The 71,933-nt window shown below is 43.9% G+C and overlaps 2 protein-coding genes, 1 long non-coding RNA gene and 1 other non-coding gene across 5 annotated transcripts; 1 reads left to right on the forward strand and 3 right to left on the reverse strand.

The window, feature by feature from the left end:
* Positions 1 to 5,236: 5,236 nt before the first annotated feature.
* Positions 5,237 to 8,030, reverse strand: APOLD1 (apolipoprotein L domain containing 1). Its single transcript, XM_069581279.1, has 2 exons — positions 7,964 to 8,030; positions 5,237 to 6,001 (listed from the first exon to the last, which is right to left on the reverse strand). Exons 1-2 carry the CDS (start codon positions 7,964 to 7,966, stop codon positions 5,258 to 5,260), a joined length of 747 nt encoding a protein of 248 aa, XP_069437380.1. The 5' UTR covers positions 7,967 to 8,030; the 3' UTR covers positions 5,237 to 5,257.
* Positions 8,031 to 16,489: 8,459 nt separating this feature from the next.
* TRNAG-CCC (transfer RNA glycine (anticodon CCC)) lies at positions 16,490 to 16,562 on the forward strand. Its single transcript has one exon. It is a non-coding gene; the product is annotated as a tRNA-Gly (tRNA).
* A 10,365-nt stretch (positions 16,563 to 26,927) lies between these two features.
* On the reverse strand, positions 26,928 to 57,657 carry LOC138435963 (uncharacterized). Of its 2 annotated transcripts, none has more exons than XR_011255306.1 (3): positions 57,557 to 57,657; positions 27,517 to 27,608; positions 26,928 to 27,299 (listed from the first exon to the last, which is right to left on the reverse strand). It is a non-coding gene; the product is annotated as an uncharacterized lncRNA (long non-coding RNA). The 2 variants fall into 2 exon arrangements; XR_011255307.1 differs by lacking the exon at positions 57,557 to 57,657 and adding an exon at positions 28,470 to 30,941.
* A 3,496-nt stretch (positions 57,658 to 61,153) lies between these two features.
* Positions 61,154 to 66,727, reverse strand: CDKN1B (cyclin dependent kinase inhibitor 1B). Its single transcript, XM_069581291.1, has 3 exons — positions 65,330 to 66,727; positions 64,646 to 64,775; positions 61,154 to 62,503 (listed from the first exon to the last, which is right to left on the reverse strand). Exons 1-2 carry the CDS (start codon positions 65,802 to 65,804, stop codon positions 64,654 to 64,656), a joined length of 597 nt encoding a protein of 198 aa, XP_069437392.1. The 5' UTR covers positions 65,805 to 66,727; the 3' UTR covers positions 61,154 to 62,503; positions 64,646 to 64,653.
* Positions 66,728 to 71,933: the final 5,206 nt, after the last annotated feature.

Raw genomic sequence — 71,933 nt, forward strand, 5'->3', positions numbered from 1 at the left:
CATCTCCAATTCCATTGACACCAAAAGTTTCTCCCAATTACAGCTGTATTGTTTAATTTAGCAACTGGATCCACACAAGTGCTGGCACACGTCCTGTTATGGGTGCCCTGTACACTTAGGAGGCAGAAGCCTTGGCCATGACTCACTGCTAAAGTTCTGGTGAAAATCAGGCTGCAGACCTGCCTGCACTCCCACCCCGTGGGGTTACGTTGGAAACGTTAATATAAGTGGGAGTAAACATCACTCTTTGCTGGTGAGCTTTATATGGACAAGCTTTACCTGTGCAGGCAGGACCACGTCACAGGGCCTGCTCTCCACCACCCTGTGCTAATGTCAGTCAGAGTCTGAGGATGCTGATATTCATTCCTGGGCCCTGAGGGCTTCTTCAGCACACTTCTCCCTCTCCTACCAACTTGTTTGCTAAGAGATTATTTCCATATTTTAGGACTCACTCTTTGTCCTAGTCCGAACCACAGCAGGGTTTACTTTCCCACTTAGGAGTTTGCCAGGAGCAAAAAGTAACAACATCCCAACCCCCTGTCAACTCAACAAGGAAAGATTTATTGCAGTTAACTAAAAGGATACTTGTTATGACAGGAATACCATATGCTTCAGCAAAGATAGAATCCAAGCTTATGGCTGGCCTTTGCAAACAGCCAGGATCCAACCTGCCAACACAGCCTTCTTTTTTGTTGTTGTTGCACAGTCATTAACAGTGCAACATCTGGACTCAGGGATATTTCCAAGGTGGGGCTTCAGGTTGGCACTCAGATAATGAGATTACCTCCAGCAATAGTTCTCAACAGACTGCAGCAACCACTATAGGCTCGTTGTTTGGACTGTTGGCCTCTTCAACCAATGTCCATCCTCCTTTTCATTAATTACAAACAGAAACCTAGGTATTTGGGGAACAGTTAGTTCTTAGCTAAAAGTAAGCCTGCTTTGCACAATTAAAATTAGTGACTTGCCAGGTGAAGACCACTGGAGACTTCTGGGAAAGTTTTGCCATCCTAATGTAGGGCTGTCTCTTGTCCTCCCTCTTTACCCCTCTCTAGTGTTTGGGTTTTCTGAAGCCTGATGTGCCAATGAGAGCTGGACCGTAAAGAAAGAAGAGTGCCAAAGAATTAATGCCTCCTAACTGTGGTGCTAGAGAAAACACCTGAGTCCCTTGGACAGGAAGGAGATCAAACCACTCAATCTTAACAGAAATCAACCCTGAATATTCACTGGAAGGACTGATGCTGAAGCTCCAGTATTTTGGTCATCTGATGTGAACAGATGACTCATTGGAAAAGTCCCTGATGCTGGGAAAGATTGAGGGCAGAAGGGAAAAGAGGTGTCAGAGGATGAGATGTCTGGATGGCATCACCCATGCAATGGATATGAATGTGGGCAAACTTCGGGAGGTGGTAAGGGACAGGGAGGCCTGACATGCTGCAGTCCATAGGGTTGCAAAGAGTCAGACACGACTGGGAGACTGAACAACAAGCGTTCTTTTCAATTACTTCTCAGGTTGCAGTTATATTCAAAGGTTTGAAACTGCTGGAAGTCTTATTTTTAGATAAGAGAATTCCTGTATATGAATTGATTAGTCTTTAAAAATTGTTGTATACAGTTTGATGCTGAATATTCTAAGTAAAAATGATTAAACCTCTACCTTTCCTCAAATTTACTAATTTATACACAGGCAAACATGAGATTAGGTAACTAATTAGAGAAGTGTGAACAATTCAACTCTGCTTCAACAAAATTAAAAGATTAAGAATCATAAAAATGTTTTTGAAAAGAAAGAGAAATGGGCAATTTATTTTAGTAAAGGGAAAGGACTGGTTTTGCTACAGTGGGGAAAAAATTAGGTTACAAACCTCTGAATTTAAATATATCCCATTTCTCTCTGCACAATATCATTCCTTTTACTTTCACTTCATACCAAGGCATCGACTGAGAAATATATCAAGTTGACAAATGGCTTGACATATCTGATCTAGGGTGGCTTCTACATCACTCTTCCCTTTTTCTCCTCCCAGTAAATACTCTGGACACTGACATTTGCCACACTGGAAATGACAGGCACCTGAGGACAACTGCATCGAAGTGATTAGGATCAGAATGTCTGTTAAGGATTATTTTATTTTTTTTAATAGAATAGAATGTAGTTTTATTGAATCCTTGAGATGCAGAACCAAAAGAAACTCCTTTCTTGTGAAAGAAAACAATCCAAACGATATTGTAAACCCCGGAAACCAACAGAAGCACTTAAACCTTCAATATGAACGTGTTTATTTTTCCAACTCGGATATTGTTCTGAAGTACACTTGTAATCTAAATACCCCTTTCTCTCCTTCCCTTTACAACATACCATTTCAGTCTGTTTGTTTACAGAATGATGGCCTTAAGGAAAAAGCCTTATTCACATTCCCACAAAAGAAATAAATAAAATACTTGTCTCTAGGATCCATTTAACTAAATTTGACTTAAATCCTGGTAGAGGCTTCCATCTCTATAACAGACACAAAAGAGAATGATCTTTCACTATCAAAACAAACTCCTATTAATACAGCTAAACAGTTTATTACATTATTCAAATACATTTACTATGCTCCTATAATGTGCAAAGTACTGTTCCAAAGTAGACACCCTTCCTTAGATGTACAGTGGGCCACTAAAATAATAATTTCAGGAGCTTAAGACACTGGTACAGTCAAAATACCCTAATGATATGAAATGGTCTCTGCTGCTGCTTCCAAAAGTGCCCGGTTTATTTCTAAGGAACAGCTCAGGCATTTGGAAGAATAATTCAAACTTAAGGTTTAATACAAGATGGAGTTAGGCAGTGATTGTACCTTCCTTCATAACATAATATAACAATGTGAAGTACATTCTGGTGATCTAAAATGCTACCATTTGTGCAAGGTAACCAGAGAAATTTGACACCATTTTTTTTTAAAGGTACCAATTTAAAAATAAATCAGGATACAAATCAATTGCCATTTTAGGAAAAATAAAAATATAGAAACACCAACTCCTCTCCCAGCACTGAAATTACACTTCCTCAGACACACTGCCATCATTGGTAAGCATGGGGGTCAACTGGGTAAATTTAAACCACATTAGATAATTACATAATTCGACCTAGCTTGGGTATCTGTGTGATTCCAAAGACTTTTAAACATATTTTTTAGCAATACAGTGGTAGCAATAGAAACAGAAGAAATTAGAAGTATTTTCTTAGAGACAGCTTACAGATTTCTTACAGGTTCCAAAGCGAAAATATAACACACCATCATCATAACACAAGCTACTTTGTCACTCCTAAGACCCAACTTCGAAGGACATCAGGCTTCCTAGTGTTTCCTTCATATGCCTCTACTTGGGTTTTCTTTCCCCTGAACTAAATAGGGAGGGCCTTTCAGGTCAAGTGTTATCTGTTGGCCAGTTACCTTCAGGATAGCTATGCTCGCCATCATTTCTATATGGACAAGTCAAGCCTCCATTTATGAGGCTTAAATTCAGCTCCTGGTCTCTTTATTCAGAACTTCCCTCATTTACTTATAAAAAGAACAGCAACTTTTAAAAAAAGAGAGAGAGAAAAAGAACTACCCTCATTTACTTAAAAGGATCATTCAAAACACTAGGGAAAAAATTTCCCTCTGAAGGAGACTTATTTAAGGAACACAATACTGTTTACAGCTCATGGCCCACCTTAGAAAGGCAAACTCAACTAAGTCTCCTGAAAAGAATCTCGGTAGTCTCCCATTTGGAAACTTGCTATTCCTATTATTTTCTAATGTGGTTAAATAAAATTAAATGTTAATAATAAACAGTAATTAAATAATAAACTTAAAATAAATAATTAAAAAAACATGGCCTGGAGGTTTTTAGAAAAGATAATAAAGGTCAATTTTCACTAAATTCACATTCCTTTCTGTACCACTTTCTACAATGAGCAGGCAACACTGCCCTCTAACGGGTTGATTCTGTTACATCTCTTATTCAACTGGTGGGAAATTGCTCCGGGAAGCATTGACACAAAACGGCCCCCACGCACCTTCTTTATTTCTGGGACAGTCTGTCCTTGACCTTCTGTGAATGACACTGAAGACGGAGCAGCCCCTAGAGAGGCTATAGACTTAGAGAACGCTCATCAGGGGATTACAAACTAACACCCATTGCAATGGTGTTCAAACTTTAGCAGGCATCAAATTACCCCCAAGGGCTTGTTGAAACACAGCTTGCTGAGCCCCACCTGTGTTGCTGACTCCTTAAGTCTAGAGCTGAGTCCAAGAACTGGCCTTTCTAACAAGTTCCCAGGCGATCTACAAGCCCAGAGACCACTCTTTACCACTCAGACACTGTGCTTGGCTTTATCTTACTCAATACTTCCCAATAAGGTGGGGTTTTAGCATCCATTTTACAGACTAGGAAGCCAAGTCTCACACAGAATAAACCCAGGACTAACTCAAAAGCCATTGCTCCCTTCTCTACAGTGTGAAGTCAGTATTCGGAGCTGTTAACTATTTCCTCTTCCTTCAGTTTCTTCCGCAAGGGGGGGGGCACTTAGGTGACGGTTTAGTGGATTTCCCCTCTCAGAGCACCTTGGAGGTCTGGCTATGAAGTCACTTAGGAAGGTCCACTCCAACCCCAGCTTGGATCTGTGAGCAGGGCACGCTGAGAGAAAAGGGGGCACATATCAGCGGGAGGTGCCTCCCTTGGGTCCTGAACCCTCCTACACAGTTCAGAGTCTGGTTAGCTCTAGATTCTGGAGTTCTTCATACTCAGAAACTCTGCCAGAGAGGTTTTAGAGCTAGTGTCGCTTCTCACGGGTGTTTTTGAGGATCTCAAAGCCTAGTGGGGCTCGAAGAGGACCCAGAGGGTGAGGATGTCTGCACGGCTCTCCAGCCTCGGCTCAAATCACCCGCCGAGGCAGGGACAGGCACGTTGCCACAACTTTAAATCAGGAGTGCCCAAGGGTGTGAAGACGGAACGGTTATGATAAAATATAAAATACTTTTCAGGTCATATATCCCACTAGGATAGGGAGGTAAAAGTCCCTAGCACTCAGCCCCTGGGAGGATGTCAGTGATGGGTAAAGGAGAGTTGGGAGAACACACTCCCAATCCCCATCCTCGAATAGTTTTTCTCATTCTTTGCATTCAGCTCCTAGCCCAACTTCGTGTTTTCCTGAGGGAGATACAAGTATGGAGCATCCCATGGGGATGATTTTCTGGCTTCAGTCAATAGATGGGAAAAGATGTTTTCAGAAAAACTGTCCCGTGGGCCGGTCAGCCGAGATCTTGAGGTCGTGGCTGCGGCTGCTCTTCGTGTAGAGCTGGACTCTGAACTCCAGCTGCTCGCTCAGCTCGTCCAGAGCCCGGGTGCAGGACTCCAGGCTCTCGGCCAGTTTCTGAATCTTGGCCTTTAGCACCGCCTGGCTAACCCTGGTGGCCCCCTCGGCCCGCCGGGGGACGAGGAAGCCGCGGGAGCCAAAGAAGACGATGAAATATACCGAGTTGTACAGCGCGATGGAGGCGTTCCTCCCGCACTGCAGCAGCTGGCGGTCTCCGCCGCCCTGCCCACGGCAGAAGAAGTCGAGGCAGCTCAGCATCTCGCGCATCTGGTCCTGGCAAGTGGCCGCGATCTCCTGCACGCGCCGCAGCTCCCGAGAGTTGCAGAAGATCAGGGAGAGGTCGGACGTGATGGTGACGGCCCCGCCGGCGGTGGCCACCCCCAGCCCCACGGCCGACGCCAGCAGCGAGACCCCCAGGGTGACGGGGCTGAGCGAGAGTCCCACGATGGCGGCCACAGCGCCCGCCGCGCTCAGCGAGCTGCCGGCCACGTTGGCCGCCAGGGAGCGCCGGCGTAGGCGCTCTAGGCGCCGGGCCACCTCGCGCAGACGCAGTAGCTGGCCGTGCAGCCGGCCGCGGCGGTCCAGCAGCAGCCCCTGGAAGCGTCGCAGAGCATCCGCGCCCTGCAGCTCCCGGGCCGCCAGCCTCTCCATGTCCTGCGGGGATGAGACACGCGGTTAGCCCGAAGTCGAGCGCAACAGCTACGGCCACCCAAGGGGTAAAGGGTCATTTTCCAGTGAGTCATGTGTCAGGTTCTCAAAGACCCGTTCTGTCATCTGGGACAAGTCCTCCACTTCCCAGGACCTTAAATCCGAGTAAGCCAATAGGAATAATGCTCTCGTCCACTTTTCTCCCAGGGAATGCCAAGGATTGAGTTTTTTTTAATTTGTTAAATAAGGGAGTGGTGCTATTAATATTTGGAGAAGAAATGGCAACCCACCCCAGTATTCTTGCCTAGAGAATCCTGTGGACAGAGGAGCCTGGTGGGTTGCTGTCCATAGGGTCACACAGAGTTGGACACAACTTAAGGGACTTAGCATGCATGCACGCATGCATTGGAGAAGAAAACGGCAACCCACTCCAGTATTCTTGCCTGGAGAATCCCAGGGACAGAGGAGCCTAGTGGGCTGCCATCTATGGGGTCACAGAGTCTGACACAGCTGAAGCCACTTAGCAGAAGCAGCAGCAGCTATTAATATTATAAGTAAAGTAAGTAAAGTCACTCAGTCGTGTCCAACTCTTTGTGACCCCGTGGACTGCAGCCCACCAGGCTCCTCAGTCCATGGGATTCTCCAGGCAAGAATACTGGAGTGGGTTGCCATTTCCTTCTCCAGGGGATCGTCCCGACCCAGGGATCAAACCCGGGTTTCCTGCATTGCAGGCAGACGCTTTAACCTCTGAGCCACCAGGGAAGCCCTATAATTAATATTATAAGTCTACTGCAATACTGAAGGGCTTCCCAGGTAGCTAAGTGGTAAAGAATCAGCCTGCCAATGCAGGAGATGCAGGTTCAATCCCTGGGTGGGGAATATCTCCTGGAGAAGGAAATGGCTACCCACTCCTGTATTCTTGCCTGGAGAATTCCATGGATGGAGGAGCCTGGCAGGCTACAATCCATGGGATCAGAAAGAGCCACCCAGGACTGAACAGGCATGGAATACTGAGCCCTCATCTCTGAAAGATGACATGTGGCAAGCAGTAGGTTGTACCCCTTTACAAAGCCCTTTCCTTACAAGAAGACTAAGATCTTAAGAGTTTTGCAATACAGTTTTTTCCCCTCTCTGATGAGTGAAAAAGACGAATCACCAAAAACTCAAAAAGCATCTATCAAATGTAAGAAACTAATTTTTCTAAGTTAGATGCTCACCTGAAGCAACTCTACTGCTTGTTATTTTTCCCAGCTCTTATCTTAGAATCAAGCCTAAGATTACTTAGGCTTGTGCTATTTCTTCTAACTAGAGTTCATCAGGTCTTCAGAAATCTCACTCTTTGATACATGCTTAATTAAAAGTAAATTACACTAGCACCAGTATGTTCCTTTATGATGAAAGCTCCCTTTAAAAATGAGTAGCAATTGAACAGAATTTTAAAAGGGACCACAATTTTCGTTGAACAGGTCACTGAGGGCTACCCTTGTACCGAGCTGAACGGAAGCCAATTGAAGATGACTAACAGAGAAAACTGTACATCCTGAGTAAAAGTACATCCTTTCTAGTTGCCAAAGATTTCTCCCTTCATAGCCATTGTACATCTCATTATTAGGAACTTCTCAAAAGTGACAAAGCTATAGATATCCAACATTTGACCACTGTGAGATATCAGAACAGAAATCATTCTCATGTGGAAGGTGAGGAAATTGAAACATAGACAAGTTCTACCTGCAGCTGATACTTCACAGAGCTCAGTGTAGAATCTTGGTCTCTAGACTCCTAGATCTTAATTTTATTAGCATGCCTCCATAATTGTACCCACCACTGACAAATTGCCAGATAAGGACACCTCTGAGCAAAAACGAGGCAAAATTACTCAAAATATATTACGGACCAAGGATACAATCCCAGTATTACCAGTCCAGTGGCTATTTTTTCAGATAGCATCCCTCTGGTCTCCCCACTTACCATTCACTTCTGGCTATCTCCAGGAAAGAAGAATCTGAGGCTGTTTCTGGATGAGCAAGCTTTATAGTTCCAGAGAGCCAATGACGGCCCTGGGAAAGCCTTGTCTTTTCTGAGAACTTGCCATTTCCTGTCCTGGCCCCTGCTGCCTTCATCCAGAAGGATATGACATGGTGGAAAATGACCCGCCAGCCTCGCAGCACATCCCGTATTTAGGAAATGAACATTGTGTGTTCGCTTTCCCCCAAACGCAGGAAAAGAACCACAGGCTCTTCCCCAACTTGAAACAAGTGCTGTCATTGTCCCGGGGGGCATACTCTGCCTTCCCTTTCCTGAAAATAGCTAATGACGTTATCTGAGAGGACATAAAACGCACCCCAGGCTGACCAATTATAGTGTTTCTCGGGAGGCCACCAGTACACAACCACTTTTTAAAAAGAAAAAGGGAAGAGACTCTTTTATGTCTGATAGAGCCACTCGCAGTCCACTCCCGTATTTTTTTTTAAAAAAGCATCTTGAATCTGAACACTTGAAACACGTGATTCAGTAGGCGCGCAACCTTCAGAATGCAAAGCCACGCCCACAGGAAGTGCTGCGTGCAGTTTTGAGCATCTCCAGCTGCGGAGAAGCTCTTGGAGGTCTCAGAAAGGGCACACCTCGAGCCAAATGCGTCAGAAAAATCAGTGGGGTCAGGCTGCACGAGGAGCTAATTACACACTTTCAACAGCAGCGGAGATTCTGTTTCCTGGGTTTTCAGGGGAAGCAACCACTGAAGCCCAGGCAATAGTTATATGAGTGCATTCTACACCCACGGAATGAAGCACCGGCTGAAGGGCAATATTCTGGATCATTCAGGAGAGGAAAACAAGGATAGCGTCTGTGGATGCTTTCTGGGACATTCAGATAGGTGTTGGCTGTTCAGCCAGGAAGACTCCTACCACAGATTCCCAGATACGAATTATTGTCTCAACTCTCTGGTTCGTCTGGAAAGCCTTAGCAACCATATCTTTCTTGAACACAAGTCCCCCACCTTTATAAGTAGACATGGTATTGAGGAACACAACCCAGTTTTTTGCTACTCACAATCATGGGCCTTTTGAACTTGCTTGTTCTGAATCTGACCCATGTCCAAAAATTCTGGTTACAGCTCCTCACAGGATAAACATAACCCTCAGTCAGACACCTTCAGTGCCTGTCTGTGCTTCTGAGGCAAGAGGTGGGAAAATGTCTTCCAGTGAACCCACAGACGTAGTCATACAAATGGAATGCAAAGCGGGGTGAATTGGGCAGACGGTCAGGCGGTGGACGTGGCGGGGCGCGGGATGGCGGAGGGCGTGGCTTCGGCGGTGGTAGAGTAGGCAGGGAGTGAGACAATGTACCCTGATTCTCCAACTCTCATTTGCTCCTCCAGCTCCCCTGGACGTTTTCTTGCGTTTGGGGTTTTGTTGTTTAGTCACTGAGTGGTATCTGTAGCATGCCAGGCTTCTCTGTCCATGGGATTCTCAGGCAAGATTACTGGAGTGGGTTGCCATTTCCTTTCCCAGGGGATCTTCCAGACCCAGCGATCGAACCCTCGTCTCCTGCATTGGCAGGCAGATTCTTTACCACTGAGCCACCAGAGAAGCCCATGTTTGGGGTTTAGATGAACACAAATAAATCTTTATTTCATGAATGGGTGAATGTTGCTGGGATACAGAGAGGATCACCATCTTCAGAGCATCAATAATCATAGTACAGAAGTCGGATGAAGAGAAGGTCCAGGAGAATGCGCAGTACTGACCTCAGTCAATATCCAAGAATTCGTTTTTCTGGTACTTCATTTCTAAAGATAGGCACATGAACATAATACTTTTGGCTCAGTATTTATTTACTTTCATATATTTAAGCACAATAAGAAATTTAAGGAGTAATTGAAGGTATTTTGATCAAAAGTATTATTGAGGCAGTTCCCCCAACATCTTGGGGACTGCACCCTAAAACTTGTTTTTTAAACTGTTTTCTGGGCACCTGTAACCCATCATCCCAGACACGTTACATTGAAAGTGGGGACTGACCTTCAGATTGAATGTGCAACCAGGGCTGTGAACCACTGCTGTAGAAGCTGTGAATTCTCTGACCACTGGTTACATGGCAGCAGAAACAGTATAGCTAGTAGATAGCAGTTTGTGAGTCAGGTGTTTATACAGTTAAGTTGTTAACAACTCATTAGTCTGGGGCCCCTAGCTAAAATTATCACATTTTAAAAATAAAGTGATAGCTATGTTCTGGGCCTGCCAGAGTTCTAGAAAGGTCTGGGTCACTTCTATTTTTTTTAAGGGTCTCAGTGAATTTTTTTTTAAAGAAGAAATTTTATAAACGAGAAGGTCCTACTGTATAGCACAGAAAATTACATTCAGTATACTATGAGAAACCAAAATGAAACAGAATATTTTTAAAAAGAATGTATATATAGGGCTGGCCCAAACGAACTTTTTGGCCAATCCAGTATATGTATAACTGAATCAGTTTGCTGTACAGCAGAAATTTTTAAATTAATTTTTATTGGAGTCTAGTTGATTTATAATGTTGTGTTTGTTTCTGCTGTACAGGAAAGTAAATCAGTTATGCATATACATGTATCCACTCTTTTTTAGATTCTTTCCATATAGGGCATTACAGAGTACTGAGTAGACTTTCCTGTGCTATAGAGTAGGTCCTTATTAGTTATCTGTTTTATATATAGTAGTGTGTATATGTTAGTCCCAGTCTCCCAATTTATCCCCTCTTCTTTCCCCTCTTGGTAACCATAAGTTTGTTTTCTACATCTGTGACTCTATTCCTGTTTTTATAAATAAGTTCATTTGTACCTTTTTTTTAGATTCCACATACAAACACTATCTATAATATTTCTCTATCTTACTTCACTCAGTATGACAGTTCATCCATGTGGCTGCAGCAGAAATGAACATAACACTGTAAATCAGCTATACTTCAATCAAAATAAAATAAATAAATTTTAAAATGAGATATAAAAATGTGTGGTTTATTTCTTTTAATTACCATATGACAGATCTTCAGTTCAGTTCAGTTCAGTCGCTCAGTCGAGTCCGACTCTTTGCGACCCCATGAATCGCAGCATGCCAGGCTTCCCTGTCCATCACCAACTCCTGCAGTTCACTCAGACTCAAGTCCATCGAGTCAGTGATGCCATCCAGCCATCTCATCCTCTGTCGTCCCCTTCTCCTCTTGCCCCCAATCCCTCCCAGCATCAGAGTCTTTTCCAATAAGTCAACTCTTTGCATGAGGTGGACAGAATATTAGAGTTTCAGCTTTAGCATCATTCCTTCCAAAGAACACCCAGGACTGATCTCCTTTAGAATGGACTGGTTGGATCTCCTTGCAGTCCAAGGGACTCTCAGGAGTCTTCTCCAACACCACAGTTCAAAAGCATCAGCTCTTCGGTGCTCAGCCTTCTTCATAGTCCAAATCTCATATCCATACATGACTACCGGAAAAACCATAGCCTTGACTAGACGGACCTTTTTTGGCAAAGTAATATCTCTGCTTTTCAATATGCTATCTAGGTTGGTCATAACTTTCCTTCCAAGGAGTAAGCGTCTTTTAATTTCATGGCTGCAATCACCATCTGCAGTGATTTTGGAGCCCCAAAAAATAAAGTCTGACACTGTTTCCCCATCTATTTGCCATGAAGTGATGGGACCAAATGCCATGATCTTCGTTTTCTGAATGTTGAGCATTAAGCCAACTTTTTCACTCTCCTCTTTCACTTTCATCAAGAGGCTTTTTAGTTTCTCTTCACTAATGTCACTATTTCTCTATTCATAAGATAATCACTGATTTATAAAATAATACATTTTTAAATAGTACATTACTTTGGCAGTGTGACACAAATTTAGGGAGCTCTGTGACAACCTAGAGGGGTGGGATGGGGTGGAAAGTTCAAGAGGGAAGGGACATGTGTATACCTATGGTTGATTCATGTTGATGTATAGCAGAAACAAACACAATATTGTAAGCAATTATCCTCCAATTAAAAATAAATTTTTTAAAATTTAATATTTATTTATTTGGCTGTGCTGAGTCTTAGTTGCAACACAAGGGATCTTCAATCTTCACTGTGGCATGCAGGACCTAATTACCTGACCAGGGATCTAATCCAGGCCCCCTGCATTGGAAACATGGAGTCTTACCCCTGGACCACCAGAGAAGTCCCCAGTGATGACTTTTTCTTTTAGCCTTTCTTGGTGTATCTCAGTGACTGTGCATAGAACCCTTTTTGGAGACAATATCAAAAGTATAAAATTGAGACAATTTGTGAATGTGAGATTTAGGCCAAAGGTTTTTCAGACTTTCCTTTCTACTAGGTCCTAATGTGTACAGTCATCCAAATAAACAAAAGTAAATTAAAATAATACCACCACTGGTGAGGATCTTTGCCCTTTTTTTTTTTTGTAAATTGCATGAGCATATAAGTGTTATAGCACATAATTAGACTCAAATTACTTGCTGAATGTAAAGTAGTTTGTTCTCTTAAAGAAGTGTTATTTTCATAATAATTTGATGAGAATTATGGTCCAGTGGTTAAAAATCTGCCTTGCAATGCAGGGGACACAGGTTCAATCCCTGGTCAAGGAGTTAAGATTTCACATGCCTCAGAGCAACTAAGCTATGCCACAATTACAGAGTCTGTGTGAGCAATGAGAGATACTGAAAGATCCAGCTTGACATAATGAAGATCCTGAGTGCAGCAATTAAGACCTACACAGCCAAGAAATTTTTTTAACTTTTTTAAATTAATAAAATAGATATCTATGTTGCATGAGAGCTAAACTATTAATGCCAGAAACTTATGGAATTGCACAGGAAAGAAAGTATTGAGCTCCAGCCATTTTCAATTTCTCTAGATTAGCCTCTGATCATTAATGCACACGCATCCTTAACCATCCGTGTTTAAACACTGGCCTGTATTCTTTTCTCTACTTAACGTTCCTGCAGATACACACTTCTCCATGTTGACATAGTCCTCACCTCTGTCATTTTTAATAGCTCTGTTATAATCCCATTGTTTGCTTAGTCATTTCCCTATTAGACACTTGGATTGCCTCCAGGTTTTTTTCACTATTTTAACTAGAGTTACTGGGAACATCTGTGTAAATTTTCCCCCTTGGGATCATTTCTTTGGGGAGTATTCACAAACAGGAAAATACCAAGTAAAAGAGAATGAACATTTTCATGGTTTTTGTTGCATGTTGTATAGCTTTCCAAAAACCCAATTTATTGATATAATGTGATAAGCTTTGTAAGAATTCCAGCTGCAGGCTATGAGACTACTCAAAGACTACTTAATTTGTTTATTTCAGCTCCACAAACATGTATCAAATATCTGGGTGTATCAGACACCATGCTAGATTCTGAAAATAAAAAGCTGAGTAAGATACCATGTCTGCCATCCAGAATGAAGACAATCCACTGGAGAGAAAAATACAGAAGAGATAATTTCAATTCAATGTGGAAAGTGCCAGAGGTGTGTGCACCAAAGAAGCACAGAGTCGTATGAAGCACTGCTGCTGCTGTTGCTGCTAAGTCGCTCAGTTGTATCCGACCCTCAGCGACCCCATGTACTGTAGCCTCTCCGTCCATGGGATTTTCCAGGCAAGAGCACTGGAGTGGGGTGCCATTGCCTTCTCCGTATGAAGCACTAGTTATGACTTTCTAGAAGCACTGCTATTGAGCTGAAACTTGAGAGTGGAACAGAAGTGGTTATTTGGACAAAAAATAAGAGGGAGAGGAGAGCAAGCTAAGGGAACAGAATGGACAAAGGTGTGGTATAGCATTAGGATGCTTTAGGCAGTTTTCTATGGCTGAGCATAAAGTAGATGCTGCGGGTGTCCAGGGATGAGGCTGAAGGGATCACAGGAGGCAAGTCACCTGAAATTTATTTATTTTGGGGGGAATCAAACCATTTTATTGAGGAGGGTTTCAGGGGAGGGTTGAAAGGCTGGGAAGACAATGAGATCTGACATCTGTCTGCTGGCCAGGATCTCCCCAGCTTCACAGCCGCTGAAAGTGGAATTTGTTATAGTACATGGTGGGAGCTGGGGCTTCCCTGGTGACTCAGATGACAAAGAATCTGCCTGCAATGCAAGAGACCCAGGGTTTGATCCCTGGGTTGGGAAGATCCCCTGGAGAAGGGAATGACAACCCACTCCAGTATTCTTGCCTGGAGAATTCCATGGACAGAGGAGCCTGACAAGGAATGAAGTTCATGGGGTTGCAAAAATTTTTCCCAGATTAATCCCTTTGAAAATAGTAATATGTTTTTCTTTAAAAATTTTTTTAATTATTTATTTTACTTTACAATACTGTATTGGTTTTGCCATACATTGACTTGAACCCACCATTGGTGTACATGTATTCCCCATCCTGAACCCCTCTCCCACCTCCCTGCCCATCCCATCCCTCTGGGTCACCCCACTGCACCAGCCCCAAGCACCCTGTCTCATGCATCGAACCTGGACTGGCGATTCGTTTCACATATGATAATTTACATGTTTCAGTGTGATTCTCCCATATCATTCCACTCTCACCCTCTCCCAGAGTCCAAAAGACTGTTCAGTACATCTGTGTCTCTTTTGCTGTCTCGAATACAAGGTTATCGTTACCATCTTTCTAAATTCCATATATATGCGTTAGTATACTGTATTCGTGATTTTCTTTCTGGCTTACTTCACTCTGTATAATAGGCTCCAGTTTCATCCACCTCATTAGAACTGATTCAAATGTATTCTTTTTAATGGCTGAGTAATATTCCATTGCGTATATGTACCACAGCTTTCTTAACCATTCATCTGCTGATGGACATCTAGGTTGCTTCCATGTCCTGGCTGTTTTAAGCAATGCTGTGATGAACATTGGGGTACATGTGTCTCTTTCAGTTCTGGTTTCCTCGGTGTGTATGCCCAGCAGTGGGCTTGCTGGGTCATAAGGCAGTTCTATTTCCAGTTTTTTAAGGAATCTCCACACTGTTCTTGGAGAAGGCAATAGCAACCCACTCCAGTACTCTTGCCTGGAAAATCCCATGGACAGAGGAGCCTGGTAGGCTGCAGTTCATGGGGTCACGAAGAGTCCGGACACGACTGAGCAACTTCACTTTCACTTTTCACTTCCATGCATTGGAGAAGGAAATGGCGACCCACTCCTGTGTTCTTGCCTGGAGAATCCCAGGGATGGTGGAGCCTGGTGGGCTGCCATCTATGGGGTTGCACAGAGTCGGACACGATTGAAGCAACTTAGCAGCAGCAGCAGCAGCCACACTGTTCTCCATAGTGGCTGTACTAGTTTGCATTCCCACCAACAGCGTAAGAGGGTTCCCTTTTCTCCACACTCTCTCCAGCATTTATTGCTTGTAGACTTTTGGATAGCAGTCATTCTGACTGGCATGAAATGGTACCTCATTGTGGTTTTGATTTGCATTTCTCTGATAATGAGTGATGTTGAGCATCTTTTCATGTGTTTGTGAGCCAGTAATATGCTTTTCTACAGATGAGTTATTGCTGTCTTTGTCTTTTTCTTTTCTTGATCTGTTACTGTTGTTTACATCTACTTCTAGAAACTCTATTCTATTTTACTCATCAATTTACCTTTTTAAATTCAAGATAATATAATTTTGAAAATCATTGCTTCATAGTAACATTTTTATTTTTAAAGGAAGAATCTATCATAATCATGTTTTCCTGGAAAATTTTATTTGCTTGTTCTTCTGGAAAAATCTAACAATGGGAGCTCTTCAACTGCTGTAACCTCACTAATATGATCAACTGAAGCCAATTTAAGTTTGTTCCACTTCCTCCTTCACAGGTGTGCACAGTTGCACAGAACACCTGGGATCATGTGGGTGAAAATACATTACATCATTCGTATAGAAGCAGTGGCCCCACAGGCTCTATTATAGTTAACTTCTTTAGCACATGCCTTTTCCTCTGGTGCCACAAAGACTACAGCTGAGTCTACATCCCTTTGGTAACCTAAAGGTTCTCTTATCTCCCGGGACACCGGCAAACTATTACCTTGGTCTCTTCCTTTCCCAGACTTAGTCATTTTCTCCCAAGTTCTCAGGCATACATAACAATCATTGCAACCTGGATCCTAACACCTGCTTGTTCTATATGTAGGCATAAGAAATCTTCAGGGCTCCCTCAAATCTCAGATATTTGAATAGTTTCATTTTTAGTATGTGTCTTACAGGTGAGAGAATGTTAGATACTGGTCTTCTTTTTTAACTTTGTTTAAAGGCTATTTTTAATAAAAAGAATTCAGTCATTTCACATCAGACATTACAGTGAAGCGAGAGTGTATGCTGCTATACTCTGAAAGTTGATTGTTTTCGTTCTAGTTATTTGCTGTTTAAAAAATAAATGGGTACCATAGAGGGTTTTCAACTTTATTTGCTTTTGAATTAGATGAGAAAATAACTTTTTGTAGTCTACTCTTCCCCCTAAATTTAGCACTTTAAAAATTATTTCTGGGACTTCCCTGGTGGTCCAGTGGCTAAGACTCCGTGCTCCCAATGCAGGAGGCCCAGGTTCGATCCCTGGTCAGGGAACTAGATCCCATATGCTGCAACAAAAGATCACGTGTGCTCCAAATAAGACTTGGTGCAGCCAACTAAATAAATAAAATATTATTATAATATTAAAAAAGCATTTCTGCCTTTACTTTCTTTTTTAAGTTAAAATTTTTATTTTGAGAAAAATATACATTCACATGTAAGGAAGAACACAGAGAAATTCACTGTATCCTTCACAGTTTCCCTTAATGGTAAAACCTTGCAAAACTATAATAGAATATCACGAGAATCGATGTGAGTACAATCTACCCTTTTTTTTTTTTTGAAATTTGAACAAAATCTGTAGTCAGTAGTATTGTATTACATGTTAATTTCCTGGGTTTGTTTTTACAACATAGTATTCATTTATATTCTCAGAATTAGATTAGAAGTTTTTCAAGCCTCATTCAGGTTTTTCTATGCTAAAAAGTTAAACCACCTTTGAAAAATAGGGAAAACAGATTCTATAAGGTAGACCTCTATGTATACAGTGATGACATGGGGCTTGAATCCTGAGTCTACATCTCCTATGCGGTGTTAGGCAAATCACTGAACCTCTCTGAGACCTTACAAAGTTTTCTTGATTAAATTAGAAAATGAACATTGAGTCCCTTTGAGACCTAAGAATTTGGGTACAAACATGAGTTATTGGTACCGTTTTCCAAACCAGTGACTATTTGTGATACCTGATGACTTTTAAATAGTTCAACTGTTTATACTTTATTATCTGTACTTTATTATTTTGATAGTATATTATTTATCAGCTGATTTTTAAAATCAGCATATTACCATAGACCTTCTGAGGCTCTCTCAGAAATATTTGTATTTTTCAGCTATGGGGCCATCCAAAAGTGATTTTTAACTTATCAACTTATAATGTTCTTGCCCTTTTTGCAACTGTCTTAGGTAGCTTGAGTATTCTTGTCTGGGAAATCCTATGGACAGAGGAGCCTGGTGGGTCCATGGGGAACCTAGTCCATGGGGTCACACAGAGCCTGACATGTCTGACTCGACTTAGCACACACACTTGCAGAGCAGAGAAAGTTTGTTTGCTGAGAAAAAAAAAAAATAGAGACAAGACTTGAAAGGCAAACAGAAAGAAAGTCTAAATTTTTGTTTCTTGCCATCCTGTTCCATGAATCATCCTATATCCTTATTTTTTAACTCCCCTTTTATTATTCAAATGATCTTGATTTGCTTTCTGATCTTTGCAACAGAGAACTCAACTAACCAACACTACAGCATATAAATTTGACTCTTTAATATTAAAAAATAATAATAACAGATTTTTGAAGGCTTTTATGCAGTACCAGCCAGTAAAGATTCTGCCTGCAGTGCAGGAGACCTGGGTTCCATCCCTGGGTTGGGAAGATTCCCTGGAGAAGAAAATGGCAACTCACTCCAGTATTGCCTGGAGAATCCCATGGACAGAGGAGCCTGGTAGGCTACAGTCCATGGGGTTGAAAAAAGTTGCACAGGACTGAGTGACTAACACTTTCACTTTAAGTGAATTAACTGTTTAATAGCCATTTAGGGGTTCTTGCCTGGAGAATCCCAGGCATGGGGGAGCCTGGTGGGCTGCCGTCTATGAGGTCGCACAGAGTCAGACACGACTGAATCGACTTAGCAGCAGCAGTAGGGTTCCTCTACCTTTGCCTTCATCTTAGGCATAATGGCACTTTCTTTTCATGGAACACGTACTTTATTTTCCTAATCACAAAAGAAATACTTCTTGTAATAAATTCACATACTATAAGAACATAGAAAGCTAGGTTTTCCCTCTCCATTTGTTTTCACTCCCCAGAAGTAGCATCAAGGTTTACAGTTTCCTATGCATTCTTCATAATGTTCACAATTACATAAATATGTGGTTATGATTTTCTTTTACAATATAACTTAGTGTTTCTGCATGGCTGGGCAACATTTTTCCCACTGAAAAAATATGACATAAATATCATGCTAGTCACTCCCTATCTCCATATATTAGTTTTTGCCCTTTCTCTCTGCCTGCTCTGTGCCCCAGCAGGTTGCCCCACTCACGCTCCATCACAGCTGACTGTGTCCAACCCAAGGGAGGTACCAGCAAGAGATGAGAGCCTAAGGGGAAAGAAGTAAATCAGAGTATTCCTTCCCTGCTTTCCCTCGCTTCAGCTCTCTTTTACAGTACAGGCAGCCCCTCCATATCCACAGGTTCCTCATCCCTGTGAATACAGGGAACCAGCTGTAAGCGACAAAGAGCATCTGCAGATTTTGGTAACTTTAGGGGGTCCTGAAACCAGTCCCCCATGGATACAGAGGGACAACTGTCACAGATTCCCTCATGGGCTATAGTTTCACGGAGTGGCCCGGCCTCTATGTTCCAAATTTCACCACACTCCTTTTATTATTTTTTATTTTAGTTTTTAATCAAAGTAAAGTTGATTTAGGGCTTCCCTGGTGACTCAGACAGTCAAGAGTCTGCCTCCAGTGCAGGAAACCAGAGTTCAATCCCTGGGTCAGGAAGAGTCCCTGGAGGAGGGCATGGCAACCCCCTCCAGCATTCTTGCCTAGAGAATCCCATGGACAGAGGAGCCTGCTGGGCTACGCTCCACGGGGTCGCAAAGCACTAACACTTTCACTTTCATAGTTGTTTACAATGTGGTGCCTATCTCTGTTGTACAGCAAAGTGACTGAGTCGTACATATTAGGCATTCTTTTTTTTTTTTTGGCTGTAACCTGTGCCATGGGGGAGGGGTCTTAGTGCCCCAACCAGGGATGGAAGCCACGCCCCCTGCATTGGCAGCTCAGAGTCTTAACCACTGGACCACCAGAGAAATCCTTGCTGTTTATACTCTCCATCATGGTTTATCACAGGATTTTGACTATAGTTTCCTGTGCTATACAGTAGGACCTTGTTGTTTAATCTATCCTATATGTAATAGTTTGTTCGTGCTCACTCAGTCACGTCTGACTCTTCGGGACCGATCTCTGTACAGAGATAGGCACAACATTGTAAACAACTATGAAAGTGTTAGTTGCTCAGTCATGTCCAGGGCTTTGCGACCCCATGCAGTGTAGCCCACCAGGCTCCTCTGTCCATGGGATTCTCCAGGCAAGAATACTGGTGAAGGTGAAGTCGCTCAGTCATGTCCGACTCTTTGCGACCCCGTGGACTGTAGCCTACCAGGCTCCTCCGTCCATGGGATTCTTCAGGCAAGAGTACTGGAGTGGGTTGTCATTTTCTTCTCCAGGGGATCTTCCCGACCCAGAGATTGAACCCAGGTCTCCTGCATTGGAGGCAGACACTTTAACCTCTGAGCCACCAGGGAAGCGTAAGCGTTGCCATTTCCTCCTCCAGGGATCTTCCTGACCCAGAGATCAAACCCACCTCTCCTGAGTCTCCTGAATAGCAGGCAGATTCTTTACTGCTTAGCCACCTAAGAAACCCACATGTAATAGTTTACATCTATTAATCCCAAACTCCTAGCCCTTTCCTCTCCCCCCTCCCCCTTGGCCGTCCTTAGTCCTCAGTAAGTTGCTTAGTTGTGTCCAACTCTTAGAGACCCCATGGACTGTAGCCCACCAGGCTCCTCTGTCCGTGGGATTTTTCAGGCAAGAATACTGGAGTGGGTTGCCATTTCTTCCTCCAGGGGATCTTCCTGACCCAGGGATCGAAACCTCATCTCCCGAATGCCCTGCATTGACAGGCGGATCTTTACCACTGAGCCACCTGGGAAGCCCAATATATAATAGCTTACATCTGCTAATCCCAAACTCCTAGCCCTTTCCTCCCCCACTCCCTCCCCCTTGGCAACCGCAAGTCTGTTCTCTATGTCTGTTTCTGGGAGAATGTTCTCTCCCTTGTGCCTTAAGCCCTAGAATGTAGTAACTTTCCACTGTTGCTAGTCTTGTAGGTTCGTCCTCCTCCCTTTGTTTGTTTAACACTGCCCAACCTTTGTAAGTAAACTCTTCCTTAAAAGCTCTTCACTGAACCGTCTAGGTTGAGTCCTGTTTCCTTCTGGGACCCTCTCTTATACAAATGTTTTGCTAAGGTGATACATGTAGCCGTCACTCATCCTATGGACAAGTCATGATTTATTTAACCCTTCCTTTATTGATGGACATTTATCACAGTTTCTTTTTAATATTTATTTTTGGCTGTGCTGGGTCTTTGTTGTTGCGCACAGGCTTTCTCTAGTTGCAGTGAGCAGGGGCTACTCTTCATTGTGATACACGGGCTTCTTGTTGCAGTGGCTTCTCTCGTCAGGCTCCAGTAGTTCAGCACACGGGCTCATTAACGGTGGCATTCGGGCTTGGTTGCCCCACAGCATGTGGAATTTTCCTAGACCAGGGATTGGACCTGTGTCCCCCACAATCGCAGGTGGATTCTTATCCACTGTGCCACCAGGCAAGTCCCTGTCATATTTTACAATTGCACTGCTTACTACAAACAATGGTGCAGTGACCACCCTTGTGTGTGGGTATGTGTATATGTGTGTGGGTATGTGTATATGTGTGTGGGTATGTGTATATGTGTGTGGGTATGTGTATATGTATGTATACCCTTGGTGAGCATGTTTGTAAGAGAGATTCCTAAAATTGGAATTACTGCAACAAAAGACATACTAACTTTATACTTGATAAATATTTTCTCTCCCTCCTGGGCAGAGAGTCAACAATTTCCTCTCCCTAGAGCATACTTATATTTAATGAGCAACAAACAAGCGATAGCTATGATGAATGAAAAAGTAAGGCTCTGGTAAAACATGCATGTTTAGATCATTAGTCCAAAAGAAATCGTGGATATTTTTAAACCTAAAAATAAAGTAAGTCTTTGTAAAGGAGTTTCTGAATCCTACAGCTATTCAGACAATGTAATCCTTCAATCAGCTTTATTTCAAGGAAAGAGAACAATTTCTGACTGTTTGAACTAATCTAACCAGAAAAAGTTCCAGTAGTCCCTAAGTGTATTAGATTAAGCACATGATTAAGAATAAAATCCAAAGAACTTTCTGATGGTAAGTTTCAGAGTACATTCACATAATGTGCTACTTCCATTTGGAGCCCGGATAACAAGGTGTTTGCTGCTACATTCTGGGTTTAAATTTACAAGATTTAATATCTCAAAAGCAGACATAGATTCAAGAAGTCAAGACAGTCATTGAGCACTGTATGTAATAAGTTAAAAATAATATAAATTTCTACCAGTCTGGAAATGGTTAAATGTCAGTGCATCCATACTATACAATTTTATGCTGCAGTTTTAAGATACACTTCCTCAGGACGGGGGTTTGGAAGAGAACGTATACATGTATATTTATATGTATGGCTGAGTCCCTCTTCTGTTTACCTGAAACTATCACAACATTATTAATCAGCTGTACCCCAATACAAAATAAAAAGTTCAAAACTACAAACATAAAACACACTTCCTTGATTATGAGCAAACTGAACACCTTTCATGTATTTAAGGTGACTTTTGTTTTGGTTTCCAACTCCCTCTATATACTCCTGTATGGATTATCTGCTCATTATTTCCTTTGTGTATGGGCTTCCCTGGTGGCTGAGATGGTAAAGAATCTATCTACAATACAAGACACCTGGGTTTGATCCCTGGGTCAGGAAGATCCCCCGAGAAGGGAACTGCTATCCACCCTAGTATTCTTGCCTGGAGAATTCCATGGACAGAGAAGCCTGGCAGGCTATATTCCATGGGGTGGCAAAGAGTCAGACACGACTGAGCGACTGAGCACACACACACACATAATCCCTTAAGTAACAGCAATTCCCTAAATTAAAAGTGAGCCACAATTCAAAATTAATTTTGAAAAGAGATTTTTAAAAAGAGGTCTCTAGTTCAGTAGATGGTTTGACTGAAAGCTGACTCAGCCTGAAAGAGAAGCCACTCTGTCAGAATAAACGGACAGTGGAGTGACATAGGACATGGGGGATAAAGGGAAGCAAACATTTGGTGGATGGGTCTTTCTCTTTGCTGCTGAAGGATGTGGTAGGCCAGGGGGAAATCCTTTAGTGAGAAGCATTCTGGAAGGTCCATACATGCTTTCTGGAGAAGAAAAAGGAAGAAGTCCCCTTGAATCCATTGACAACAAAGGTCCATGAATTAATGAATGAGGGATGTCATGGTTAGTTTTAGGGGTCAACCTGGCTAGGTTCTGGTGCCCAGTTGTTTGGTCAAACCAGTTTAAATGTTGATATGAAACTCTGTTTTAGATGTGATTTATATTTAAATTGATAGACTTTAAGTAAACCAGATTACTCTCTGTAATATGAGTTACAGAATTGTGATTCTTATAATAGTGTTTTTGTAAACAAAGTTGATTTAAATTTTAAAAAATTTAAAAAAAAGTTGTTGGTTTACTGCCCACTTCCAGAACTGTCCCTTGCAGGTAATAGGAGCTCAATAAACATCTGTTGAATGAATCTGTTAACGTAGTGAATTAGTCACATTCTCATTAAGATTCTTCTCGCATCTATTCAGTCATGATGCATTATTCATTCAGAATACATCTAAATTAAATCTACTTCTTGAGTGATTGAGTTTTCTGAGTTCCATACGTGATCGGGTCTGTTTCTTTTCTTAGGCTGTCCTTGTCCTTGCTGGTATCAGAGTTAAGTCGGGCTGATGAAATGAATCACATAGCTTTCCATTTCATTTTGTGCTCTGGAAAGGCTTAGAGAGCATGGGAATTATCTGTTCCTAGACTATTTGGGAGAACTCATTGTAAAACATTTAGGCTGTGTGCCTTTTTGGTGGGTATTTCTTAGACAACCATTCCATTTCCTCTGTGGTTATTGGCCTGGTCAGGTTTTCTACTTCTTGAGGATTTGGTTTTTAAAATTTAGGTAGTCTTCAATAATTGTTCACTTTATTAAATGTATTGCTATACAGAACACAGACACGACTTAGCATGCACGCACACTCGCAGCCTCCTCTGCTATCAACATCTACCAGATATGGTGGTATTACAATGGTGCACCTACATTGACACTTTGTGTAGTCACTGAGCCCTGTCCAGCTGTTTTGTGATACAATGGATTATAGCCGGCCAGGCTCCTCTGTCCATGGAATTTTCCAGGCAAGAATACTGGAGTGGGTTGCCATTTCCTACTCCAGGGGATCTTCCCGACCCAGGGATCGATCCCGATGCAAGGGTCTCTTACATCTCCAACACTGGTCTTTGTTGTCGTTCAGTTCAATCATAATCTAATCAGATTATTTTTTAGTAGTCTTTTATTAAGGGACTCCAAGTTAACTACTTATTTTCCTATTGATGAATATTTCTAATATGTTTCTGATTTTTTTTAACTTTTACTATGCTGTCCTGAATCCGCCTGCAATGGGGGAGACCTGGGTTTGATCCCTGGGTTGGGAAGATCCCCTGGAGGAGGGTGTGGCAACTCACTCCAGTATTCTTGCCTGGAGAATCCCATGGACAGAGGAGCCCGGCAGGCTACAATCCATGGGGTCACAAAGAGTCGGACACGACTGAGCGACTAAGCACAGCACAGCACATGCTGCTGTGAACATTCTTGGCCAAGTCTTGTTGACTTACTATGCTAAGAGTTTCTTCAAAGTACATGCCTCTGAGTGGAATCCTAGGCCCTAGATTACATGCATTAAGAACACTTCTATTGTTTTAATTGATTTTTTAAGAAATCACCAAATTGCTCTCTAAGGTAATGTATCAGGACTTCCCTGGTGGTCCACTGGCTAAGATGCAGTGCTCCCAATGCAGGCAGCCAGGGTTTAATCCCTGGTCAGGAAACTAGACCCCGTATGATGTAACTAAAGAGGCTACATGTCGCAACTAAGACCTGACACAGCCAAATAAATGTTTTTTAAAAAGTAGACATAATACCAATTTATATTCTTTCCAGGGGGGTACATAATAGTTCCAACTGTAATTCCATACTCTCACCAGCAATTGGTTTCTTCACTTTTGTATTTATTTTTGCCAAACTGGCTGAAAAATTGAATCACTTGTTTTTATTTTCCTTTTTACGATTCCTAATAAAGTTCATCATTTTTGTGAAATTTTTTTTATTTTTTGCCTCTTTTTCCGCAATAAGTTATTTGTATTTTATTGATTTGTAGGAGTTGTTTATAAAATCTGGATACTAATCCTTATGTTACAAATGTCTCCTTTTACATTTTAACATGTTATAATCAATTTTTATGATGTCTTTTAATAAACAGACTTTTTTTCATTTTACTGTAGTTGAAATGATCAACTTCTTCCTTTGTAGTTTGGGTTTGGGGCTTTCTCTCACCTTAAAAGGCATAACCATAAAAATTTTTTTTCTTCTAAAAATTGCTTTTCACTTTGGGTTCTTATCTGGAATTCATTTTGAGTATATGATCTGAGCTAGAGTTCTAATTATGTATAATGAGCTGTCCCAGCATCACTGATATGAGTTCATCTTTTCCCTACAGATCCTGCATATCAGTTTTATGTAAGTCATTGTTTTCATAGATAGATTCTGCCTGACCAAGATATCACCTCACACTGATCCAGCTACTAGGGAACGTAGCTTAGCACAAAAGCCAGATGAGTTTACTAATACTGAACCACAGAATTATATAACCTCAACCATCCAGGTCCAGCCGTACCACGGGGGCAGGTTTTATCACATGGATGGCATCCTATCTTGCAAGAAATAGAACTGTGTTTTCTTGAGCTGATTGGGCTCCTAAAGAGGAAGGAGAATGAAGCCAATGATGCCCTATTCATTATTCCAGAATTTACCAATCAGATTAAGTCACCCTCTCCAAAGACACAGGAGATGTCCTAAACTTCTTGCCACCTAAGATGTATTCATGCCCTAGTGTCACCGTAACAAAGCACCACAAATACAGTTGCTGGAAACACACATTCATTCTCTTAAAGCTCTGGAGGTCAAAAGTGCAAAATCCATTTCACAGAGCTAAAGTCAAGGTGTTGGTTGGGCTGGCTCCTTGCGGAGGCCCTCAGGGGAGAATCTGTATTCTTGCCTTTTTCAGCTTCTGTAACCACCTCTTTTTCTTGACTCAGGGCTTCTTCCTCCGTCTCCAAAGCCCATTACTCCCGTCGGTGCTTCTGTCATCCCATCACCTTCTTCTCTGACCCTGAGCCGTCTCGTACCCATCTTATAAGCACCCCTGTGACTACCTTGGGACACCCAGGTAATCCAGAACCACCTCCCTACCTCAGGATCCTAACTCAAGCACATCTAGAACGTCCTTTTTTGCTGTAGAAGGTAACATATTCACAGGGTGTGGGGGTCAGGATGTGGACATGCTTTGTTGTCGTTTGGTCGCTAAGTTGTGTCTGACTCTTGCGATCCCAGGGACTGCAGTCCACCAGGCTCCTATGCCCTTGGGATTTCCCAGGCAAGGAGACTGGAGTGGGGAGCCATTTCCGACTCCAGTGGACATGTTTGGGAACCATTATTCAGTCTGTGACAGAAGTTTCATTTCCCTCTTATGCCAACTAACTTTGTTTGCTCCCAGGGACACTGGTAGGAAAGAGATTTTGCTCATGAAAAAGTTCCAAGAGTTCTCTATTAATTAAATTAATGGTTTAGTGCCATTCAGTATCCAAGGCTGAGTTTTCATTCATTTTTCTATTACTTTTCATTACACCTAGCCATGCAGTCCATATAGCATATCAGAGGATTATCAATGGGATTAAGTAAGTAAAGTCACTCAGTCGTGTCCGACTCTTTGTGACCCCGTGGACTGCAGCCCACCAGGCTCCTCAGTCCATGGGATTCTCCAGGCAAGAATACTGAAGTGGGTTGCCATTTCCTTCTCCAGGGGATCTTCCCGACCCAGGGATCGAACCCAGGTCTCCCGCATTGTAGACAGACGCTTTACCATCTGAGCCACCAGGGAAGTCCTCAATGAGATTAAATAACAAAATTATACTAGTCTAATAATAACATGCAAAAGGAAACTTGGAAATAATCATCAGGGAAATGCAATCAAAACCACAATGAAATATCACCTCACACCTGTTAGAACAGCTTTTACCAAAAAGACAAAAAGTAACAAGCATTGGTGAGGATATAGAAGAATTCAAACCCTTATGAACGGTTGGTATGAATGTAAACTGGTACAGCCACTATGGGAAACAGTATGGAAGTTCCTCAAGAAATTAAAAATAAAGCTAGCATATGATCTAGTAATTTCATTCAGGTATTTATCTGAAGGAAACAAAACACTAACCTGAAAAGATACATGCACTTCATGTTAACTGCAATATTATTGACAACAGCCAAGACATGGGAGCAACGTAAGGGTGCACCAACGGATGAATGAATTTTTTTAAATGGAAGATAAACAGACTATTAAGCTAAGTGAAATAAGCCAGACAAATACCATATGATCTCACTCACAGGTAGAATTGTTTTTAATGAATTTATAGACAGAAGAGACTGGTGGTTGCCAAGGTGGGGGGTTGGGTGAAAGGTGTGAAGATAGTCAAAGTTACAATCTTCCAAAGATAAGTGTTAAGGGTGTGTATATGACACAGTGACTATAGTTAATAATTGTTGCTGTTTAGTTGATAGGTCGTGTCCAGTTCTTTTGCATCCCCGTGGACGGTAGCCTGCCAGGCTCCTCTGTCTGTGGGATTTGCCAGGCAAGAATACTGGAGTGGGTTGCCTTCTCCAGGGGATCTTCTCGACCCAGGGATCTTCTCGACCCAGGGATCGAACCCGTGTCTCCTGCATTGTCAGGCGGATTCTTTACCACTGAGTTGCAAGGGAAACCCATAGTTAACACTGTATAGCATATTTGAAAGCTGCTAAGAGAATAGATCTTAAATGTTTCATCTTGAGAAAAAAAATTTTGCAACTACGTGTGGCAATGGATGTTACCTAGACTTATTGTGGTGTTCATTTCACAATATATACAGGTATCACATCATTAGGTTGTACACCTGAAACTAATATGTCATATTAATTATACCTCAGTAAAATAAGAACATCAAAGTTTTTCTTATAACCAAGTTTTTCATAGTCTTTCTTCTCAGAGTCATGATTTTAATAAACCAAGAAGACCTAAAAAAAAAGAAAGAAAGAAACTTCAATACAATAACATAATGCCAATAATGTTGAGGGGGGGAAAATTTTTAACATAAACCTCTTCCCTTTACTAAACTTCTAGGAAGAAATTAACATCCAAAAAATGAAATCAAAATCCTGAGGTATTAAAGTTCAAAGAAAGTAAACCTCAGTATAAAATTATCTTGCTTTTACGAGTTAAAATTCAAAGAAATTAAAGTCCAAAATTCATCCCCCCATCTTGCTGTTCTGCTCTCAGCTGGAGAGGATTTCAATGCTTGAGTGGAGTCAGAGATCATCTAGCAATTTAACAATTCATTGACCAGAGACGTATTAATACCTGAATGTTTCGATATTCACTTACACAACAAACACCAGCCACAGGTGTTCGCTTCTGCAAAAATCCCCCAGTCAATAATGTGTTAAGCTGCATCTCTTTGGAATGGGGACAGTTCTTACAGGGCCTCTCAATGAGAAAATAATAACACCACCAGCTGAGTCTGTGATGTACCTTTTTTCCCTAAAGATAGATTTAGTAGAACGTACAGAAGGACCCAGGTGGTGCTAGTGGTAGAGGATCCGCCTGCCAACTGCCAGTGCAGGAGGTGTAAGAGACATAGTTTCAATCCCTGGATAGGGAGACTCCCTGGAGAAGGGCATGGCAACCCACTCCAGTATTCTTGCCTGGAGAATCCCAGGCACAGAGGAACCTGGTGGGCTACTGTCTAGAGGGTCACAAAGAGTCGGACATAACTGAAGCAACTTGGCATGCATGCACAAAAGGACTACGGTACTAGCTCCACACCCTATTCAGAAAACAAGCCACTTCCTTGCAGGTATCTCAAACAAAAGACATACCCAGAACCAGTACTCCGGATTATCAAAGACTGTTGGAGAGATTGCAGCTTCACTGGGTTGCTGGTTGATTGATACCAAGAGTCCAGATGCTGTGGTCTGTGCATCCAAATCTATTCAGGAGAAATCTCCTAGCGACGGGTTCATTTCTGCCGTAAGTACCTTGCATGTACATATGTGGAAGCTCCACCTATGTACACGGTCTCCTCTCTCCAGCCAGGTATTCGCGGGGATGTTGTCTTGCAAAGTTTAGAAATGTGCAGGAGCAACACCTCAGTCATCAGATTTTACTGAAGCAGCTGTTCTTTCCCACTCAGATATTCAAAACCTTTTCATTTTCACAGCCTTTTTCAACTTGAGGTGCCTGCACCACAGGGCTGAGGGGAAGGTGAACCCTGTCTAACAGAGCTCCCACAGTAACCAGTGAACAGTTCTCTTCCTGCACTGCAATAGCTCTTTCCACAGCCTCTTTTTGTGGAATCCTTAGGGACTTCCCCAGACTCAGTGGGTAAAGAATCCCCCTGCAATGCAGGGGACACAGGAGACATGGGTTCGATCCCTGCATTGGGAAGATCCCCTGGAGGAGGGCATGGCTACCCACTCCAGTATTCTTGCCTGGAGAATCCCATGGACAGAGGAGTTTGGCAGACTACAGTCCATGGGGTCACAAAGAGTCAGGCATGAAGGAGTGACTACACAGGTAAACCATTACCTGGGGAGGATTTCTCTATCGTAACTAAATAGCTAGTTTCTAGTAGCCTTGAGGACAAAAATAGAGGGAATAATTCTTGGGCCACAGGAATTCAAACTAGGTCCATCCACCCCGCCCTCTTTTGCCCTTGAAGATGGTTCAAAACAACATAAAAACAGAATTTTAAGTAGAGCTGTTTGTTTATCTTACCTGCCTAGGCCTAGCACTAGCACATTGAAAACTAATCTCTCACTAATGCTCTGCAGTCCAGAGAGAAGCCAGCTGCCCCGCAGTTTAAAAAATGGCCAATATTTTCCCACTCCTTTAATATCTAAAAGGACAGTGTATGAAGGGACTGTTTCTTTCTCCTTATAATTGAATCCTTGCCCCAGCTGTAACTGCTTATTAAGGCCTCTTCAGCTCGCTGGCCCCTGCTAAGTTCCTCTCCTGGTTCCTGTGCCCCTGCCAAGGCCACTTACAACCTCTGAGTGCCTTTTCCAAGGTCTTTTTCCCCAGCCACAGCTCTTAAAAGCCAACTGCACCATCAGAAAAAAAAAACAACTACCTGGTCCAATATATGCCTACACAAACTGCCAAGAGCAAAATGTCCTTGGAGAACAGACTAGTGACAGCCAAGGGTGAGGGGGTTGGGGGAAGGATGGAGTAGAAGGTTAGGGTTAGCAGATGTAAGCTTATATATATATATATATGGAATTGAATGGAAAAACAACAAGGTCCTACTGCATAGCACAGGGAACTATATTCAGTATCCTGTGATAAACCACAATGGAAAAGAATATAAATAAAGAATGTATAGGGACTTCCCTGGCAATCCAGCGGTTAAAAGACGTTGCCTTCCAATGAAGGAAGTTTGGGTTCTGTCCCTCGTAGAGGAGTGAAGATCCCACATGCCTCACAGCAAAAAAGGAAGCAATATTGTAACAAATTCAATAAAGACTTTAAACATATGGCCCATATAAAAATCTTATGTGCATATATATATGTATACATATTTGTTGCTGTTGTTCAGTGGCTAAGTCAGGTCCGGCTCTTTGGGACCCCATGGACTGCAGGACTCCAGGCTTCCCTGTCCTTCACTGTCTCCTGAAGTTTGCCCAAACTTATGTCCATTGAGTCAGTGATGCCATTCAACCATTTCACCCTCTGTCACCTCCTCCTCCTCCTACTTTCAATCTTTCCCAGGATCAGGGTCTTTTCCAATGAGTCAGCTCTTCACATCAGGTGACCAAGGTGTGTGTGCGTAACTGACTCATTTTGCTGTAGAGAGGTAATGAAACATCAACACTGTAAATCAATGTTCAGTTAAAACAAACAATCACGATGTCCTGCACACACTCAAGAACGAGACCCCAGGACCAACACCAACCTTTAGCCACTCCGGAAGCCTTGATCACTCCACGTGTTTTCACTTGCTTCTCCCTGACTGTTCTTATTTCTCACATATCAGTTTTCTAGTCAGTGCCTCAAACGTGGGAACACTGAAGGGGCATCCAGTAGAAAGCACCCTTCCTCCTTTTCTGAGTTAAACGCAAATTTAAAAAATGAGATAACAGAATGGAAGAAGAAAACCAAATGACCACTTAACTCCTGATAAAGCTGGGTTGCAGGATTCGGTTTACTATGAGAGAAGAGCTTCCTGACGCCAAGTCCTAGAGCAGGATCCAGGAACTCTGATTAAAGTACACTTGTCTTGATGGGAATGAGAGGGTCAGCTGCTCCCAGAGTAGACCTCATGCTGGCTGGTGCCGAAGAGGGAAGGGGACAAGGATGAGCTGAGCAAGCTTACTTTACTCCCCACAAATGTGCCAAGTAAACCATGCCCTCCTTCAGTTCAGGGCCGAGTTAAGAAAGGGACCTCCAAAAAGCCAGGTGTCACACTAATGCAACTCCCTTCACCCACAAGGCTGTGTTTAAATTTTCTTTTAAATAGTAAAATATAAGTATGTATGACTTGGGTGAAAAACAAAAAAAAAACAAGATGGTAGAAGCTGCTACATGGTGGGCTGGGGATGCTACAGTTATAATCTGTGAGTCTAAAGTTTAGATTTCTCTGGCCGCATACGGAAATGATTTCCTACTCTTTCAAACAGTTTTCTGTGCCTTTATGAAAACACTTGCACTTAAAACACAATTCGCAATTTGTAGCAACATTTAAATACAAGTTTTGCAACCCAATGTTCATTGCAGCACTATTCACAACAGCCAGGACATGGGAGAAACCTCAGTGCCCATCAGCAGAGGAATGGATAAAGAAGACGTGGTCCATATATACAGTGGAATATTACTCAGCCCTAAAAAGGAATGGAATTGGGTCATTTGTAGAGACATGGGTGGACCTAGAGACTGTCACACAAAGTGGAGAAAGAAAGAAAAACACATATCCTATACTAATACATATATGTGGAATCTAGAAAAATGGTATGCAGTTCAGTTCAGTCCTTCAGTCGTGTCCAACTCTTTGACACCCCATGGACCACAGCATGCCAGGCTTCTCTGTCCATCACCAACTCCTGGAGCCTACTCAAACTCATCGAGTTGGTGATGCCATCCAACCGTCTCATCCTCTGTCGTCCCCTTCTGCCGCCTTCAATCTCTCCCAGCATCAGGATCTTTTCAAATGAGTCAGTTCTTCATATCAGGCGGCCAAAGTATTGGGGTTTCAGCTTCAGCATCAGTCCTTCCCATGAACATTCAGGACTGAATTCCTTTAGGATGGACTGGTTGGATCTCCTTGCAGTCCAAGGGACTATCAAGAGTCTTCTCCAACACCACAGTTCAAAAGCATCAATTTTTCGGTGCCCAGTTTTCTTTAGAGTCCAACTCGTACATCCATACACAAAAAAATGGTATAGATGATCTTATTTGCAAAGTAGAAATAGAGACAAAGTCATTGAGAACAAACATATGGACACTAAGGGACGAAGGGGATGGGGGGATGAATTGGGAGACTGGGACTGTCAACACATACGCTGCTATGTATAAAACTGAGAACTAAAGAGAACCTACTGACAGCACAGGGAGCTCTACGTGGTGCTCTGTGGTGACCTAAATGGGAGGGAAGGAAATTCCAAAAAGACGGGCTGTATATATATTTATAGCTGATTCATTCTGCCATACAGCAGGGGAAAAAAAATATTGCAAAGCAACTACAATCCAAAACAAATTAATTTTAAGAAATTTAAATACACGTTTTTCTCAGTTACAGACACAAATGTTTTTAGCCTTCTCAGCTTCCCTCCATTACCTCTCCTGTCCTTTCTTTTTGCACCCACCACGAAGCGATGAGGGTACACTGCAATGCCTGCTTTGACAAAACCAACTAGAGTCACTCCCCACTTCCAGATTTGAATGAAGTGGCCACACCACATGCTGTGAAGTTAATTTCCCAAATGGACACAGAGTGGCCAGATTCTGCCACCTGGGAGATCAGAGGACTTAAGTCTTCCTAGGGTGAACTTTGGCCAAGGGAAAGGGAAGCGGGAGGAAGCGGGCTAACAGATGCCCTCTCCTTGCTCTTTCTCTTGGACTCCCCTGAGGAGTAGCTTCTTCCTGCAACCTTTCTGAAGAATTCCTGAGTCCTGAGCAAACACCCCGAATGAAAGACCTGCTATTCAAAGACTGCTTTGCATCCTCCCATCCGTTTCCCCTCACTCTGACCACCTGAAACCACTCAGGCTGTTTAGGGTCATCTTGCTCTTGCCTTTGCCCAGAGGACTAGCCTCGGCTTCCTGCAACCAGTCTGCCACAGATCCAGTGCTTAATGAGCGTTCCTTAGGGAAGCAAAGAGAAGACTGTTGTTGCTGCTGTTGTTTAGCCGTTAAGTCATGTCCAACTCTTTGCAACCCCATGGACTATAGCCCACCAGGCTCCTCTGTTCATGGGATTTTCCAGGCAAGAATACTGGAATGGGTTGCCATTTCCTTCTCCAAGGAATCTTCCCAATTCAGGGATTGAACTCACATCTCCTGCATTGCAGGGGAATTCTTTACCACCCAGCCACCTGGGAAGCCCTATAGAGATGACATTACATATTACAGAGAAAACCTTCCTTTGAAATATTCCTTGAGTTTCTTTCCTCAAAAACTCCACAGCTTAGGGTTTACCCATTTCTACTTCCTCTTCTCTTCAAGATACTATTTTCTTCCTCATTCTCTGGTGGGTAAAACAATTCGGTCTCCTCTCAGCATTTTAATTCTCCTCACTGCCAATCACCCTGCTTACTTCAACAAAGGCCCTCTAGTGAGCAGAGTACACAAAGCATTCATTCTTCCTTGTGGACAAGAAGGGAGGTATTGCCAGGACACCCTTTTAAAACATTTTCCCCATGTCACACAGGCATAAAGCAAAATTCCAAGCCAGCAAAGAGCGGAGGGAAGATAAATCTATGTCAGAGTGAAGCCAGCGTGGGTCTAGGTAGGGACCAGTTTGCAGTGGTGTCCGGTGAAGGGAAAACTTCAGATCAGGAGCATCACTCTTGATGCAGAGCAGACGTGACCTCAAATGGGTTCAAGTGAGGCCACACCACCTGTGAGCAGGAGGTGGGAAAGGCTTTTCAGTAATATTACTGGCAGTGGGCACGGTTTAATTTAATACTCAGTAAATCTTATACTCAATAAACATCACGGGACTTCCCTAGTGAGAATTCGCCTGCTAATGCAGTTCGATTCCTGGTCTGGGAGGATTCCACATGCTGAGGGGCAACTAAGTCCATGAGCCACAACTACTGAGCCCATGTCCTGCAACTACTGAAGCCCGCGCACCCTAGAGCCCGTGTTCTGCAACAAGAGAAGCCACCACAATGAGAAGCATGCCCATGGCAACTCGAGAGTAGCCCCAACTTGCCGCTACTAGAAAATGCCTGCTCCCAGCAATGAAGATACAAATAAATAAACTGAGAAGATAAACATCCTGTTAAGTTTGCAGCCATAGAACTGATCCCAGTGGCAATGATTCTGAGAATGGACAAATAGATACCCTGCCCACAGTTGAAGGTTGAGGGACCAGGAAACCAAGTAGTTCCCTACTCAATATTTTCTCGTTATGCTTAAGAATAATACATTTTCTATTGCCCCTGTAACAAATTACCACGAACTTGGTGGCTGGAAACAACACAGATTTAGTCTCTTGTTAGCAGTCTGACACCCATCTCATTGGGCTGACATCAAGGTGTCGATGGGGGAAATCCTCATTTTTAAAAATAAAATAAATGATTATTTATTTAACGTGGCTGCACCAGGTCTTAGTTGCGGTATGCAGGATCTTTAGTTGCAGCATGCAAACTCTAAGTTGAGGCATGTGGGATCTAATTCTGAGACCAGGACTGGAACCTGGGCCCCCTGTATTGGGAGCATGGAGTCTTATCCACTGGACTACCAGGGAAGTCCTGAGAATTCCTTTTCCTTGCCTTTTCCAGCTTCCAGAGACTGCTGCATTCCTTGGCTCATGACCCTTCCTCCATCCTCACAGCCAACGAGAGCAAACTGAATCCTCTCATCACTTCACTCTGACCTCGTCTGCCTTCCTCTTCCACTTTTTGGGACCCTTGTGATGACACTGGGTCCACCTGGATCACCCAAAATAATCTTCCTACTTGAAGGTCAGCAAAATAGCAAACTTAATTCCATCTGCAACCTGATCTCCCTTTTGCCATGTGACGAAACATAGGCACAGAATCTGGGGGTTAGGATGCGTGCATCTTTGGGGAGTCACCACTCTACCTACCACGTGGTGAGAAATACTGTGGAGAAAAACAGAGCAAGGATGTGAAAGAGGGAGGGACCACTCTTTCACTGTCATGTAACCTCTGACCACAGCTGAAAAGGTTCTGTTTTTCCTTTAAGGATTCATTTGATCATACTGAGCCCACCTGGATAATCCAAGATCTTCTCCCCATCTCAAGATCCATAACACTAATCATGAAACATGAAGACCCTTTTACCACTTAAGGTAACATGTTTATAGGTTCCAAGGGTTAGAATATATTTTCATGCATGCCAAGTCACTGCATTCACAACTCTTTGCGACCCTATGGACTGTAGTCTGACAGGCTCCATCCATGGGATTCTCCAGTCATGAATACTGGAATAGTTGCCATGCCCTCCTCCAGAGGGTATTCCCAACCCAGGGATTGAACCCAAGTCTCTTATGTCTCCTGCAGGCAGGTTCTTTACCACTAGCACCACTTGGGAAATCCATAGACCAACCATTATTCTCCATGCCACATCTTATCTGTGATGGAATTTTCTAGGTTTGTCAATGACTGAAATTTCCAACTTGTGCTGCAAAAGGTCAAAAGCACTTACAGAGAATTCAATGGGTAGGTACGACTATTTCAATATAATCAAAAAACAGAAGTTAAAATTTCTTACTATTAGCTCCCTAGAATGCAGAAACGTGTGCATCTTGACTCAGAAGTGAAGCAGCAGTATGCCTCCATCGATACTAAGGTACAACACAGTTGTATTAGCTCAAGGAATCTCCTAGTGTTGCCTCTGTGTAGCCAGCACATTTTGTCACACCAAGCCCCCAGCAACAATTGATCCATCTCTTTATTTCTGCTTTCTGAGAAAGTTACCTAAGTGGAACCATATGATCTGCAGATCGTATTTGGATCTGGCTCCTTTCACATAGCAAAATGCATTTGAGATTCACCCATGTTATCATATCTATCAACAGTTTTTCCATTTTTATTGCTGAGTAGTATTTCATTGCATACATGTGCCACAGTGTATCCATTCAATTGCTGATGGACATTTGGGTTTCCAGTTTGGGTGATTATGAATGAAGCTGCAATAAACAATCGTGTACAGTCTTTTTGTGTGAACTTAAGTGTTCATTTCGCTTGGGTGAACACCTAGGATTACTGGGTTATATGGTAAGTGTATGTTCACCTTTATAAGAAACTGCCAAATTCTTTCCCAAAGTGACTGTACTGTTTTGCCCTCCTACTAGGAATGTATGAGAGCTCCAGTTGTTCAACACCCCTGCCAGCATGCAGTATTGTCAGTTTTTTGTTTTGTTTCAGTTTGATTTGGATTGGGTTTATAGCTGTTCTAACAGCCGTGTGGTATTATTTCACTGTGGTTTTAATTTATAATTTCATTATTACTAATGATGTCCAACCAGTCCATTCTGAAGGAGATCAGCCCTGGGATTTCTTTGGAAGGAATGGTCCTGAAGCTGAAACTCCAGTACCTTGGCCACCTCATGCAAAGAGTTGACTCATTGGAAAAGACTCTGATGCTGGGAGGGATTGGGGGCAGGAGGAGACGGGGACGACCGAGGATGAGATGGCTGGATGGCATCACTGACTCGATGGACGTGAGTCTGAGTGAACTCCGGGAGTTGGTGATGGACAGGGAGGCCTGGCGTCCTGCGATTCATGGGGTCGCAGAGTCGGACACGACTGAGTGACTGAACTGAACTAATGATGTTGAGAATATTTTCATACATTTATTCACCATTCATGAAGTACCTGTTCAAAATCTTTTGCCCAGTTTTAACTGCATTGTTTTCCTTTTGGAAGTTTTTAAAGTTCTCATATATTATACATATGTCTTCTGTCAGGTATGTGATTTGAAAATATTCCTATTAGCTTGTGGCTTGTCTTTTCATTCTCTTAACAGTGTCTTTCACACAATAAAGGTTGTTAATTTTTATGAAGTTCAACTGTGAATTTTTTCTTCATGGATCATTCCTTCAGTGTCATATTTAAGAATTCTTTCCCTCATCCAAAGTCACAGTGATTTTCCACCTATGTTTTCTTTAGAAGTTTTATAGTTTTAAATCTTACATTTAGATCTGTGATCCATTTTGAGGTGACTTTTGCATAAGATAAAAGGTATTATTGGTTGCAGGGTTTTCTTCCTCCTTCTCGACTTCCTCTTCCTCCTTCCCCATTTCCTTCACCCTCATCTTTTTTTTCCCATATAGGTTGTTACTTGTTCCAACACCATTGCAAAGACCATCCTTCCTACATTAAACTGGATTTCCTTTTTGGTTAAAAACGGGTTGACAATACATGGATGGATCTATTTCTGGACTGTGTATTCTGTCCCACTGGTCTTTCTGTCTATCCTTTTAATATACATCACTCTCCCAATTACTCTAGCTTTGGTTAACAGGTAAATCTATTTTTTTTAATCCAAAATTCTCCACCACTTGAAACATGTCATCTTGAGCAAGTTACACAACTTCTCAGAACTACAGTTTTCTTAACTGTAAAAACAGGATCTTCGCAGGAGCTCTGTGAAACTGACAAGGCATGGTGGGCAAGGTGGTGGATGTTGCTCATTTTGTTTGTCCAGCTCTCCTCCTTTCTTCCAGCGTCAGCCCCTCCGTTTTTTATGGAACAGCTCTTCCTACTCACTTTAGAATACATACCCCAAGTGTAGTAACGCCAGCCTATACATCATGTTTCCCAATCATCTTCCTCCATGCCTTAGTGCCTTTGTGGATTCTGTTCAGCCCTATGCACTATCCTTCTACATTTTTTGTTTGTTGGGTTTTGACCAGGCAAATTCCTACCAATCCTCCAATACATAAAATCACATTTCCTCAGCCAAACCTTTGCAGTTATCTTTTCCCATTGTATACTCTCACAGAAGGTTGTTCAAGTTTATTTTATTGTTCAGAATTCATTATACTGTGGTTTCACACACACAGTTCAGTTCAGTTGCTCAGTCATGTCCAGCTCTTTGTGACCCCATGAATTGCAGCATGCCAGGCCTCCCTGTCCATCACCAACTTCTGGAGTTCACTCAGACTCATGTCCATCGAGTCGGTGATGCCATCCAGCCATCTCATCGTCTGTCATCCCCTTCTCCTCCTGCCCCTAATCCCTCCCAGAATCAGGGTCTTTTCCAGTGAGTCAACTCTTCACATGAGGTGGCCAAAGTATTGGAGTTTTAACTGTAGCATCAGTCCTTCCAAAGAACACCCAGGGCTGATCTGCTTTAGAATGGACTGGCTGGATCTCCTTGCAGTCCAAGGGACTCTCAAGAGTCTTCTCCAACACCACAGTTCAAAAGCATCAATTCTTTAGCGCTCAGCTTTCTTCACAGTCCAACTCTCACATCCATACATGACCAATGGAAAAACCATAGCCTTGACTAGACGGACCTTTGTTGGCAAAGTAATGTCTCTGCTTTTCAATATGCTATCTAGGTTGGTCATAACTTTCCTTCCAAGGAGTAAGCGTCTTTTAATTTCATGGCTGCAATCACCATCTGGAGTGATTTTGGAGCTCAAAAAAATAAAGTCTGACAGTGTTTCCTCCTCTATTTCCCATGAAGTGATGGGATCAGATGCCATGATCTTAGTTTTCTAAATGTTGAGCTTTAAGCCAACTTCTTCACTCTCCTCTTTCACTTTCATCAAGAGGCTTTTTAGCTCCTCTTCACTTTCTGCCATAAGAGTGGTGTCATCTGCATATCTGAGGTTATTGATATTTCTCCCTGCAATCTTGATTCCAGCTTGTGCTTCTTCCAGCCCAGTGTTTCTCATGATGTACTCTTCACACACACACACACACACACACACACACAAACACCATACACCTCTGAGTTCTTAGAGGGCTTAAATAATGTGTGTGTGTGTGTGTGTGTGTGTATTTTACCTAATGCCTAGCATACAGTAGGTGCTCAACACATCTTCTTAAAGATTTATGCATTTATTTATGGCTGTGCTGGGTCTTTGTTGCTGTGTGTGGCCTTTCTCTAGCTGTAGTGAATGGGGACTACTCTCCAGCTGTGGTGTGCAGGCTTCTCATTACAGTGACTTCTCTTGTTGCAGAGCACAGGCTTTAGGGTGCATGGGCTCCAGTACCTGCAACGCATGGGCTTAACAGTTGTGGCTCGTGAGCTCTAGAGAACTGGTTACATAGCTGTGGCCCACAGATCTAGCTGTCCCATGGCACGTGCAATCCTCCCAAACTAGGGATGGAACCTGTGTCTCCGGCATTGCCAGGCGGGTTCTCTACCACTGAGTCACCAGGGGAGCCCTCAATACGTTTTTATTGCAACCTAAAAGGAAAGGAGGAGAAAAAGAAAACTGACATAACAGAACTCCTCAGATAGATATTTGCCTGAACTTTGTACGAATGGGCCTCCTTGTACCATGTGTGAGCACCATGGACGTGTTATTTTAGCTCTGTTAATGACTCAGTCATATGGCCACAGAATAGATTATGCCAAGCACTAATGCAGCTATATCACACCAGCATGGCCTGGTTCTCATGGTGGCTCAGCCGGTTAAGAATCTGCCTGCAATGCAGGAGACCTGGGTTTGACCCCTGGGTTGGGAAGATCCCCTGGAAAAAGGAATGGTAACCCACTCCAGTATCCTTGCCTGGAGAATCCCATGGAGAGAGGAGCCTGGTGGGCTATAGCCCATGGGGTGGCAAAGAGTTGGACACGACTGAGGGACCCGAGTGAAGCACTCTCATTGTGCTCAGGAATGAGGCACTGGCCCCAGGAAGCAGGTATAACACACCAGCCCCGAAGAAAACAGGCTTCAAATTCTGAGCATGGGCCACGTTGTATCAGATTATTAAGCAGTGTTACAATACGCCCCCCTCATTTTTGAATTGTTCTCCCTGTTCCTCAAGTAAAGAATAATGTGTAGCCTCCAACCAGAACAGAACCAAGGAAAACAAATACAATGCTCCAGCTGCTAAAACTGAATGCAGGAATGTCTATGAATATACTATGCAAATTAAGAGAGAGCAAGGACTGATGGGAATAGATGCAGAGGCGGAACAGGGAACAGGTAGGGGAGGGATATATTTTGAAAAGTTGCCACCCACTCTTTGGGACCCCATGGACTATACAGTCCATGGAATTCTCCAGGCCAGAATACTGGAGTTGGTAGCCATTCCCTTCTCCAGGGCACCTTCCCAATCCAGGGATCGAACCCAGGTCTCCTGCATTGCAGGCGAATTCTTTACCAGCTGAGCCACAAGGGGTTTGGTTGCCAGAGAAGTCAGCTGTGTGACCAGATGGTTGGAACCTTCAGTCACACTCCCCTGACCTATGGGGGAGGGGAGAGGATCCTCTCTAACCCTCCAACCCCAGACTGAATCAATCACCAATGGTCAATCATGTAATCAATCATGCCCTTGTAATGAGGTCTCCATAACACCCCCAAAAGATAGGATTCAGAGACCATCCGGGTGAACACATGGAGATTTGGGGAGAGGAGCATGCTGGCAGAGGGTGTGGAAGCTCCACCCTCTTTCCCGACCTTGTCCCCTCTCTTCCATTCGGCTGATCCTGAGTTATATCCTTTTATAATAAACAGGCAACCTGGTAAGTGAACTGTTTCCCTGAGTTCTGTGAGCTGCTCTAGCAAATTAATGGAACCCAAGATGGAGTAGGAGGAGAAGGGGACAACAGAGGATAAGATGGTTGGATGGCATCACCGACTCGATGGACATGAGTTTGGGTAAACTCCAGGAACTGGTGATGGACAGGGAGGCCTGGCGTGCTGTGATCCATGGGGTTGCAGAGTCGGACACGACGGAGCAACTGAACTGAAGATGGGATAAGATAGATGTCCTCTCCTTGCTCTTTTTCCTGGACTCCCCTGAGGAGTAGCTTCTTCCTGCATCCTTTCTGAAGAATTCCTGCTGCTGCTACTGCTGCTGCTGCTGCTAAGTCGCTTCAGTCGTGTCCGACTCCATGCGACCCCAAAGATGGCAGCCCACCAGGCTCCCCCATCCCTGGGATTCTCTAGGCAAGAATACTGGAGTGGGTTGCCATTTCTTTCTCCAATGCATGAAAGTGAAAAGTCAAAGTGAAATCGCTCAGTCGTGTCCGACTCTTTGCGACCCCATGGACTGCAGCCTACCAGGCTCCTCCAACCATGGGATTTTCCAGGCAAGAGTATTGGAGTGGGGTGCCATTGCCTTCTCCAGAAGAATTCCTGAGTCCTGAGCAAACCACCCCTAGTGAAAGACCTGCTCTTCAAAGACTGCTTTGCATCCTCCCATTCCTTTCCCCTCACTCTGACCACCGAAACCACTCAGGCTGTTTAGGGTTATCTTGCTCTTGCCTTTGCCTAGAGGACCAGATCAGGGCTTCCTGCAACCAGTCTGCCACAGATCCAGTGCTTACTGAGTGTTCCTTAGGGAAGCAAAGAGAAGACTGTTGTTGCTGCTGTTTAGAAACTAAGTTGTGTCCAGTTCTTTGAAATCCCATGGACTGCAGCCCACCAGACTCTTCTATCCATGGGATTTTCCAGGCAAGAATACTGGAGTGGGTTGCCATTTCCTTCTCCAGGGATCTTCCCAACTCAGGAATGGAAACTGTGTGTCCTGCATTGGCAGGCAGATTCTTTACCACTGAGTCACCAGAGAAGCCCTTAATAATATTAATTATATTATTACACGATGTTATACTATTAAATTATATACAATGCATAATAATGTGTTGTACACTATATATTTAAATCAGAGTGAAAGTGTGTCCAACTCTTTATGACCCCATGGACTGTAGTTCGCCAGGCTCCTCTGTTCATGGGATTTCCCAGACAAGAATACTGGAGTGGGTTGCCATTTCCTCCTCTGGGGAATTTTCCCAACCCAGGGATCAAACCTACGTCTCCTACATTGGCAGGCAGATTCTTTACCAATGAGCCACCTGGGAAGCTCAGAGGCAGGCCCACAGTTCTTCCTATCTCAAGTCAATCAATCAAGCAGCCAACCAATCTCCTTGTTTGGGCCCTTCTCTGGTTCTCCTACCTTCATCCCTTAAGAAGGGGCTTCCAAATCTTAAAATGTCCAGTGGTAAGCGGAGCCTGCCCGTCAAAGTGTCTACTTATCATAGCCAAGCAGCATCCCTGGTTTTCCTTCTTCCCAAAGCCGCTTTCTAAAGTGATACCATTCTTTCCATCTTGCCGGAGGAAAGACAGGTACACAGAAACAGCGGTATTCCTGTAGACATTCCAAGCTTTGTTTCTGTGTCCAGTGAAACAGTTATCAAGGATTCAGGAATATCATTTTTCCGTAGGCAGCAAGATACTGCTGGCCAGAAATATTAAATCACAAGACCGTCTTCCATTCTGGCAGAAAGTGAAAGAGAATGATTGGGGATCACGTGTCACCCTGAGCCAGTTGGCCTTGTTCATATTGAGATTATTTACAAGAACAACAACAAAAAACCTCTAAAGACCGCCTAAGAGTCAGCAGGACCTAAATTTGAGCTTTTTTCAGTGGTTTAATGTGACCTCGAGCCATAGCTCCCAGAATCCGCTTTCTCATCGATAAAGCTACTTCTCTGAATTTCATCAGGATTAAACGAAATCATGGAGATAAGTGTCTTAACACACAGTTTCATAAATGTTGGCCACTGTTATTATTTATTTAACTTTGGAGAGAAAACATCTGCTTATCAGACTACTGGGGGCTTTTTCCTGCACACAGGCTGAGCAAAATGCAACCCAGGCACTTTAGGGAGGTGTAAAACAAAACCTAACATTTGAACTCGTTTTTAATATTTCTTTCCACTGTAAACTGGGAATAATCCTATGTGACTATTAAAGTTGAGTTGGTAGAAAAAAGTATGGAAGTTTGCAACAAATGGTCCAGGCTATAGCCTAATATTTATTCAGTTGCTTGCATTTTAGGTGTATTTTTTCCAAAAGAGGGGAAAGAGTGGTAAGACATAATTCATGAGCAAGAATTTTCAGGTAATACTGGGCACACCAGCCCTTCCACATGCAGGGGGAGAAAGGCTGAAGGCCACTGCCTTAAGGGACCTTGGCATTTGCAGTTGTGTTATGACTTCTAATTCCCTGTTCACGTCAGATTTAGAAGGAACTTTGGAAATGCCAACCCATTTTTAAGGAAACAGAAATTGTGATGTTGTTAGCACATCTGGTTCAGAGGAAAGCTGTGTTATTATATAGCTATATTCTCATGTTTATAATCCATGTAAACAATAGTTAAACGTCCTCTAATCTAAGAGGTGTGAAATTACCTACCCAACCTCAGGGCGAAAAGTTTACATGATGAGGCAGCTGCTACTGTGTGATTACATGAAGCTCAGAGTAAGTTAAGAAAATATAAATTTCCCCCTTTAGAAACTTTTAGCACATAAAATTATCTTTTCTCAGCAAAGTACTCCAAGATGTATTTTTAAAATACTGTTTACAGTTGCTATCCAGTAGTGGATACATTTTGAATCCTGGTTAGACAATCACATGTAACAAAAGTTCCCTTCCTTGAAAATGTCTGCAGGAGTTCTGAAAAGGTGGTCTAACTTCACTTTACTGTAACACTGATATTGTCTTCCCATTCCAATTTTCACTTGTTTCTTTTTAAGACACGGAATAGTACCCATCTTCTCAATCTCCCAAGCTTTCAGGCTACTGGACAAGAGCAGAATGCAAATGACTCAATAACTACCTATTTAAATAACAACTATATAACTGGAGTTGAGCAGAAGTGTCCTGGGAAAAAAGCAAAACCAATGATCCTGTGTAAGATCGACGTGTATTCCCCTCATTCAGAAGCTCTCCCCATAATCTGTCCCCACCTGCCAAGCCAACTTTATCTCTTTGTATGCCCCGGAACTCCCGCCTCCCCAAATCCATCTCTCTCATAGCTACCAATCAGAATCGATTCCTTCCTCAAAACTCCTCAAGGACTTCTATATCAGTTAAGCTTTGCATTTGGCAGCTAGTAACAGAGCCCAGAAATAAGAGTGGCTTAAACAAGATAAAAGCTTCTTTTCTTTTAAAGGAATTCTGGAGATAAGCGAAGCAGAGCTGGTATGGCATCGCCTAGAGTTCCTGTATCTTTCTGCTCCACAATGCACCTTCTATCCTCAGGAACAAAGGATGCCTCAAGTTGCATCCATCTTATCCACCTTCTAGGCAGCCAGAAGGCGACAGATAGGCAGTATGTCAAACTTCTTTTCAAACACCTTCGGGGCCTAACACAGTCCAGCATACTTCATGAGCCCTCTTTAAATAACTGCCCGATCCACAAATGAATTAATTTGGCAGCAGTACAGAAGTAGGACGATTTATCAGTTACAAAACTTCAGTAGATTGTAACAGTATACCCAGGGCACCATATTAGAAACTATAAGGTATAACTGTAACTCTTTAAAATGCTTTAAAATCTCTCTATAACTGGTTTACCACAGTACCTAAAATCCCCAGGTAGAGAATTATTCTGGGGTTTTCTTTATTTTTGTAATTGAAGTATAGTTCATTTACAGTGTTATGTTAGTTTCAAGTCAACAGCAAAGTGACTCAGATATGTATGTTTCTGTTGATGTTTAGTCACCAAATCGTGTCTCTTTTTCAACCCATGGACTATAGCCCACCAGGCTCCTGTGTGTGTGTGTCAAAGTGAAAGTGTTAGTTGCTCAGTCATGTCAGACTCTTTGGGACCCCATGGACTGTAGCCCGCCAGGCTCCTGTGTCCATGGGATTCTCCAGCCAAGAATACTGAAGTAGGCTGCCATTTCTTTCTCCAAGGGATCATCCCAACCCACAGATCGAAGCTGGGTCTCCTGCATTGTAGGCAGAATCTTTACTATCTGAGCCACCAGGGAAGCTCAATATATGTAGAGGAAGAGAGAGAGAGATTTATACTGTTAAGACACTATAATTCCAGTATAATCCACTGTATTATGCTGACGGAGCTGGGAGAGTTCAAAGAAGTGTAAGTCAACTTCTAACAGGGGCTTCCCAGGTGGCGCTAGCGGTAAAGAACCTGCCTGCCAACATAGGCAACATAAGAGACGGGGGTTTGATCCTTGGGTTGGGAAGATCCCCTGGAGGAGGGCATGGCAACCCACTCCAGTATTCATGCCTGGAGAATCCCATGGACAGAGGAGCCTAGTGGGCTACGGTCCATAGGGTTGTAAAGAGTCAAACATGACTGAATCGACTTAGCACACCTGCACAACTTTTAACACACGAAAACTTACAGCATACACACAAACACACACACACGTACTCAACACTATCCACGGAAGCTTACAGCACACACACACACACACACATACACACACACACTCAACACTATCCAGCAGCCTAGAAATGCCAAGGCCAGGAGACATTGCAGAGAAGGATAAAAGTCTACAAACACCTTTTGGTAAATTTGTGACTCAAGTGATTTGTTAGTGCCCTAAAAAGGCCAGAGCAGTTGAGGAAAAGGAGAAAGCCAGCCCCAGAGCTGGTCAGAGAAGTTGCCTGGTGACTGTGCTGAAGGGCCCAGGTTCCCTGAGTGCAGCAGGGGAGACTGGGGGGCTCCAGAAAACTGGGTGACAGGCGACCCCAGAGACGAGCAGAAAGTACAAGTAAAAACCATCTTTTGCACACTGCAGACCAAGCATAGTGCAGGTGTTATACAGGAAGGGCTGGGTCCAGGAGCTCTGGGTTTCAGCCCTGCCTCAGCCACCAGCTGACTGGGTAAACTTGGGCCACTGACAACCTCTCTGGACCTCGGTTTTCTCAGAGAAGTATGGGCTAGACAAGCTAAGCATTAATGAGCATTAAAATGATCATTACTTGATACTAACATTAGCATATTATATGATAATAATATAACTTGATACTGACACTTGTGCTTCAGTCAATCCAGAAGAGGTTATTTAAGTATGAGAATGGGGACTTCCCTGGTGATCCAGTGGCTAAGACTGCGCATCCAAGGCAGCAGGCCTGGGAAAAAAGATTCTGCATGCTGCAACTAGAGATCCCACATGCTACAATGAAGATCGAAGATTCTGTGTGCCACAGCTAAGACCTGGGGCAGCCAAATAAATATTTTTTTAAAGAAAGAAAGTACAAGAGTGAATAAAGGAGTGAGAGTAGGTTAGACCTGGGAAAACAGGAGATGGGGCCACTGTGCGGAAGAAATGCGGCACACCAGAGGAACCTCTTCTGCTCTGCTCCGAAGAGCTGGAGACGCTGTTCTAGACGGGAGCTTAGAACGTACTCTAGTGAGCACAGGAAAGCCTTTTCTCATGTGCAAGGCTTGCAGCATTGTAGCATTATAGAAGGATGTAGAATAATAATGTAGAATAGCAGCATTGTAGAATAATGCTTGTAGCCTTATTCCAGAGAAAAAATATAATCCTAAAATAGCAAACACACACACAGCGATTATTTTTACGTGGGCCTTGTCCTAAGTCCTTCGCATTATTTTTTTTCACAGAAAGGTGTTAAAATCATCGATAGAGAAGAAAAGCAGGAAACAGAATTAAGGTACATCACCGGTTTGGCTCAGGGCCTGGCACTCAGCAGGTACAAATCATGGTTTTACACTGTTGACAGACAAAAGGTCTTATGGAGACAGTCCCCTTCTCCTACCACATAATTCCACTCTACATTCTGCAGTGTCCTTGGTCTCCATTTACATACAACTCACGTTCCCACGGTTGCACGTTTCCATCGGAAGATGCTAATGGGATTCACAGCTCTTCTCATGTATATAACCCCAACCCTGGGCCCCAGGCCTCTAGAGCCAGGGAAGGATGAGCTAGAGATAAGAGTTTTGTTCCCTCCTTCTCACTTTCCATCAGCAGTTCTCTCTTTTGAGTGAAGATGTGTTTTATTTTATTTCACTGGCAGAGAGGAGGAAGAGAGGTAAAAAGCAGGAAAGGAAGGAAACAGAAGACAAGCTGTGGGAGGTATTTCAGGTCTGGGTTTTGGCTGCAGCTAACACTTAGGGCTATTATTTTTCAGAAATATGGAAGCCTAACACCAAAGACTGAAGCAGAAATGACTGTGATTGGGGCTGTTACTTAGACTAGTTCCAAAAGAACCCAAGTTGGGAGCTGAGATCATAAATAAACTGTGAGGAATCCATTTGCTAATACCTGTGAAAGCTTAATGGCCACAGACCAATGCCAGGTTATTAGACCAGTTTAACCAGCAGAGGTCTCTGTTTTACTGATCTTCAATTGAAGGCAGGGCAGGGGAAACAATCCCGAGAGTTGTCCATTTTTATTATCCCTCTTTTGAAGTCTCTTTTCAAAAACAAATATGTAAATAAGGAATCACTTGGCCAAAGTATTTGTGAACACTGGATCTGGTTGTTCAGTCCAGATGAGCAACAAGATAAATAAATAAAATGCTGGCATATGGAATCATTGAAGAAGTGATTCCATATTCATCCCTAGCTGTTCACTAGCTTAGAAGCTTCACACCAAATGTACCAGCAGAGGGTAAAGCATGGATTAGCCCATAAAACACGCACAACTCATCGTGACAATGAAGAGAATGCAAGCTGAACCCCCAGAAGGTGGAGCGGAAGGGGGTCAGTTAGTTGATCACCCAACACCAGGCCATAGCACTTGCTTGGGTCCTCTTTCAAAACCAGAAACAAATCGGTTGTGACCAGCATGTGCTCTGATGGTATGAGGACTTCACATCTCTTTTACTTACTGACATCAAAGCTTTAAAACCTTGTTTACATTGTGTGTGTTGAGCAGTGGGCTTCCCCAGTGGCTCAGTGGTAAAGAATCTGCCTGCAGTACAGGGGACCTGGGTTCAATCCCTGGGTCCAGAAGATCCCCTGGAAGAGCATGGCAACCTCCTCCAGTATTCCTGCCTGGAGAATTCTATGAATAGAGGAGTCTGGTGAGTTACGGTCTGCAGGGTCGCAAAGTCAGACATGACTGAAGTGACTTAGCAAGCATGCTGAACACCCTCTCAAATAAATACAAAGGTGAGAGCCTGCAATTTTTTCCCCCACACCTACTGGAACAATCCCAGTATGAGATTAAGGGTTTTGACTAGAATGAGACAAAAGGAGGAAGTGAGAGAGTTTCACTGAAGCTTAAATGAAGTTTCTCTCTTCTGTTATCCAATGGTTCTCCATCGCTCTTGATGTAAAGTCCAAAATTAAAAGGCCATCACCATGTGGACTTGCCTATCACTCCAGTCCAAGCCCTTAGCCCTGCCGTCCCATTGGCTACATACTTGCCACAAACACCTTCTTTCACATCATCAAAAGCCTTCCTGGATTTGGGGCCTTGGGCAGGGCTCTGCCTGGACCACTCTTCTTTCAGCTGGTCCCCACCACTAGGTGAGACCCTGTGTTCCAAACAGTATCCTACAGGGCAGCCACTAAACACAGGGGGCTGCAGAGGCACACACAGAGGGATGGATTTCTAAAGGCTTGCTTCTTTTTGGCGAATACAAGGCGGCCTGGGGAAAGTGTATGGACTTCTGCTTCCAGTCTGATCCCTCAACTGGACTCCTCTGTGCAGAGCTCAGACTGTCGGAGCACAGAGCAGAAGCTCTGAAGTCCTTTCATAGCACTTATTGCTCAGAACACTCACAGGTAACTGTGGTTGCGATTCCTTGTCCTAGCTTCCTCTAGCTTCATGAAGGCGAGGCTCCTATCTGTCATGTTGAAGACACAAAGCTTGGCCCTTAAAAGAGGCTCCATGATACTCAGCCAGCAGTGAAACAGTGTTTGGAACCACCAAAGCAACCATTACACTGTACCTTCACATGCCTTTTTCTGCTAAAATAATAAGTGTTCAGTGTTCAGGGGACTTCCGGCACAGGGAAAGCAGGTTCCAATTGGGTAGAGGAACTAAGATCCTGCATGCTGCACCACAACAAAGACCAGATGCAGCCAAATAAATTAACTAATTAAAAAAATACTCTCTTTTGCTATATTTAAAATGGATAACCAACAAGGACCTACTGTAGAGCACATGGAACTCTGCTCGATGTTATGTGGCAGCCTGGATGGGAGGGGAGTTTGGAGGAGAATGGATACATGTGTTTATGTGGCTGAGTCCCTTCACTATTCTCCTAAAACTATCACAACATTGTTTGTTAATCAGCTATACCCCAATACAAAATAAAAAGGTTAAACAAATAAATAAATAAATGTTCAGTGTTCAGCCTGCACTCTTGAACTACCATTTTCCTTCGACTCCGGTGAATATATGGTTTGTGGCCAAAAAATCAAGAATGTAGCTTCCTGGAAAATAACCTGATCCACAGGGATGGAAAGCGTGATCTGGACTAGGAAACAGGAATCTCTGAATTGTAAGCCAGAAGGAACCTATAAATCATCATGTTTAACTTTTCCACTTGACAGGAAGTCATGGATTCAACTGTCCTCATCTGTCTAATGAAGACTGAACTCGGTGATCTCCCACCCCGGGTATTGTGAGATTTCTAAGTTCTGCCCCAGGTCAGTCCCATGGAGAGTGACAGCTCAAGACTGGTCTACTCACTTGAAATTTAAAACGATCTCCCCAACACTAGGTGCTAAGTAACTAAACTACGGCAGGAAGTTGATCTGTTGAATTTCAGACAGAATCCATAACTGCCAAAGTTCAAGGAATGTGAGGTTTGGGATAATATTACCAGTGGGATCCCATGTGGCAAAAAGATGGAATAGGCTCAATTTTCCATGGCTTGTTAAGTTACCCCTGAGTTAATCGGAATGATATTTATACCTCGCTGATGTGCCCTGGAAGCAAAACCATATACCCAAACTCACACACTTCTCATAACTCATTCACGGATTTAACAATATCTGAAACTAAATAGAAAAATGGAGAAGACACGAATTCTAGAAATGCCTTGTTCCCTGCTAATGTCTGAAAAGAGACTGTATGAGACAAAGAGAAACTTTTTTTTTACAAATTTACTCCACATTCAAGAATTATAAGGATAGTTATTTTTCAAATTGGCAATCTCTTCACGTTTTTGCTCTTGTTAAAATCCATTCTAAAAAATACAACCAATAATGAAACGTCCACAGCAAAATCACTTCATAATTCTCATTCTCAAAAACTGAAGAGGTAATCTTCCATAGACATGAGTCTATCACGTGTGCGTGTCTGTGCGTCAGTGGCTCAGTCATGTCCGACCCTTTGCAACCCCTTAAACTGTAGCCCCCCAGGCTCCTCTGTCCATGGGGATTCTCCAGGCAAGAATACTTGAGTGAGCTGCCATTCCCCTCTTCAGGGGATCTTCCCAACCCAGGGATCAAACCCTGGTCTCCTGCATTACAGGCAGATTTTTTACTGTCTGAGCTACCAGGTATTTAAAAAATATTTTCACAAAAATGGGATCATACTATAAACATTTTTCTGTGCCAGGTTTAATATTATAAACTTTCCCTATTCATACAAACAAAGCTACCTGGGGTGTTTTAGTAGCTGTAATCTGTGTCCTTTTTGTATATTCTACAGTTGGTTCAATCAAATAATCTTGCAATCCTATATCAAAGGGGAGGTTGTTTGGTTGTTTACTTTTTTGGTTTCCTTTTGAAGCTTAATATAGAACTTAACAACAATCATTCTGGTAAATATATATTTAGTCACACATGGCATGTGTGCTAAGTCGCTTCAGTCATGTCCCACTCTTTGTGACTCTATGGACTGTAGCCCACCAGGCTCCTCTGTCCATGGGATTCTCCAGGCAAGAACACTGGAGTGGGTTGCCATGCCCTCCTCCACGGGATCTTCCTGACCCAGAGATCAAACCCAAGTCTCTTATGCCTCCCACATTGGCAGGCAGGTTCCTCACCAGTGTACCCCCCGGGAAGCCCATATTTAGTCACACATATGATTATTTCTATAAAGTAAATGAGTAGAACTGCTGAATCAAAGACTACACCTACAGTAGATAACATAAAGTGCAATATGTATGTGTGTACATGTGTGTGTAGGAAGGGTTTAACCCTTTATTCACATGATTAGCTAAAACCTAATATTTATTCCATAATATTCTCTACTGGTGGTGCTAGTGGTAAAGAACCTGCCTGCCAATGCAGGAGACATAAGAGATCTGGGTTTGATCCCTGAGTTGAGAAGGTCCCCTGGAGAAGGGCATGGCAACCCACTCCAGGATTCTTGCCTGGAGAATCCATGGACAGAGGAGCCAGGCAGGCTACGGTCCACAGGGTCACACAGAGTCAGACACGACTGAAGTGATTTAGCACAGCACAGCACACTCTCTTCTGATTTGACATTTCATATTTATCATAGAATGAATTCTGCTTGAACCTTTTTACAACAATCGAGAAAGTAAAGGGAAAGCCAGAATAAGGCAACAATTTTGAAGAAACTCAGATTATCCAATGATATACAGCCATTAAAACCAGGAATGAGGAATTCCCTGGCGGTTTAATGATTAGGACTCTGTGCTCTCACTGCCCAGGGCCGCAGGTTCAGTCCCTGGTTGGGGAACTAAGATCCTGCAAGCTACATGGTGGTATGTCCAAAAAAAAAAAACCAGCAAGAATGAATGAAATGTGTTGACAAGGGTCGTTGCACCTACTTCTATGGGCAAAGTAAGGTGATGCCAAAAGCCAAAAATTAGATAGTTTGGATGAGAGGGATTTCTCACTCAACTTGAAAGGTGGTCATGGCTTCCACAAATGCAAATTCCTTGCTTCTTGATCTTCAGTGAAGCTGGGAAAAAAATCACTCAGCTTTGGACAAAAGGGAGGGAAGCAAATGTCAAAATCTCAAGAAAGAATAATGGTCAACTTTGCATCTAAGATGCTAACTGTAACTCTATTTACCCAAACTTACCTATTCTGTATATGACATATCCTAACAGTCTCAATTACAACTGAGCATGTCTTTTAAGAGTCTCTTGTATTTCCTTTTCTGAAAATTGTGGTCACATACTTTGCTTACTTTTCTACTTTGTTTGCTTTTTCTTGTTGATTTGTAGAAATTATTTATCAGGGAAACAAGGTCTTTGATATATAGGCTGCCAACATTTTTTCCAGTTTGCATTGTCTTTTGTATGGGTGTGAGTGTTACTGACTTAGTACCACAAACAAATCTATACCAGGTCGTTTCCAAGATAATAAATGATAACCCTCCATTTATGGAGGATCCTGGTAGGCAGCAGTCCATGGGGTCGCTAAGAGTTGGACACGAGTGAGCGACTTCACTTTCCCTTTTCACTTTCATGCACTGGAGAAGGAAATGGCAACCCACTCCAGTGTTCTTGCCTGGAGAATCCCAGGGATGGGGGAGCCTGGTGGGCTTCCGTCTATGGGGTCGCACAGAGTCGGACACGACTGATGCGACTTAGCAGCAGCAGCAAACCTCCCCAGTGGCTTAGACAGTAAAGAATCTGCCTGCAGTGAGGGAGACCCAGGTTCAACCCCTGGGTCAGGAAGATCCCCTGGAGAAGGGAATGGCTATCCATTCCAGTATTCTTTTTTTTTTTTTCTTTAAGTTCTACCACTTTATTGCTACCAACCCATCTCCCTCCATCCTCATGCACACATGCTCAGTCATGTAACCCCATGGACTGCAGCCCGCCAGGCTCCTCCGTCCATGGACTTTTCCAGGCTACAATGTTGGAGTGGGTTGCCATTTCCTTCTCCCACTCCAGTATTCTTGCATGGAGAATTCCATGGACAGAGGAGCCTGGCAGGCTATAGTCCATGGGGTCACAAACAGTTGGACATGACTTAAGTGACTTACACACTTTTCAAACTAAACAAATGCCTTTTTGTTTTGTTTTGGCCTGGCCTCGGTACGTGGTTTGAAGGATCTCACTTATCCCCTCAGGGACTGGACACAGGCTATGGCAGTGAAAGCTAACTCTAACCACTAGGCTACCAGGGAACTCCCACATTAAACTACCGTTTCAACAAGTTTTTGCAATATATTCATTTTGTTCATTAAATTACCACCCTCCTCTAAAATCATTTGTTCTTCTTAAGGGTAACAATGGCAGTTATTAAAAATGAGAAAATAAATTGACAAGGTTAGTATAGTGCTGGTTGTGGTTACTTGAGAATCCAAAATAAGAACTGGGTGTCCTGGGGAATTCCCTGGTGGGCCAGTGGTAGGATTCCAAGCTTCCACTGCAGGGGGCATGCGTTTGATCCCTGGTCAAGGAATTAAGATCCTGCATGCCACATGCTATGGACCACAAAAAAAAAAAAAAAACTGGCTGTCCTTATTAATTGTATATATTAATACAATGATTATTTATTATATACCAGGTACTGTGCTAAATACTGCACACACATTATGCCACCAAACAGTATTAATAATCCTTTGAGAGAACTATAAGCATCCTCATTATATAGCTAAAGAAATAGAAACTATAAAAGGTCAAAGTGTTAGTCACTCAGTCGTGATCAACTCTTTGTGACTCCATGGACTGTAGCCTGCCAGGCTCCTCTGGCCATGGAATTCTCCAGGCAAGAATACTGGAGTGGGTTGCCATCCCTTTCTCCAGGGGCTCTTTCTAACCCAGGGATTAAACCCAGGTCTCCTGCATTGCAGGCAGATTCTTTACCACCTGACCCACCAGGGAAGGTGAAATTACTTCCAAAATGGCCTTGCAGGGAGTAAGTTGGGTAACTCTACCCTGAAGAGTCTCATTTCAGAGCCTCAAAAAAGATGGGATCCAGAATCTTATGAGATTCTTTTAGGTGGGACACGGATGAGCTTAAAATTTCTTCCAGGGGCCTCCCTGGTGGCTCAGCAGTCAAGAATCTGCCTGCCAATGCAGGAGACATGGGTTCCACCCCTGGTCTGGTAACACCCCACATGCCGGGGAACAGCTAAGCCCATGCACAACAACTACTGAGCCTGCGCCCTAGAGCCGGGGACCGTAACTACTGAAACCCAAATGGTCTATGGCCTGTGCTCTGAAACAGAAGCCAGTGCAATGAGAAGTCTCTGGAATGAGAAGCCTGTGCAGAACTAGAGAGTCGTCCCCTATCACCACTAGAGAAAATCCCACGCAGCTACAAAGACCCAGCACAGCCAAATTAAATAATTTTTTAAAAAAATTAAAAAACAATTAACTTATAAAAAAAATTATCCAGATTTTCAATGTTCTCAGTTTCAGTTAATTTCAGTTAACTGGTGTCCAGATATAGTCCATGAAAAACTCTGGAAGTAATTCACAGATTTAAATTGCAGAATCTTCTGAGTACCATGATGAAATCTCTCAATGGTCTGGGCCCCATCCCACCCAGGACAAAAATCATCCCACTGTCTAGCATAGCTACTCCTTAGTTTAGGAAAAAACCGTGTATACAGGGTTCAGAAGTATCTTCAGACTCAGACATCTACTAGGATAAGGGGGAACCACTGGAGTTGCATATTTATTTATTATTATAGTTAATTATTGGAGTAGGAAATGGCAGCCCACTCCAGTATTGTTGTCTGGAAAAGCCCATGGACAGAAGGGGCTGGCAGGCTACAATCCATGGAGTTGCAAAGAGTCAGACAGACTGAGAGGGAGCGTGCACACACAGTTAATTACAATGTAACATAAGACTTCCCATCTTAACCACTTTTAAGCATACAGTTCAGTGAAGTCCATTCACACTGTTGTGCAGCTATCACCACCAAGTCACTGTCTTTTGACCTTCTATGGTGAGCTTTCCACACAGAACACTTTTATGTCACTGGATTTCTGAATAAGAAGGCAAAGCCAGAATAATGTAATGATTTTTGGGAAACTCAGGTTATAGATTTTATATGTTATGTCATACTTAGAAAGACAACCCTCATTCCAAGATTATATTTTAAAAATTCTCTGAGATCTCTTCTGGTATGTCTATGGCTTCATTAAAAAAAAAAATCACTTTTTAATCCTTCAGGAATTTATCTGGTATGAAGCGGGAGAAAAAGATCCCACTTTATTTATATTTTAACGCAACAGGAATTATATTTGCAACTAGACAAAATTCATTTTAAATCCATTGGGTGGGGGAGAAAAGGCAAGGAAAAGAAGCCAGGAAAATTCTGAAAAAAAAAAAAAGAAGAAGAAGAAGTATAAAGGTACTGGTTGGGGTGTGGAGGATTAGTGTTATGAGTAATTGTAACTATTCTAAATTTACAGTAAAGTAAAATAGTTCTCAGTGTTTAAACTGATTGAACTATGGAATGAAATAGAATGAGAGGAACTTAGAATATTGTGCAAAGGTATAAATTTTTTGCCATCTTTATCATGTTGAGTATTCCTAACCCAAAATACGGCACATCTTTTCATTTGTTCAAATCTTCTGATAGAGACACAATCTTAGAATGAGAACACTTTCATCTCCCCACCATCCTCCTCTCTGATGATAAGGGCTAGAGAAAAGTTACTAATGGAGATTTCATTTGGAGTCTAAATGTTTTTTTTTTTCAGAGTCATTTCTAACATATTGAATTTCTCAGGTTCTCTACATAATGTGGAAAGCTGTGATCAAGTCTGATTTCATCAGACAGTGCATGCTCAGTCGTGTCTGACTCTTCCCGCCGCCGTGGACTATAGCCCACCACGATCCACGTCCATAGGATTTTCCAGGCCAGAATGCGGGAGTGGGTTGCCATTTCTTCCTCCAGGGGACCTCCCAGGGATCAAACCTGAGGCTCCTGAATCTCCTGCACTGGCAGGTGGATTCTTTTAGCACTGAGCCACAGAATTGTACCATATTTCCATAGTCTGGGCTCAAAACCAATACTACGCATTAGAGATTAAACAGTAGGTGTCGGGTGCTGGCAGATTTCTTTAAGGGTCCCTGAAGCCACTCTGGGCCTTGATTTAACTTGGGAAGTGAGAATGACAGCTAGATATTACCACCTACTCCTCAGGATTAACAGCCACCGATCTCAAAGATGGGGCTTCAAGTTACCAGGAGTGTTGGTCTAGAACAGCAATGTCCAAATGAAAACATGATGAGTCACATCTATAAACTAAAACTGTCGGGTATCCACACACAAAAAAGGTAAAAAGAAAGAGATGAAATTAAATTTAATATTTTAACTCAATAACCAAAAATATGATTATTTCAACATGCAATAAATATAAAAATTATTAATGAGATATTTAACACTTTTTATACTAACTCTTGGAAGCCCTGAGTGTATTTCACATTTATAGCACACCTCAACTTGGACTAGTCACATTCACGTGCTCAACAACCACACATGGCTTTTGGCTACCACATGGATAACATAACACTAGAAGATGGTAACGAGGGAGTTCCCTGGTGGTCCAGAGGTTAAGATTTTCCCTTTCAACGCAGGGGGTGCAGGTTCCATCTCTGATTGGGGAGCTAAGACCCACATGCCTTTTGGCCATAAAACAAAAGCAATATTGTGACAAATCCAAAAAAACCCTTTTAAAACGGTCCATACTTTAAAAAAAAAAGGAAGAAGAAAGAAAATGGTAATGAATGAGAAAAATTGCTTAATTTAGTAGAAATCCAGAAACTCTAAGATGGGAAATACACTATCTCAAAGGTCTGGAACAGACTTAAAAAATCACTAGTTAGTCCTAATATTCACTTGCTATTTGAATCTTTGCCGCGATGTCCCTATTAAGGGGCCATGGAGACTAGTGCTTGACCAGTACTTCCAGGAACGAGATCACTGCTTTCTAACGCTAACCTGTCTATTGGGGTGAGGTGGGGGGAGGCATTTTAATATCAAAAATTCCTTGCTAAGGGCACAAGGAGATTGGTTGATGGTGGTCTGAAGAGCTCAGGTGGTTTGGGCTAACCTTAAGGGGTCAGTGAGGTTAGGAAGTACTGGGGAAGTTTAGTAGTTAAAAAAAAAATGGACTGTAGGTTGGACAGATAGGAACTGTTATACTGAAGGCTGGGGCTGGATAGCTGGTTAAAATCATCAGGTACACTGCCACAAAAATAACAGGGAAAACAACTGCATATATGCTAACTTCATTCATCTGAAAATACAGTAATTTGGAGAATAACCCGAATTATCATAAACTTTCAAAATTTTCACAATAAAACACAACTGGGATATAAATTAATGAAGGAGATCATTTGTATTAGACCTGTATTACAAATAACAGTATCCTACATGGTAAAGAAAGAATTCACTTCAGATTCAAAAACCAAAAGCCATTTCAGTTTCAATCTCTATCTCGATTATAACATTTTCCTTATTCAAAAACACCCTAGAAATCAGAGACAGAAAGCAATTCCCCCCCACACACACAAATTCAGTAAAAAATGACACTGCTTGAATCTTGAGGGATTCCGACTGGATGACCTTTGAAATAATACATTTTTGCTATAGACGTACTTCTTCGGTTTCTTACCACTGCCCACCCGCCCACCCAGCCTCTTAGGAAATGAAACGGTCTACTTTTCCCGGCCACCTTCACCTCCCCGTTCCCCGCCCTTCCCGATGCTTCCCCAAGGCAGGGGAAAGGTGCGTCTTCTCTAGGGCTCCTGCCAGCGCCTCCCAGTCCCACTGGCCAGCAGTCGGGGAAACGACGCGCCCTAGGCATCCATTAACGTTTTTATACTACACTGTGCCCCGCAGCCCGAGCGTCTCCAGATTGTTTACAGCGGCCCCACGCCCCCCGAACCGCGCGCACACTGTCAACCGCTCTTAGGAGGAAAATTTGGGACTAGAAACTCGGCCCACCAACCCACCTCGGTCCCGCCTACACAAAACCGGCTACAACACCCCACCTCCGGCCGCCGAAGTAGCTTTCATCAAACGATCTGGGGCGCAGTATTTTTTTTTTCCCCCCGAGAAAACAAGCGTCCCAAGGAAAAAAAAATTCAAACTACCCTCGCGGGCCAATGGGAAAGAAGAGAGAGGAAGGAGGAGCCAGCGGGGCGGGGCGGGCGCCAGGGCTGGTACCGCAGGGGATGCGTAAAAACGCGGCGGGCGCACGGTTTGGGGTTTTTTTTTTTTTCCTCCAAAACTAGCTAAAAGCCCGAGACTCCGCCCGAAGCTGCAGCCTCTCGGATCCACCTTAAATCTTCAGTGGACTCGGCGCCGGGGTCAGTGGGCGCAGCCAATGCCAATCAAGTTTACAACCACCAGCACAGGAGGGAGAAAAAAAAAGAGGAAAAAAAATAATCTGCAAGTTCTCGGGTCTGCACACACACTCGCGGGGAGGCACGCACACATGTCCACAAGCACACAAAAGACAGGAGCGGGTGGGGGCCGGGTGCCAAAGAGGGAAGGGGGACGTGTCCGCAGATCTCTCGCTCGACGCGAAGCGCCCGTGGCCCCGTGCGCTCCGGGAAGGCGCGCGGGAAGCGCGGCCCGGCCCGAGCGCCATGATGGTGGCCGCGGTTCGGAGCCCATTTTTTTCTGGCGGGGGAGCTGCAATGATGCAATCCCCCGGCCCCGCGGTCCCCCGGCTGCGCGCCCTTCTCCCGGCCTTTTCTTCGCCTTCCTTTTGAGGCGCGTCGATGTTTCGCGCCCAGCCCGCCTCTACTCCTTTTTGTACTTTTCACTTACTGATTCCTGCCTCCCTCTTATGTGTGTTCCCACGCGCGACAGGCCCAGTACGCGGAGGGCACCACCATCCCCTGCCCCCCGCTCCACGGGGCCTCGAATTGATGTGTGAAGGCTACACTTTCGGTTCTGCGGGGTCCCGGCTGGCGCTGACCCCACCCTGCCCCACCCCCACGCAAGCTGGGATACAAGCGGTGCCACCGCCCCCATGCCGACACCCGGGGGAAGGGAAGGTCAAGCGTGACCGTGGACCCTCTTGCCCTCCCCCACTGCGCAGGATTTTTACCTTAATTTTGGCCGGGAGGGAGGGGAGCGAGCATAGGGTGTGGCCCAGGTGAAAGACTTGGCAAACTTAAAAAAAAAAACTCAGAGTCTGGAAAACAGATAGCAGATCCTAGATGAGCTTTTAAAACACTTTTCTTCCCAATCAGAAAAAGCTTCAGAAGAACAAGTGTCTACGCTAACAAGGGTGAAGATGAAATGGCGAAGGCAACGTTCCTCGGCATCCGGGAAAGGTCCCGGCGCGCGGCCGGTGGGCGCACCGTGGCCTGAAAGGCCGCGCGCGCCCCGCTCCCCTTCTGTAGATTTCCACGGTCCCCTTCGTCTCCAATCACGCCCCTGGACCCACGGTTTCCTAGTTTTTCCCTGCCCTGCCCTGATCCCCTTCACTGGGCAGCGGGGATGGGACCGGGGGACTTGGCAGAGCGGGTGTAAGCGAGGAAGCGACCCCCGCGAGCGGCAGCGGCGCTCGGCCCCTTTAGCGCGCGGCCCTGGGCCGCCGGCGAGCCGAGAAGCCTTTCGAAATGCGCGGGGCTGCGGATCATTGGAGCCTGGGGTGGGGGTGGGAGCGGACGCTGCCTTGGAGGGTCCACGAATTCGGAAAGGTTCTCCCATCCGCTCACCTCTCCCCAGCGCCCTGGAGTGGATGGGGTACTGACAGGCAGGGTCTGATTGTGGAGAGGAAGGGGGGTTTTCGCTTCTTTCTGAGCCCAGAGGGGAGATGATGAGAGAGGCAAGTTTCGGAGAAACAGCCCAGCCCAGCTGCGCGGGCCGAGGCGTAGCCGCCCTTCACGGCCTGCGGGTGCCCGGGGCGCGGGAACTGCGCGCAGCGATCCGGGAGGTGCGGGAGCCGCCGGTAGATGAGGAGCTAGACTTAATAGTCTTTTCTTGCCGAGGCTCCGGTCAGCCCGACCCCGCAACTGCCGCGGCGGGCGATCGTAGGGCTGCGGCTCAGGGCGGAGAGACTACGGCGCGGTGGCCCGAGTAGCGGGGTCGGGGGTGCCTGGGCCGACGGCCGCATCCCCTCGGAGCGACGCCCGCGGCGGGCCAGGCAGTCCGGGGTCGGGGAGAGGACGGTCAGAATCTCAGGGACACGTTCAGAGACTTGACGCAGAACGGGCGAAGGACCGACACGATGACTTTAGGGGCTGAGTTCCTGTGAACGTGCCTGGCGCGGCGAGCATCCACTTCTTTCTGGCCCTGGACTCCTAAAACGCAATCTCTAAAAATTCGGATTAACGATGCCTCTTGGGGAAAGAAACGGGGGTGAGGGGCAGAAGCAGCTTTTAGAAGAGGATTTTTGCCCCTCATTTGTTAGAAACACGTTTTAAAGTACTCTTTTTGGCTCAGAGAGACTATTTCATTATTTCCTGACTCTCCACTCCTTCCTCCCCATTTTGAATTGTTTTTCTTGCTTTCTCAGTCTCTTCCTGAAAAACACCCTGCCTTCGTGTTTTGAATAGAATCACAAAAACACCTTTAGTCTTTAATTAAAATAATACCACAACTTGGAAGATGTGGCCCAGCCACCAAAGGACCTATTTTTCCCTTCCCGGCAGTCGCAGACAGACAATCTTTTTTTTTTTTTTTTTGGATAAGCAATTTCGGGTCAAAATAAGCCGAAATTATCTTAATTTATTGCCCCCTTTGAGGTGCAATAAATTAAATGCAACTATTCAAGAGAAACTATTCAATCCAAATCCAGATTTTTGCGATTTAACCATTTGCAGATTCCTAGAAAAAATAATTTACTTTTACACCTTAGCCACATTTTCTAAGAGAATTTTAAATTAGAGGGATCATCTTAGTAAATTTTACTTTAAGATGCTGTTTAACTTTATTTAAATAAAAAATAACTTTGCTATGTGGATATGGAACCTCCAAACCCTCAGATTGGGTATTCAGATTAACCAGTTTTAGGTTGTGTAGAGTGTAACCAGGAAATGTAGAAGTTGAGGAATTGGTGTGTGATGGCCAGTTCAATTTGAAGGATACCTGTTCTATCTAAATTAGTGTGGAATGCACACCCCCTTCTAAAGGACCTATATACCTGAATATTTTGGAAGAGAGGTGTAGCTTAAGAGCGTCTGAACAACTGCTGTAGCTTCTTACAACATTCTGTGTGTGTAAATACAGAATTTAGAGAAGTCACCATGTTAGTTTCATTTTCAATCCTGCAAGTGTGTGATCAGTCTACACTTATGTAAGAATTTTTGGTTTTGACACATTCATATTCTAGAAGATATAAATATTACCATCTTATTAATATGAAAATGTGACTTTCCCACTTTCCACTTCTAAAGTTTTGTCCACCCATATAGAACTAAGTGGAAAAGCGTGACTACTACATTCGGTCCTACATAAACATCATCTGAGTGGTAGGCCTGAGTTATCTAGGTATTTGCCACTTCGTATTACATTTGTGGAAATGACTAGAATGCTAAGTCGAACACCTCAAGCTTAGTAAGGTATATTTACATACAGTTCAACTCAACGAATAGCTCTGGAAGTTTTCTTTATTGATTACTTGATGTGTAACAATAATTGGCATCTTTTCCACACATTACAAAAAATTATACTTGGCTCAGTATGCAACCTTTTAAGCATAGCCATATTATTTAACAGAAGAACAGAAGGGGAAAAACCTACTCTACCCGATACAGCATTTACAAATGCACAAAACATGCCACTTTGGCTTGTATATTGTCTAGATTTAAAAAAAAAATCTCTTTTTAACATAAATAAGTTAGTATAATTTTCAGTGTCTTTACAGAGTTATGTACACAGGTACACTTCAAATGGTTTTGTTTCATACACATACACAGGCAATGTAAAAATACTGTTTAAAGATGTAGTATCCATTTCTCCAACCCACGGGTGCTTTTCTCTATATGCACTTTCCTTTAAAAATACCACTATCCTTTGGACAAATTAAGAAACAGAATGAGAAGCTGTAAATTAAAAATTATTTCATTATTTTTTATGTCAAGTTACTTACAGATCTTTAAAAATATCCAAGGATTTAGAATTATTTTGTCTGTGTCTACACACACCCTGAAGTGAAAAGAAAATTAAGAAATGTCCTCAAAATTCTGATAAAAATTAAATGGTCAATTCTGTGCATTCAGAACACTCCCCACATACATGCCAGAGTGCCCAGAGGTACCTGGAGTGATTACCAGACTGATGAATACTGGGTAAATTCCAATTGTAAGGGAGACTAGTGGGGAGCACTGAGCTTTTTGTTGTTGTTGTTGTTTAAAAAAAAAAAAAAGCCATTTGCTACCATATAACGGAATCATCAGAGCTCCCAAATGAGAAAAAAAACTTCATGTAAAAATAAATAGCAATTATCTGCAGCCAGTGTTCAAATTTGGGTGATTTTTTAAATGAAGTATCCGTTTTCATTGAAAGGGACATTACATCTTTAAAGAAAATAATTCAAACCCTTCCCCCAAACTGCTTCTCTTCATGCAAGTCAAATATTTTTGTCCTTGCTCTAAATCGAAGCAAGCTCTTAATACCCACCCCACGCCAATTCCTCAGTACCCCCCAGCCCTCCCTTCCCCAAAGTTTATGTGCTACATAAAAAGTAAAAACTATATACACAGGTAGTACAATGAAGCAAATAAGGAAAAACCTAATTGCACAATGCTACATCCAACGCTTTTAGAGGCAGATGATTTAAGAGTGCCTAAAACTTTAGTGTTAAGTCTGTTGCTGTTCAGTGCTTGTAAAGGATGTCCGTTCTTGGAGTCAGCGATATGTATTCCAAATTTTTAATTTATATCTTCCTTGCTTCATCAAGCAGTGATGTATCTGATAAACAAGGAAACATACTCTTAGTTCTGCAAAAGAAACAAGGAGAAAGAATTAGAAGAAAAGGCACTAAAAAAACATTGCCAATATATTACCGGAATTATTTTGTTAGTTTTAGCTGGGAAATACCTGAGCAACGGGAAAGAACGAACATACTAAAAGCTGGTGACTAGAGTCATCTCCATCCAACATTTCTCTCACTGGCTTTTCACTCTCCCCTGTGCTATAGGCTTTTGTCTAGAACAGCGGTATTCAACAGAGGGTAATTTTGCTGCCTGTCCTCGCCACCCTCCCACCCCCAGGGGGACATTTGGCAATGGCTGGAGACATTTTTGGTTGTCACACTGGGTATGACTGGAGAGGTTTCTACTGGCATGTGCTTCAAGAGATCAGGGATGCTGCCAGAACATTCTACAATGCCCGGGACAGCCTCCCTCAACAAAGAATTATTCGGCCCCAAATGTCAGCAGTGCAGAGGTTGAGGAACCCTGGTCTAGAGAATTGGGGTCAAAGATACTGAGAAAGAACAGACATGGGAAAATTCAGAAACCAATAACACTTAAGAGTAGCAGAATTTTCTGTCTGAAAAATAATTGGCAATGATATTTATAAAGGCTCTCCAAAGAAAATTCTATTCACTTTTTTTTTTTTTCTCAAAATCTTCTAGTCTTAGTCATATGTAGAAATATACACATGAATGCTTATGAATAGGTCCTTACTACGATTTCCTGTATTCTCTGAACTGGCAATATTTACTAACAAGTGCTTCTCGGTAGGTGAGAATGGAGCCAGATCAAAATTCAACAGGTCTGATTTGCTCATCTGACGACTTACGCCACAAGTCACAAACCAAGAGCCGCAGGTGTTAGGGTTACTTCAGAAATCATTTTCATCCAATTTACCTACTTCATATATATAAGCTGTGATGTAGAGGTTTCATAGCACTGTTTTATATAAGCTCTGAAAAATATCACATATATGTAGCCAAGTCCTATATATGACACTGATTTAAAAACACAACAAACTTGAACCTCACCTTCATCCTTCTTTAAAATTTTTACAAATGAGGATTTTAAAAGTTAGTGTAAACATTTCTTAGGATCTCTTTATATGCTAGGCTAGTGAGAGTGGAGAGAGAAAGAAGGACATAGTTATTCTAAGTTTACAAACTATGAATATGTGTAGTTTGATCCTTAAGACCAATCCATGTAAAGCTGGGGGCTGATTATTCAAATTAGCTTTTCATATTGATCATATTTTAGTAAATGGCAAAAATCTCCACTTCTAATGTTGGGGGTACACCTACCCCTGCCAACCCCGATAACCACTCTCCATTTCCTCTACAAGCACCCAGCTTCTCCTGTTATAGCATGATTAGCATACGCATGCTGACGTGTTCCTGGATTGCTTACTCTGGCAGAGTCACTTCTGCTTTGCAACTTCAGTGTTATCAGAAATTCCGCAGGAACCTTAGTATTTTTGAGCCTTCCATTTCAGTTTTATTTTTTTAAACACACAGGTTCCTTCTCCATCCTCCAAACTTATCAGAAGCCAGAGAGTGTGAGAGCATATGAAAATGATAAAGACAAAAGCAAGTCATATATTTCTGTCACATTTATAAATATTTGATTATCCAGATATGAACCACTTTTTCAGTGAGGAAAAGTGCCTCACTTTTCCCTCGAAGTTTTAATTAAATCATTTATTTGCCATTTTTGCCCATGTAGAGCTCAAAATCTGTTACTGAGTCAACATGGTCCTCTGGGAGATGAATTCTCATGAAGTGGGATGGAGGCAGACCCCTGCTCTTGGTCAGATGGAAAAAGAACCTATTGTTCTGGACATGTTTTGATGGCACCTTCAGGGAACTGACCTTCCTACTCACGGAGCCTTGGTTACAAGAACTTGCCTGGGACACTTGCTCTGATCAGTTGGTGCTTCAAAGGAAAATAATCTCAGGAGGTGAAAACTGGGAAGAACTATAGTACCTCCCCACTGATTCCCAGTCTTCCCCATTCCTACCTTTTTGTCCTCCCAAAGCATAAAACAAAAGCCCCCAAGTTTTCATCTGCCAGCCCCCACTGAGATCGGGTTATCTTGGGGCTTGAAAGCCCACCAGTTCCTGCAACCCAACTGGGGTGTCACTTATTTGCTCCAAGTCATCAACCCACCGAGTGGTTTACGTCTGACGCCTTCTGAGGCCAGGCTTCTTGGGCGTCTGCTCCACTGAACCGGCGTTGGGGGAACCGTCTGAAACATTTTCTTCTGTTCTGTTGGCTCTTTTGTTTTGAGGAGAGGAATCTAAGGGCAAGAGGGAATTTTTAAAAAGAACACACACAAACAATCTTTATTAGAAAAAAACAATGGCCGACAGAAGTGAGCCCAAGAGTCAAGGGACAAAAAACCCACTACCTCCACCCACAATCTTGGGTCCGTCATTCCCAGTGGCCTTTAAGGGCACAAAATGAAGTTGTTTTCACATAACAGAAAGTGTATTTTCTACGCTTCAAAGCTCTCTCTCCAAAGCGAAGAAGGAGGCAGTTGATAAACATTCCAACATTGTCACATACCTACCGCTGTCTAGCTGGGAGGAGCCGCGATGTTTTCAGTTAGAGAAATGATCAGATAACACAATCTCAAGCTTCTGACTTAAAAGTCATAAACAGACAAGCAGGCAACTAAATAAATAGCATGTACTCATGTACCTCAAAGTAGGAAAGTGCGCTCCCCCCACCTCCGCCCCAAAAGCTAAGTCAGAACGCGCTGAAAAGAAAGCTGCGGTTAAAGACCCTCAAGCAGGGAAAGGAGCGCGGCAGACAGAGACAGACATTTTAGGCATCGGAAAGGGTCATTACCATCTGCGGCAGGTCGCTTCCTTATCCCGGGGCACTGCTCCGCTAACCCGGTCTGGCTGTCCGGGGCATCAGTCTTCTGATCGACCAAATGCGTGTCCTCTGGGTTTGCCTGAGACCCAAGTAAAGGCACCGCCGGGCGGGCCCCGCTGGCATCCTGGCCTTCCTGCGCCGGCACCTTGCAGGCGCCTTTGGGTGGCCGCGGGGGTCTGTAGTAGAACTCGGGCAGGTTGCCCTTTTCTACCTCCTGCCACTCGTACTTGCCCTCCAGGGGCTTGTGATTCTGAAAATCAAAATTCCACTTGCGCTGGCTGGCCTCTTCCATGTCTCTGCAATGCTTCTCCAAGTCCCGGGTTAACTCTTCGTGATTGACCGGGCCAAAGAGGTTTCTGCAAGCCGAGGGCTTGGGGTACTCCGCCTGTCTGGCGTCCATCCGCTCCAGGCTCGGGCTCCCGTTAGACACTCGCACGTTTGACATCTTCCTCCCAGGGGGTGGGGTGGGGGTGGGGGGTCTCGGCGACTGAGGCTCTTGCGCGCGCTCTCTCTCTCTCGCCAAACAAAACCGAACAAAACAAAACGCCCCGACCCAGCCCGAGCCCCTCTTTATAAGCCCTGCGCCGGCCCCTGGAGCCAAGAGAAACAAACGCGAGCCGAGTCAGCGCCCGAGCGTCTAGGCGCGCACGGGGCTGGGGGAGGGGGCGAGGGGCAGCCCCCCGGGGCCAGGCAGCCCCGATCCCGGCCGATCAAGCGGGAGGGCGGGGAGCGGAGGGGAGGGGAGCCGAGCGCCGCCGAGACAGGAGGGGGCAGAGCCGCTCCGAGTCCGGGCCGCCGCGAGCCCGCGGGTCCCGCCGCCCGAGCGCCGTCTCCAAACCTTGCGGGCGTCGCGGAGTCGCGGAGCGGCGAGAGAGTGAGCCCAGAGGAAAGCGGGGAGGAAGGAAAAAAAACACCCCCGAAAAGACGAGCCCCCTTTTTGGAGTTGCCCAATATGGCGGTGGAAGGGAGGCTGACGAAGGAGAAGATGATTGACACCGCGAGTCTATTTAAACAGAGGAGGAGATCATTGGTCGCGGCGCCGGGAGCCGCCCCGCCGAGGCTGGCGAGCTCGGCCTTAAGGTGGCCCCGCCGCGCCTCCCCGCCTCCCGAGCGCGCCGCCGCCGCCGCCGAGCGCGCGGCCGGGACCCGGGGCTGGTCGCGTGACTGCGGGAGGCGCACGGCTTGCCAGCAGACCTGCTCCGGCTGGCCTAGGAGAAATTACAAATAAGACAAACGAGCTCGCCAAACGGCCGGGGAGCCGGGGAGGGGCCTGGGCAGCGGGGCCGGCCGGCGGGTGTTCTGATCCCGGGCGCTGCGCGGACCCGCGCGCCACTGCTCCGGAGCCCCGACCTCCCCGGCTCCTCGCCCGGGAAAGCGGGGGAGAGTTCCAAGGTGCTCGGCCGCCGGTGGTGGTACCCTTGGCTGGCGATCTTGTTTTCGCTGCACTCGCCGAGCGGGGGATGGGGGGACGCAGGGTGGGAGCTCGGCCCCCTAGCTGGGCTCTCCCCCGGGGGGCCCCAATCGCTCACTTGGCGGGGGAGGCGGGGAGCCCCTCGGCCTGGGTGCCTTAAGCTGGGGGTGAGCAGTGGTTAGTTCAGCCTTAACCTAGAAGTCTGCTATTTCTAGGGGAGGTTAGGGGCTTAGGTGAGAAGCCTAGGAGGACGTCTTTCTGTAAATTACCCTGGAATAGATGCAGTCTTTATTATGTATTCTGAACCCAAGGTTTCTCTCAATAAAAAATAAGAAAGGATTGCAAGATCAAAAAGTCAACTGATCTCCCAAGTCCCTAATAAACTTTGTAGCTGTCTCAGACACATTTAGTTAAAAAAAAAAAAAAAAGCGAGGTTAGATCCCTGGCCCAGGTTCTTGCCTCCCAAGTACAGTTCACTGACGTGGGCTGCGTGTGGGAACTCGTCTCCTCTTTGTATTTTTCAATTCTTTGCCGGGTTGTAGCAGTTTCCTCTACCTGAGTCCAGCCGCCAAACACAACAGCTTCTTCCTTCCTCCACCCTTCTCTCCCACCAGACTCAACTTCTTGGAACCCACCCAGAACACCATTCAGATGCAAGTGACTGACGCTTTTAAAGGGCGGCGGATCTTCTAAGAGTGAAAGGAATCGGAAAGTCCGGATTGCGAAGTGATTTCTAAAGCAACCACAACCGTGTCCTCACGTCTGAGATTGTTCGGTTGGTCAGAAAGTTCGTTCGGAGTTTTCCAGGAGATCCTACGGAAAAGCCCAAACGAGCTTTTTGGTCAACCCAGTATTTCGGCATTTCTCTGCTCCCCTTTGCAACTTGACATTTACCTAACTGTGCTCCTGAGCAAGGTGATGGAAGTTAAAACAGGATGGACAGGCTGTTATATCTGAAACAAAGGGTCTTTAACTGCCCTCCCTATCCTCCTTTTGTTCTGGATCAAAGTTACACATTTTATTGGAAAGTAATCTCCGGTTCTAACAGTGCCCAACAGCAATTGTGCACAACAGTTTTCTTAGGCATCTATGCTACAGGTGAGTTTGACATTTAACTTGTTTTCTTAACCCACATAGTATTTGCCCACTTTGTGTGCCTTCCTTGCTTCAGACATTCCAGAATGTAGGAGTTAGGAGGAACCTTGGAAACCCTGTGGTTCAACCTTCTCTTTTAACCATTGAGGAAACTGAGACTCAAGAGAGGTTTCTCTGGGTTATTACCCAGAGTGATTCTCCTATCTATAGTCTGCAGGTCCTCCTCTCCTATAAATGATTCAAAATGGCTCCTTCTCATGCTCTGGGCTGCTTGCAGCTGTTTCCTTGATGTGGCCTGTGGTCCCTGATATTTAAATAGGACTGTCACTGGCCTTTGGTATGACCTTGCACTTAATATGACTAAAATGCAGATTCCAAAGGGGCAGGGTGAGACCCAGAGAGCAGTGAGAGAGACAGTGCTTTCAAAGGCCAGACTTCCTACCTGATGGAGAGAAAATATTTCATCTGGCATCTAAGTAAAAGGTCTCATCTTCTTTATTTTTTAGGTCGAATGCCCCCACTTAATTTACTGAATTGGAGAAGATGGAGAAGAGGGACAGAAAAATTAGGGTAGGTCTCAATACCCTACTCCTGAAATTATAGATTATTGTTGTTGAAATCTTTACACAGTTGTTGGACTACACCAAAATTCTGTATTCTATATGAACATAAATTCAGATGCATAAGTACACAACTACCACATCTATGTAAATGGAGACAGTCTAGAGTATTACACCTTGCCACAGATGTTTGATTTTATTCGTGGAATTAATATCTTCCAGAAAAGTAAAAAATGGATATTTTCATCCCCTACGCACCCTGAATATTTCTTTAACTAGTATGTAGGACCACCATTTTGTCGCTTTGTTAATCTTGAAAACCAAACGAGTCACAGTGACGCCACCTTAAGACGTCTGGCTGCCAGCAGAAAGGCTGTGCTTACTCCGACCTTGCTATGATCTAAAGTGTTTTGTTTACAGTCAAGGCACCGGAGAACTGCGGGGCAAATAGTGAGAGGGCAGGCGTCTGCTGTAGTAGCGATGAAGCGTGAAAAAAAATACGACAGAGTCCCCGAGGGAAGAGAACCCGGAGCTGTGAGCGCCATCCTCCTGTGGAAAGTAGGCGGCGGCTTTAAAAGACTGAGCCCGGGAGAATTTCCAATAAACAGCCTAAAGGCGGAGCCTGGGGAGAAGACAGAAAGTTACACTCGCGCTGCTCTGAAAAAGGGGGCTCGGCTGCCCCCAAGACCCAGAATCTCGTCCTGGGTGATGTTTTTGTTGTCAGTTTCCCTCTTGGTAATTTTCTCCTTAGAGCTGAGAAGTGGCCCATAAGCCACCCAAGATTTGTGTGTGTCCTTTAACAGCTTAGGAGAGAGACGAAGACCAATTTTACTTAAAAGAAAACACCTGTGTGGTAGCCGAATGTCCCGGCGGAGCGGCTGAGCAATCTCGCCTCCCAGGTGCAGTTCCTCGCAGGGGGAAGTCAAGCAGCCCCCAAAACTTCTGCGAAGGCGCACGCTTCCTGGCCCCATTGCCCCTCCCACCTCGAGCACAAGATTTTAATCCTTCCTCGAGGATGTTTACGGTGAGGCGACGCTCGATCAATTTCAGTATGCTCCTAAACCGACATGTTTTTAGAGTTTGGAAATTTCACAGTCTGTTTCTGACCCTTTTTATTCAATTTAATAAATACTTATTGAGCATCTTCTATTAATTTGCTTATTCTTTCTACAAATATTTATTGAGTGCCTTGATATCCGAGACTCTGGGAATACAGAGGTAAACAAGATTTACACTAGGATGACCGCTTACACTCTAGTAGGGGAGAGGAGACCGAAAATACACAATAATACATGGGTGAAATATACATACCGCGGAAGGAAGTGATACATGCTATGGAGAATAACCCGAGGAGGGGGAAAGAGAGCGTTGTGAGGTCCCAGTGTGACTAGTGTGGTCCAGGAAGCCTTCATTGAGAGAGTGCCCTTGGAGAGATGCTCTGAGGACTCCAGAGAGAGCAGCCATGTAGTGTCCCCATAAAGGGAACAGCAGAGGACTTCCCTGGTGGTCCAGCGGTTAAGACCTCCTTCCAATGCAGGGGGTGGGGGTTCCATCCGTGGTGGGAGAGCTAAGATCCTACGTGCCTCCTGACAAAAATAAGAACGCTAAAACACAGAAGCAATATTGTAACAAATTCAAAAGACTTTTTAAAAAAATGTTTAAAACTGGAGGATGGAGAGGAACAGCAAACACAAAAGTTCTGAAGTGTGATTTTGTCTTCAAGGAACAAAGGGGAGAGAGGAGAGAGTAACAGCAGCAGCACCTGCTCAAACAAAGCGAGGTAGGCCTATGCAGGATTTTAATCCACGACTGAAGGACACAGGAGGCCACTGGAGCAGCAGGAGGTTCTAAGCACTAGAATGATGTCCTCTCACCATGGGTAAGGTATTCCCCAAGATGGTATTCTCAGCAGTGTGGAGAATGGAAAGATGAGGAAGTCACAATTCTTGCCTTTTAGGGAGTATTCATCCTAGAAGGCTTCCCTGGTGGCTCAGATGGTAAAGAATCTGCCTGCAATGCAGGGGACCGGGGTTCAATTTCTGGGTCAGGAAGATCCCTTGGAGAAGGGAATGGCTACCCACTCCAGTATTCTTCTTTGGAGAATCCCAAGGACAGAGAAGCCTGGAGGGCTACTGTCCATGGGGCCGCAAAGAGTCAGACACGACTAACACTTTCATCTTAGATAAGGAGACCACCCTCTGCACAGAAACTCCATAGATAGAAAGCAAAATATGGAAGAACTTTGTTCAAAGATGGAGTACAAAGGAGAGAGAAAGAGGAAGTTGTCAAGGAGGTGATATGAGTCAGATCTTGAAGAATGAGAAAGTGCCCTTGGAGAGATGCTCTGAGGACTCCAGAGAGAGCATGAGAATTATAAAGATGTATTGGCAGGGGTGGTAATTGGGGACTGGGATCAGACAGTGGCAGGCATGGGGGTAACATGCTAGTGAAAAAGTCTGCTTTATTCAGTAAGCAAAGGAGCTTTTGGTGAAGAGAATAACATGATCACTGTTCAAACATGTTTCCTGATCAAGAGCAAGCGTGTGCCCTGAGAAACAGAGTCTAGGGACAGAGCCAAATGAAAGCTGGGTGGATAGTCCCATTATGGTCTTAATCGAAAGGGAACTGAGTTTTGCACAGAGCACAGATGTAAGGCAAAAGGGTAGAAGCGTGAGCCACGAGACCAGAGAAAGGGCTTGGAACAGAGAACAGGAGGCTGTCTGGTGTGAGCTACTGAGTTACAAAGGCATAGCTGCAGATACTTTGTATGCAGTGATCACCACCTTGACCAGGAGTGGAGGTAACAGTTAAGGGACCCAAGCTGGATAGATGTGGAGTCTGGAAATAGAGACAGATGTACAGAACAAACTAACAAGGGGGTGGGGGGTGGGATGAATTAGGAGATTGGGATTGACATATATACACTATTGATACCATATATAAAATAGATAACTAATAAGAACCTACCTATAGCTTAGGGAGCCCTACTCAGTGCTCTGTGGTGACCTAAATGGCAAAGAAATCCAAAAAAGATGGGATATGTGTATACGTGTAGCTGATTCCGTTTGCTGTACAGTTGAAGACAACATTGTAAAGCAACTATACACCAATAAAATTTTTAAGTTATTTATTTATTTGGCTGTGCAGGGTCTCAGTTGTGATACTAGGGAATCTTTGATCTTTAGTTGCAGCCTCAGGATCTAGTTCTCTGACCAGAGATTGAACCTGGGCCCTCTGCACTGGGAGCATGGAGTCTTAGCCCAAGGACCACCAAGGAAGTACCTCTAATAAAAATTAATTTAAAAAATTTGGGACTATGCACTCCCAATGCAGGGGGCCCCGGTTCGATCCCTGGTCCGGGAACTAGACCCCAAATGCCACAACTAACAGTTTGTATACTACAACTGAAAGTTCTCTTGGGCCACATCAATACATGTTTTTTTAATTAATTAAAAAATTAAAGGGCCCCAAGCTGTCTTGGACAGTCAGATGTTTGGGTTCAGAAATG

This window comes from Ovis canadensis, chromosome 3, assembly GCF_042477335.2.
Source record: "Ovis canadensis isolate MfBH-ARS-UI-01 breed Bighorn chromosome 3, ARS-UI_OviCan_v2, whole genome shotgun sequence".
NCBI lineage: Eukaryota > Metazoa > Chordata > Mammalia > Artiodactyla > Bovidae > Ovis > Ovis canadensis.

Excerpts from the sequence above, each read along its gene's own strand:
- CDKN1B (XM_069581291.1), bottom strand. The coding sequence starts at position 65,804 with ATGTCAAACGTGCGAGTGTCTAACGGGAGCCCGAGCCTGGAGCGGATG. Across the intron at positions 64,776-65,329 it reads GAAGCGACCTGCCGCAGATG|ATTCCTCTCCTCAAAACAAA; the intron begins GTAATGACCCTT and ends TCTTGCCCTTAG.